We start from the raw sequence: 72089 nt of genomic DNA, 5'->3' as shown, positions 1-72089 counted from the left end.
ATCGTGCACGATCCCTTTTCCAGACCTGACACAACCTTAACTGGAGGGAATGAGGACTTACCTGAAGGCTTAACATCAAAGAGTGAGGCCCATTTCACTGGGAGATTCCTTGGTCTGTCCACCTTGGATAGCGATTCTGGCACATGTTGGGTACCACCGGCATCACGTGGGATCCCATCCCCAGACTCCTCCTCTCCATAGTCAGCTTGGGTACCTTCTTGTGTGTCTGGATTCCGAGATCCACCTCCCTGAGATTTCCCGCCTAGTGCCAGGTTTGAAAATTGAACAAGCGCTTCATGATCTCTCCCCTTCCCGCTCCCTAGTCTGCTCCCCTTACCACTAGCTGCACGTGGGTCCCCATCCCCAAAATTTTCCTCTCCATAGTCAGCTTGGATTTCATCCTGCGTACCTAGATTTTGAGATCCACCTCCCTGAGATTTCTCACCCGGTGCCAGGTTTGAAATGTGAACATGCACTTCCCGTTCACTCCCCTGCCCACTCCCCTTTTTCCCCATCTTTTACAAATTCTTAGGTTACAAAAGTGAGACTTTTCTGAAGGTTCTAAAGACGAAAGACGAGACTTTGGAATTGAAAGACGAGACTTTTCTGAAGGTTCTGGATAGCAAGATTTTTGCAAACACAAAGAAATTACCAAGTTTATAGCATTAGATTAAGGTAGGGTTTTGTAGAACCATCATAGGGAATCTCTCAAAAACATTTGTCTTCTTCGTGCCTATTATGTCAATTTTGATTATTGAAAATATACTTAAAATTAAAACCCTTATTGGTAAATTGATTTTTCTTCAATACTAAAACATCCGTGAAAAATGAAACTAAAACCCTTAATCGAAAAGCTTTTATTTAGAAAATGGGTTCATGGGGTAGGGTTTTGAATCAAGAACATATTAATGTTTTATAAATCTAACTAGTCACTCAACATTGGTCCACAATATATTACCCTCAAGGGAATGGATAGGTTGAGGCATAAAAAAACACTTACAAAGATCTTACACAAAATTGTGCATAAATAAGGAAGAGATTGGTATCTTCAAATCAACCCAACATTGTTGGCATACATGACTAACATCATAACGCCTTCAAGGGCTACATCATTTGCACTGGTTTATGGGACAGTGTCAGTGCTTCCCATTGAAGTAGAGATTCCTTCACTGAGGGTATCATTCAAGCATCTAGTCACTAATGAGGACTATAGAATCTCAAGATTGCAAGAACTTATGTGCCTTGACAAATGTAGACATCAGGTGGTTGAACATCTCAAAGTCTGCCAAAATAGAATGTCCAGCTGTGTTAAGAGAATCCAAGAAATCAATCACATAGAGAACAAAAGGAAAAATTTGAACCTAAGCCACTAGGTCCTTTTTGTCATCAAAGTTTCCTTTGGATCATGTGCATATCAACTAGCAACACCTAAGAGGGGCATTCTCCTTGATCCTATCAGCACTCTACATCTCAAATGGTTTTATGCCTAACATACTGGGGGGGGTGGGGTGGGCAGTGGGGGGGAATATTTTATACATCAATATGGATCCTGAAGAAAAACAAAAATAGTGAACAAAGTCCTAGAAAAAATGGTCATCGTAGTAAAAACCTAGCAAACAAGCACTTTTATGTATCAAACAAAAAAAATTGCAAAGGGGAAAATTACAAAAAAAAATTAAAAATTGAAAAAGAAGAAAGTGTCATGATGACAACTTGGTAAACAAGTGTCTTGGTAGACAAAAAAAATATGAATTCTTGTCAAGCGGTGAAAACCTAGTAAATACATGTAATTTGTGATCAACACGCCATCTATCTCTATACAATGCTTGACCATTTGGTTATTTGTTTTTCAGCTTGTATATATCATTCAATCTCTTTTGTCACACCATTGAACTAAACATGAACTTTGCAATGCTTTACCATCTAAGTATAGAATATGTAGAGTCGTCAAGTCCACTCTATCAACAATGCAGATCCAACAAACTTTGTCAAACCTAGGTTGTGGTCTAGAGAAGTTTGTCACTAACATAGGACAAGTGTTTCTCAACACTCTCAATGCAATAATTGTCACAAGCACTACCACACACAAAGATGTTCCTTAACACAACCTACATGTAACATATATCAAAACTAGTGTTTCTCAACACTTAAACCACCAGTGTTTCTTAATACTCTAATCAAATCACATTTACACTAAACCTAAACAAAAGTATTTATCAACACTACTTTCAAACAGACATCTACAGTCAAACAAACAAATTCTAAAATGTGTTAAAATTAAAACACAAACATTTGACAAAACTTGAAACAATTATTGATTCACATCTATTTGCTTATATCTATGATGTTTTATGGACTAGAGAAATGTGCTTGAGATTTCAAACTTTCTATGCATCATTGGTGAATTTTACTTATTATAAACCTTAAGTAACTCGAGGATGTCTAGATGACTAGATTTTCAAGGATAGGAGGCATGATGTTTTCTTTGTTTTCTATAAGTGGTGATTGTTCCAATGATCCTAAGGATCCACATTAATTGGGTGTCCAATATTAGAGTCTCCATTATGATTGTGTGCCCTTGTATACCTCAACCCACTTTATATGAAATCTTTGGTGAGGTTGACACATTCTCCTTGTCTATTTGTTTGCAAAAAAAAAGTAATTTCCTAGTAAATGTATACGTAGGGTCACGCACCCAAGGATATGAACACACAAATAAGGTTCATAGTTAGTTACTAATCATATTTTATGCACGAACAAAAGAAGATTACTATATCAAAAGGAAGTAACTAACAAGTTATCCTAGTCTACATGTCTTCTTGCTTAGGTTCACTTTCGACATTGCATTGGATTTAGCTAGTTTCATATCTTCATGATTGTTAAATCTATCACTAAAGGTTGTACTAACATATGATGTCATTTAAAACAATGCCCTATGATGAAAATATGATCCACTTTGAATAATCAATGACAGCTCCTAGAGATCTTGATTTAGCTACTTTCATTCTTAACTTAGTTGTGTCCATGATTAATTTAGATTGCATGGATTAATTAAGCTTCAAATTATCCTTATTATTCATGAGTGACAACTCCTAGAGGTCTTAATTTAGTTGCATTCATTCTTAACTTAGTTGCATCCATGATTAATTTAGATTGCATGGATTAATTGAGCTTCAAATTTTCCTTATCATACATGAGTAGTTAATAAAATCTGAAATCAGAAATCAAAATCCAAGTTTAATACTTGCTAATAGCGTAACTAAATAATTCTATGAAAGGTATCCAAACATCTAAACGCAAATCAGCAAACTGAAATCAAATCAGATGGTCCAAATCACCCAAAGAACTTGGTCAAACAGTGTTTTATCAACACTAAATCAGCTCAAATCGAATTTTGATTGATTCAAAACATCTCTAATAGATTCAAAACATCTTCTAATGATTCAAATAAACTTCCAAGTGATTCTCATCATCTTTAAGTTGATCATTATCACACTTATATCAATTAAACATCATCAACAATGCTTGAAATCAGGATTTCATCCATATCCATTTTGATTTGCTCCCAAGGGGGCATGATCATATACAAAACAAATAAACCAAATTATTTATCAGCACTTAGGGCATTGCAATTCTCTTTGATCAAGTTGAGACTGTTGGGTAATTGACTTCATCGCATCGTATCAAGTTGATTATCTATGCCTAGATCTAATCAATCTTACAGTTGATTAGTTTCATCGCATCATATCAAACTAGTTATTTTGTAAATCAAACATCATTGCTTGTGATATCTAATGTGTGATCAATTTTAACATCACGACTTTAAAAAAGCATAATGTCTTCATATACCTGCACTATGGCTTCCCGCTCCCATAATTTTTCAAACCTCCTTGCGCGCGCTGTGGATTTTCCTGTTTCTGCCTCTGTGCTTGACGCTACGAATTTTCCTCTACTGCCTTCGGGGCCTCTTCATGTTGTTGATGTAAAAGTTGAAACTGAGGAGCAACATAAAATATGGGATGCGAAGGGTTGCATCATCATGACTAATGGTTGGATTGATAGAAGAAATAGAACATTTTTGAATTTTCTTGTCTTCTCATTAGGTAATTCAATATTGTACTTTGAAAGTTTGAACTTAGTAAGTTAGTAGTAAATTGATTGATTCGCGCTCTCTCCTGGCAACGTCAATTCTCCCTCTGTCCCTATTGTTGTTGTGGTCGGAGCCAATTATGTGCCTTCTTCTGATGGCGTCCGTGTTCAGGCTGCTTCGGCCCCACCCAATGCCACTACAGGTTCCCCTGTTTTGGCCTCATCTGCTGGTCTGTGGGGTTGGGCTTCCTCTTACACTAATGTGGCTGCTTTTGAGGCTGGGTTGCACGACCTTGCTCCTCCCACGAGTCTCTATTTCGAGCCTTCTCGTTCCCAAGAGGCCTCTCTGGTGAATGTCTCCAGCCCTCCAAAATATTGATAGTGAAATTTTTCTATGGTAGAGGACTTCTCTGCCCTAGCTGCTACTTTTCGATTTTGAGGTTTTTGGCCCTCTCTTTCTGTTCTTCATGCATGGATCTCCTAGCATTGGGAGCCACTCTTAGATAATTGCGTTCAGATCTTCTCGATTGCTAAAGGATTCTTCATTGTCAAGTTTGCATGTGCTATGGACCGGAAGTCTATTCTGTCTGGTTCTTTCTCATGGCAAGGTCGTTTCCCTCTCATGGCCAAACCGTGGCGTATGGACTTTGACCCGCTGACGAAGTCCTTCAACAGGGTTCCTATTTGGGTTAGGCTTTTGAATCTCCCTATGCATCTCTGGCTTGACTCTATTTTGGAATCTATGGGGAATGTTATTGAAAAAAATTTGTTTGTGGACTCGGCTACTTCTGATATCCTCCATTCCACATGTGCACGCATTCTTGTTGAGTTGTATGTCTCAAAGGGCCTCCCTAAGCATATCTGCTTGGCCTCTTCATGAGGATCCTAGACTCTAAGACTAGACTACGAAGGTATCCCCTTCCACTGCAAGAAGTGTCATTTGACAGGTCACTTGGTTGCTCGTTGCTTATTTGTGAAGAACAAGCTAAGGCATCCTCCTTCCTAGTGGCATGGGGTCTCCTTCGAGAACTATACGGTGCACAAGTCCGATCCTAAGGATGGCTCTTCCCCTAAGTTTGTTCCTGAGGATGGCTCTTCCCCTGTGGCTGGTTCTCCAGTTGTCGCTTCTTCGGGGACATTGGATGTTGTGGATGTTCGGCCTTCGGGTCTACATCTTGTCCCTTCTCCTGTCCCTGACTTGGCTGCTTTCCTTGGTCCTAGTGGGGGCCTGTCTTCTTCAGTTTCTCCCAGGGAGATTGATCTATTGGGTGCATCTACTTCCCCTGGCCTCCTCTCTACTTCTTCTAGGGACTGGCTTGGTGAGGCAACAAGAGTGGAGGAGGGATGGATTGCAGTAAAAAGAAAGAAATCTAAGCCTTCTCTTCCTCCACTAGATATGATTCTCAGGTCGGGCAAGGGAGTCTCTAAATCAAAGGGAAAATTGTGAGCGTCCTTGTTGTGCTTGGGTTTAGGTGATGAAGCCCATTGTTGGATTCGTTGGCTCCTTTTTGTTGGTGATAAGTTTGGTCACCATGGTTACCTCCTTTCCTGGAGGGTAACTAGTTCCATCTTTGGTTCTGTGCTTATTGAAAATCCTAAGCTTTGTACAAGGTTTCAAGCACCCTTCAAAACCTGTTTTCCTTAATAAAAAACATCACGACTTTAATTGGTTATTTGTTGGTAAATCGTGATCTCAGATATTCAGTGTCAACACTTTGACTCAAACTACATATTCTGATTAAACTCTTATTGATCTTTGATCCATCAAGTTTGGAGTCAATATAGTCACCTCTTGTCCTATCATGTTCAAAATCAATGGCTTAAAATCTCTCAATCAATTGAGTTTAGTTTGATCAAAATCAAAATTCTCAATCCACTTATCACAAATGGTTGCATCACTTCATCTCAAACCAATCTCTAAGTGAACATCATTATTTCTTTGAATCAACGTGCTACTTGCATATCGATTCAAAGAGGGGCAAATATAATCACTCTAAAATGGGCTAATGGACTAGGAGCCTGATTTCTCCTAAGTCATAACATACCCTCAATTATGTCGACCAGGTTACTAACATAATTCACCAGATTTAATCTAAATTATTTCAACATGTTACTGACATAATTCATCAAATGTAATCTCAATTATGTCGACCCTGTTACTGACATAAATCATCAAATTTAATCTCAATTATGTCGACCATGTTACTAACAGTATTCATTAAAATCATCAAAAATCTCAATCAAACATTAAATTCTCATCAATTAATCCAAAAATAAGCATTAATTACCTTGCTTGTTTAATTAAAACAAAAGGATTAAATGCACCTAACTAAAGTAATTAATAAAAAGAATTTATTAAATCTCCTAAAATACATGTCGTCACAAAGAAGACAAGAAGACAAAGAAGTAGTTACATGGACCTATGAAAGCACATCACATGGATCACTCAACTTTGAATCTCAATCACTCCTCAATTTTGAATCTCAACAGCACATTTGATCTCCATTTCTATAAATTAGATGGATTTGAAGCTCAAATGGCCCTCCATCTTAGTTTGCATTGTTATGTTGTCATTTTCTTAGCTCAATTGTTCAATTGCCTAGTAATTGGCTCACACTTCAATTTGATCATGGAAATGAACATGAGTTCTAGTTTAGGAATGCATAACTTCACTTGAATCTCTCATTATAGGTTGTAATGTCACTTATTAGAATCTCAAATATGAGAGCAATTGAGAGAGTATTTGTACTCTTCCTAGTTAGAGAGCAATAGAATGGTTTTGTTAGTATTTTTCATATTATCTTTGTTATATTTTGATGATTTACAATACCAATATAATGTTTCTATTGAAGTGTGTTGATGATTTACAAGTTACCACATTATTCATACACACTCGCAAGCTCCTCACCAACCGCCATATTATCTCTCCCCAAGATTGGCACTCATTGAGTTCTCGTCGCAATTTATATGGATGCAAAGAGTTTATATGAAAGATCAAAAGAAAGGTGTCTTCCTTCAAAGATTTGCCAAGTATTGGGATTTTGGTAATTGGGGACATAACTTTAGACAATGACCAATTATATATCATTGCTAGGTACTCCTTGGATTGTTGGAAGAAGATGAACCATGACCCTAAAGGATTCATGAAATGGCTAAAGATTGTTCATTTAAGCAAAGGTCCTTAAGTTCATGAGGTAGATTATGATGAGGACGTGATTAGAAATTGTGTGGATTCTGCCTTGATCACCCCAAGAGAGAAGAAATGAGTTATCCCTTTAAGAATTGAGGATGAACAGTATTAAGTTATGGAGAAAAGAATGAGGTGTAAATGATTGAATGGAAGGTGGATTACCTTGAGGACATCTACCAAGGTTGGATAGAGATTAAAATAGACGGCAAGAAATAAAAGCACAAGAGCATATGATTGAAGAATATAGAGAGAGTGTGCCTCCACACATTCCTAAAGAGAGTTTTGTCCCAAGCCCTTGATTAGTTCCATATGAGGTTTCCCAAGTTGGAGAAGAAATGGAGGAGGTTACCAATATTTTGGCAAAATTCAATATTAATGAAGAAAGAGGTTGAGTGACCTCTAGCATCTCCTCCCAAGGAGTAACCATCTAATGATAACCTAGAAAATTGAGTAGATGTAGATAATTAGATACCCCTGGATGAAGATGATGAAAGAGCCTTAGTCACTCAAGTAGATGATAATTACATCAATAAGTTGTAATTTAAGGTTTTTTGGTTGAAAGTAAGAGGTCCAAAGGTCCATCAGATGGCCTCCCAGAAAATACAACATTGAATGATATTGATCTAAGTAACCTAGTGTTGATGAGGCGAGGCAAATTGTTAAGGAAAGTGAAATATTAGTGATCCTTGGATAGAATTTAGTGGAATTCTTTTTACTAGACTGGAAGACAGCAATAACATTCACTTTGTGCCTCATAATTTAAGAAAGATGGGAGATTCACAAGATACAAATACCACTCAACTTTGAACGCACTAGCATTATGGTTGAAAGCTCCAAGTACTAACAAGCACCAAATGCTTCTAGGAGTGGAAGAAAAGAATGGAAGTGGATCAATTATCATATCATTAAGAGACATTTCATTAAGAGACATTGGTGCTTTGGAAGTAGTTACTCACACCATGGATGCAACAATGTTAGCTAGAGATGCCACTCAATAGCAAGAAAGGCACCTCAATGCATTTCTAGAGGAAAGAGCAAACGTATGTGTTGCTTACACAAGGTTTTTAATTTGGAATGACAACTGAGGAATGTATTAAAAAAGAAGACCTATGCCACTCAAGGAATCACAATTGAACAAGGTGAGTCGTCTTTGCATAAGGAAATAGCTACTTTGAGGATGGAGTTCGACAAAAGTTGTCACGTAATTAAACGAAAAAGAAGAGGAATTAGCTCAAGTTAAGTTAGCGGTGATTGATTACAAGATGTATATAATACCTTTCTTACTATGTTTAAAATTGTTAATGAATGTGAGGGCTTCCTAAAAAAATTCAAAGAACTGACAAACATGGAAGTTATTACTAGAGGATATTCATCAGTTCAAAATTATAGCAAAATTTACACTGAGTATACCATAGCAAATCAAGAACTTATACAAAACATATGATTTATAGGTATGTGATATCCATTACTTGGAGGGAAAAGTTGGAATCATGAAAGATAAAGTTATTCAAAGAATAGTACATTGGACAATCCCCACACTGTTGAAGGAGGATTATGGATTGAGAAGATCTGTTTGAGGATTATGGATTGAGAAGCTCTTATTAAGGTTGGTTATTATTTTGTCAAAAATAAAAAAGATCAAAGAATATGCACATCCCACTCGACTGTATTTTTTAATTTTTGCAGGTGTAGTACAAGCTTTTCTTCATCAGCTCCTCTACCTCTTCATCATGCATTCATCCTTGGCATAGTACAACTTTATTTTCCATGCAATATCATTTTACAAAGAGTGGAGTAGCTTATATTTTGTTAAGATTTTGAATAGATGCTTTGAGGCATATTCTATGTAATGCAACCAAGTGTCATCAATCGATAGCTTGGTTTTGCTCCATTTGCCTATAAAGGGGACCATGGTTGATTGAAAAATGATATTGAAAATTGCAATTTTCTTCTGGGTAGGCAACTAGAAATCTACAATTACATATTGGAGAAAAATTAATGAAAACCTCCCCATGTGTAATCTCCTATCTTTTTCTCTTCTAGTTAAATGGATTTATCTGTCTAGGATGGACTAGTTTGTCCTCATGAATTTCAATGTGAATGTATAATTGCATAGTTTAGATTTTTTTCAAAGAAGGAAAATAAAGCTTGATGTGGATTGCATCAACTTTTGGATAGTGATTAATCAAAGTATGACAAATGGTATAGTAAGTTGAATACATATACAAGGTGTGAGTATATAGAAGAATATACGCAACCTTGTTATGATTTATTAGGCATCGAACTTTGTCCCAATGATTTAAGGCACTTGTCTACATCTTGTTATGTCTCAATAACCACCAAAAAATGAAAACAAACTATCTTTACATTCTAATACTTAGAAGTAGGATTACAGTATAATTGTATAATTTTCACTCTCAAAGTGCTGCAATTTTTTGAATTGTCAGACTTAAGTTGATTCTGGATATTGTTAATGTTGTTAATGTGCAATCTAATTTATTAAAATTGAGAGTACTTTACTAAATCTACAATATTGATTGTTATTTTAAGGATGGTAGCTTTCCACAATTTATTATAATTCCATATTGTATTTTCTAGAGTTGACTGAGTTCTTATTTTTGCACCAACTATTCGGGTCACACTATGTGATCAATCATCAAGATGAGAGAGCTAAAGGAGAGAAAATAAGATAATTTGATCTAAAGCATTGATGCAAAAATAAGAACACAATCACTTCCAAAAAAACACAACATACTACTATTATTTGCTCATATCTGTTAAAATTGTATACAGTTTACTCACTAGGTAGTGTAGAGCCCAAATTGTAAGGAGATGTTCCTTATTCCAAAGGAATTATCAAAGAAGTTGCTTATTGAATTGGGGCACTTAATCATAGGTGAAGGCAAACACTTAGTCTTATCCAAACCATTTTCATCTTGATGTAGGGATCCATAGTTCATTTACATCTGGTGTTGTAATCTCCTCGAGAATTGGTACGCATTCTATTGTTGGTGCATTGTTAATCTTTGGGTCATCTATTACCACAATTCCATCTACTATGTATGTCTCTAGTGCACCATTTGTTACAAGTTCATGTGTTGTGTTTATGTAATACATTGTCAACCCATGGTTTGTTATGGCTCAGGACGTATTATTATGATTTTATTACATATGCATCATATACTTATGAGTCTAATGTCTCAATTATTGCTGGTGTGTTACCTATTGTCAATAATGTGCACGCTAGTGTTGGAACTTTTACTGGTGCCTCTCCTTTGTGATCTCATGCCTAAGTTTGTTCACCTCTTACTACTATTATTTTCAATGGCAAGGCAAAGCCTCATGTAGGTTGGAGTTTAGCTTAGTTGGAAGAATTGGTGTTTGTGCTATTTGGCCTTTGAAGGATAAATTGTCTCATCCCTTGTGCCAAATTCTCTCTAGAGGTGATTTGTAGCCAGAATGTGCTAGAAAACGAGGACTTCTATTCACATAAGGATCTAACGTGCAAATTCAACAATCTTTGGCCTTCTCAACCAAACCTTCACAATTGGGTGTTGGATTGTAGAGACCTATTGTGGCTAGTAAGATTGAGCTCTTCTATATGCTAAAGCTTTCTTTATTGCTTCTTATAAGAAAACAACTTGGTGTTGCATGGTCTTGGAGAGAGCACTCTCTCGTTAAAGCCTTGGTTAGGTTCCTTTGACCCTCTCATCAAACCTCTAAATGTGTGTCTAGTGGGTCACACTTCCCAATCTTCCCCTCAAATTTTGAAGGGTTTTTTCCATTATGGGGACATAGGCAACTCTATTTGTTACTTCTTGAAGACTGGCAATACCACTTTCTACATGAGGCACTCTACGTTAGCTCACATTCTAGTGAATGTTGACATCTCGAAGCATCTCCTTGAGAATGTGGTCTTGATGGTTGGGGAAAGACCTTGGACCCGTTGATGATGAGGATCTCTCTTCCAAATACTCATGAGGTTGTTAGAATTAGGATATTCAAGTAGGGGTGGATTTAATATAATGGATGGTCTATTTCAATAAGAGGGGTAAAAGTTTACTCAACAAACTCTGCACAAGTAGCGAAGTTCCCTTGGGCTAAGTTCAACTCTAAGGCACATGTTTACCCGATGCACGTGGTTTGTGGGCAATTGTGTACATCTCCAAGGTATCAGACTCACCTTAGCTCACCCCTTCTTAACCCAAACTTGACAATAAAGTAAGACCAAGGTAAGCCAAGTTGAGTGCTAAGATGGGTCGTCAAGATGCCCTGTGTAGTTGAAAAATATATGCAAATATTCAACACAAAGAAATACAAAGCAAGAAGGGCCAACCATCCAAAATAGAAAAAAGCACTACACAACCCATCTTTCTCCACCAACTAGTCCAACAAACGTGACAGTTTTGAGGAAAACTATCCCAAATCCACAAATCAGAAGCACACATAATTTTTTTTTAAATTATTATTATAAATGTATCCCGTTTGAATCTGTCATTGTAATTATTATTTTTTTGTCATCAGTTTGATTTTATCAAGGGCTCCATACACTTGAAAACTATAGCTAAGTATAGGCTTCTACCTTAATACAAGATAATTTTGTACACAATGGATTGTTCCCGTTATATATGCTCAAGGTTAATGAAAGATCTCTTTGTTGATATGAACGAGGAAAAAACCCAAAGTTCTCCAATTTACTGATCTATTGTAAACTTTGGGGGAACCGAGACTCTTGTCAGTAGGTCGCAAGAAGAAAGAAGAGTTTTTCTTGTACAAATTGTAATACACATGGGATTTATGTCATGAACTCTCCTTTCACATATACTACAATTTTCATGCTTCGTTTAGTTCAGACCAATAATATAGAGCAAGGGTTTTTCAAGATCAATATTTACACAAATTTGATCATGAATCTTATTAACTATTTCTTGCTCAATAAAACATATATTTCCCAAATATAAGCTCACAACAAAATTTCTAGGTAACAACGTCAAGACCAAATAGATACAAATAAACACAATGCGAGGAAGCTCGCTGGGAATAAAAATTGGGACATGTGGCTTTACAAAATTAACGATCAAATGAGAAACTGTGTTGCCCCATGAAACCAAAACTTTGATTGGAATTGGTAAACTTAGTACTGCGAGATATCCTTTTAGAATTGTGAGTATATGCCAGCATCTATCCAGCCATCAGAACCTAGTCTTATCAAGGAAAGAGATAAAAGATTTTTTTTTAAAACGTCCCTCCTTTGTAAGATTTACATTTCTGATGGCAGTAATAGAAGTATCTGCGAGTATAAGAATGGAACAGGCAGATTTCTGGTTCTTGGCGATGTGTGATTGAAGGGTGTTTAGACCAAACATATAGACCCACAAACTATCGAAGTTCTTTCATCAAAATGCCATTAAGCCAAAAGCCAACAGTGTCAATTTTGAACAATAATGTTAAGGTAAAAAAACTTAAAATGATACACAGAATATTTATTAAGGTAAGAGAATTTTTACAGACAAGGAGAACAGGCATGTAATATTGTCAATCCAGGTATGTCATATTGTCAGGTATTTGAGAGTTCACAAATTCAGCTGATTGTAACAACTTTACATTTACACTATGATTTTCATCAGCTCAGTTGTGCAAAAAGCTATAGAAAGAAAAAAGCACCTAACTACCACATAATTACAATAGAAACAAATATTATTATAGATATTGACTCATAGCTTTACAATATGTATAACAAAACAGGGAAAATGCATCAGTTTTCTGGAATTTGGTTGTGTTAGAATTTTTTACATCAACGTTTCAGATCACACACAGTGATCCATCATCAGGATGAAGGAGATTGATCACTGTGTGTGATCCGAAACGTTAATGTTAAAAATTCTTACACAATCAAATTCCAGAAAACTGATGCATTTCAAATGGATTGTGGAAATCTGACTACTTTAATTAAAACAGGGAATAAACAAATAAAAACACAAGGGTAGAGCAAGTTATATCTCCATTGGACAATTCTTGCCTTATGGGAAGCCGACACAACTATCTTCAAGAACTTCATGCCATGGTTTAATGCTCATGGGGATCTTAGCAGGGACTACTGACCCTTGGACTGCACACATGCCTATCATATCAGAACTCTCGCCTCTATAATTTTCTCACTTTAGAGTGGTGAGAAATATGCCTGCTCAAGTTACCCCACTACATGGCGTTGTGCATTCTCTACTAATAAGCACTTGGTTCCTTGGAGAGCATATTTATTATTTTCAATTATTACACTGAGTCTATCAACTGTTGCTTATTGGATCTATTCTTTCTTCTTGCTTTCCCACATGGAGGCAAAGCAGGCTCTTTTTCATTGGAAAAAGGTTTGTGAGTGCATGTGTACTTTCAAGGATACTTGCTTTGAGGATGGATGGCTTCTAGAATTTCATTAAGAACGACAATGATATTTAGGTCACAGAATTTTTGTGTGTCAAATTTTCTGTGACCCAATATCCATGAGTTCTACAAAGGACATCAGTAAATTGAAGTCTTAAAATAAACTGTGTTATGGAAAATGATTGATTAGAAATCACGTCCATAGGCAAAATTCAACTTGGATGTTTAATGCAACTGTTAGAAATTGATCACAAGATGAATACACACTAGAAAAGAGAATAAAAAGATGCCCATTTTTTATTTGGTCAGTTGTACTACATTGCATATTACTTTTAACATTTTACACCAAACTGGTTGATAGTTAAAACAAAACATAGCTTCGTGCAAAAAAGTGACTCCCACATCCAAACCTCGATTCAAAAAATCTCGGTATGGAAAAGGCAATACCCACTCAAATCTTCACCTACTTCAAATCTTTGCCTTCAAATGGATCTCCACTCTCTAAAATACCTTCATCATTATCTGATGTATCATCCTCACTACTATGTTCAGCTTCTTCGTCACTTTCAATTTCATTTTCTGCTTTAATTTTTAGGCTCTCTAAGGTTTTGTGTATCCCCTGTTGTTGATTTTTATTCATCTGTAACAAAACATGGAGTCAAGTCCTTTACGATATGGAGTTATACATCAAAGACAACAAAAAGAAAAATTGAAATCACAAGATTGTTTGCCTATTGTCTATTGTGTGCATTACAATAACATAATCTAAATGTATCACAATATGCATTATCTAATTCAATTTAATTTAAATCTACTATTTACTGGCAAAGATACTAATAAGTTCCAACTAAATTTTATTCTAAAAACGAAAACATAGTTTTAGAAACAGGAGTAAAACTCCAAAGCAAAAAAATGGACAAGATAGCAACATATTATTTTGTAGAACATACCAAACCAAAAAGTATTCATACATAGTCAACAGTAACAAACTTTTTAGTTATTATTTATGTTATTTTGTTTTATACAAGTACCCGACATATTAAGTTGATGCAATTATTATGTTGGTTACTCTCATAACAATTCATTGGAAAGAGCTGCGAACTTAAATAAAGTACACAATCTTACTGAAACATATTAAGAGGAGCCTTGAAGGATAACGTACACTAACGAAAAAATTGTGAATTATCTGTCAGCCTGCCCTTTGTTGGTATGATTCATGAATCATTAGGCATTCCTTTACATTGTGAACATGCAGTTTTTTAGGCAACTATCAATTTGCAATGAACATATCCACAATTGATTTTGACTTTTCAAACAGCTTTGTGTGACATTCCACAAACACTTGAAAACTCATTTGCATCATACCAATGCCATTGGACTCGGCTTAATTCAAACTAACTTTGTGCTAATAAAAAAATGTACTTCAAAATGTGAATCATGGTCATCCCTTATGATTTACAATTAGTGTCCTAAATACCTAAACTCCATGTATATACCATAGCAAACTGAGACCAATAATCATGGTGAGCTACACAAAATCCAAAAATAACTCCAAAAACTTCTGCAACCGTGACAAGTACCATTTGCATTGTCTAGTGTGATATAACATGTTTGTATTTCATTCAATGAATGATGTGAGGTTGTGTCAAAACCTTGTGGGCTTGAGTATCCAAGTTGAATGAGCTGATGAACACTGCATTTACTCAGGAAATTATGTGTTTTGACTCACTTGAGATGCGCCTATCATATTGGATAGATGTTGAACATTACTCTAATGGGTTAATTTTGGAAGGATAAGGTTCTAGTGTCTGTACTGTGTTTGGCATTGGTGTGCACTATGTTCTTCTGCTGAACAATGGAGTTAAAACCTACATTATGGGAACTGCTGCTTAGCACCAAGTTCAATCTCATTCATGGTGACTCCAGTTCCACAGAGGCTTGGTGAAAACAGGATAACTCAGCAGTTTTCATGCTTTAATCATGCCTTGAGACCACATGGAAATTGGCAATCAGATGGTTATAAAGATATACTTGATGAGATGGAGAGAGGTTGATTGGCAAAAAATTGAGAAGAATAATTCCATCTCAACCAGTTGGGAATTAGGTTGTTTTCAAAGTAGTTTCCCTTGTTTTTGCTGATGACTATTGAAAATAGAATGTCTATTTGTCTTGCAAAGAGATGATTAGTGGATAAGGTTGAGAGACTTTGCCGTGCCAACCTAAGACAATCTAGGGTTTAACAGAGGCAGAGGAACTCAACCCTCTCAAATCCAGTTTTGCTTGAAAGGAGTAGACTTAGCGATCTGCTATGCATGTGTAATGTCCCATTTTTGGGACATTAAGATTCTAAAGTCAAATTCCTAAAATATTTGTTTTGGCTTAAGGGAGCTTAATGAAAAGTTTTAAAATGGGTCCAATTAATAGTATAAAGTGAATTAAAGGTGACAAAATGACACAAAAAGGGAACTGAAGTGTCACCGTTTTGAGTATAAAAGAGGAAAGCTTCATTCATTTGAGCATGCTTGGTTTATGATTCAGATTTCAGTCTCTCTCTTGGAGAGCTATTTGGAAACCTTCAGCTTTCATCCAACTTGAGAACGGAAACCTTTGTGCCGGTAAACAGTGGACGCAACCCCATTGTTTGTGGAGACATCACATCAGGTGTCTCACGTGGGCTTACAGGTTCTTTCTTAGTTTTCCAATCTGACTGTTACTTTGTGTTTAAAATTGGATTCTTGATAGTTAGTTATTGTATTGCTGATGTATAATACAATAACTTATTCTGAAGAGTTTTTATGAGCTTTGCTTCTCTTGCTCTTGTAATTGCTGAATATTATGATGCAATAGAAATTTCTGAGGTTTCCTAAATGAGCAATTATTTTTTATTTGCTGGTTAAATCTGAAGGTTTATTGCATCAACAATCCGGTTGTATTCTGAAATTTGTTCTTCTGATAAAAGTGGGCAAATATCCATTGGGTATATTACAGTGGTATCAGAGCATCAAACTTGCTAGCTTGTGAGTCATATTTACCAAAATAGTTTATCATTTTCAGAACTGGAAATTATTTATCAGAGGTTTCTGCCAGGTTGAGTGTCTTTTGAGAACCAATTTTCTCTATGCTAATAATATTTTTTCGGCAGCTGAAAATTCTATTTTGGCTCAACTATTATTATCAGAGGCCTTATTAATATTGGAGACATCATATATTATTGCCATGCATATTGATGGTGGAATTTAATCGCACTTGAGGAGCCATCAAAGATTGATATTTTATTGCCGATAAATATTATATGAATAGCCTTGTATATGGAGTATTGGCTTAAAGGGAAGACATGGGAGAAGACATTCGAACCAAAATTGTTCTTTTTCCTGGGTGCATTTTATTCTGAAGTAACTATTAAATTTCTGGAAGTGCTGTGCATAACACTATTGGATTGCAACTTCTGGATAAAAGAGCATCAACAGGTGAAGCTTGTAACGATTGCGCAACGGAGGTTTCTTGGAGCCGGTTGTATTCCAAAGTGCAGGAATAACTGGAGCGATAAGACAGAATTAACCGAGAATTTTGATGCCAAATATATTCACATGTCTGTGAGGGATTATTAGAAGTAAATATTATTGGGGAAATATTTGTTGGATATTCAGTCTAATTGCAAGCTTGATATTATCCTGCCGTATCATCAGATATCAAGTGCATTAAGGCTACGGTTGAGCATCATCACCAGCAGAATAAGTTATGAAGCGAGAGTGTGGAGTTCAACGACAACAAGAACCTTCATAGAATATTATTACTACCGTTTCTTTATACCCAGACGTTAATCCTTATTTGTGATAAGTGCCTAATTTTTGCAGGGCACAAGTGTTGTCTTCTGAATGGTTGATTGAAACCGTTACTCATTCAGACGTTACTCTTGAACTGTTATCACTGTGCACCTTCAGTTGCTAGAGCCTTCGCAGAGAATATAAGATTTAGAGCGTTTATTTTTGGGCTCAAGTATTATGTGTACTACTGGACAACAGAATGTAACAGCAGTTCTGAGGATAGCCGTTTCTTGCGCGTCAATAAGTATTGGCGGAAGATTGTTATAGTATAACTAAAAATCTGAGAATCAAAATTTTCTTGCGGAACTAAAGTTTCGTGGGAGCTTTTTGTCTTCAAGGTTGGGAGGCATCATTGTATCAGGTTAAATTTGACTAAATGCCAAACTATGCCTATTGTTGGGAGAAGTTTGTGAAGACAGTGTCTTCTTTGGTATTAGACAGGCTTAGTCTTTGCCATGGTAGCTGCCTATGTGGAAGCTGACATCGAAACAAAAGTCTGTCACCTCATCCATTCAAACATAAACTTGTTTCTCTCCTGCCATAATCAGCAGATGATGTGTAGCTTCAGAAATTCATGACAGTTGTCAATCGGTAAATGGAATGCCATTCTGGAAGATAGATGAACCAAGATAACCCATCCTCAAGTTTAAATAAGTCTCACCTCTTCATTTGGATAGCAACTGTGATATCTATATTGACATTATTTGACAACAGTGTTGAATGATATTAAAAGAAATCCACAAATGGATGATTAGTGAGGGCATTAAATAGTAAAAGAACTCCACAAATGGATGATTAGTGAGGGCATTAAATAGTATGGAGTGAGGTTCGAACACGATACGAATAAATTTGTTGTTATTGGTTATCCTGCGTGGGGCCTGGGTATGATATGTAGCCACCGCTTGAAGGGAAATATTAAACCCGATAGTATATGTCTCTCGGAATTAATTGGCTTGGCCAGGATTATTTTTTAACTTAACTTTTAAATCTCTACAATTGACCATATTGTGGGAGAACGTCCCAATTAATAACACAAAACAAGATGTGATGATTGGCTAAAGCCTGAACAGTGCATGAGTATTCTGGGGCAGAAGTATAGTTGGTGGGTGCAAATTATACGACAATCATTTTGGGCATGGTAGTGTTGCCGTAAGTTTTGTTGGTCTGGCATTCTCAAGTTGGGCATTTCGAGCGACATTGGAAGCAAGTTGGATTAGACAGGGAGTTTCAGTTTTGCGCAGAATACCTCCGATTGAAGATTGGGCATGATATTGAATATCCTTGTTGTTTTTAATATCTGACCTTGTCTGCAGCAGCCTAGGAAGCAGTCTGTTGACATACGGAAGTAACTAACTCTAATATAATGAAGATAAGCACCAAAAACTACTATCACAGGTGGCAGTTGGTAATTACTGGAGCCACATGGTAATGCATTGCAAATATTCTCTTCCATACATTCTAGTCCTCATTGTGATGCTGAGTCCGTTGGGGATATTACAGCATGGAAGAGATAGTTTTCAGAATGGTTATTGTGTTTCATTAACTATGTTATGGATTTACATGAGAATGTAATCTAAGTCCAGGATGATTAAATGCTGTCAAATTTAAACCCCAATATCTAGAAGTGGTAAACCTTTTACTGGATGTAAACAAGTTAGCTATTGCCTGTGACTACATGCCAGAAACTTCTCTAGGGAAGTGAAGTTTAGCTGTTGCACTGCTTTAATTTGCATAGCTGAGAATGTAAGACTCTTCATTAATAGGTTTGTTATAGTGTTGAGTAGTAAACCCTAACTTCGTAATGTAAGGAAACTTCTAGGTGGGAATTCATGTTGACAATGATGTCTAGAATTCAAAAGAACTGACAATACTATGAATTTTATTAGGAGGATATAATTGATTTAGGGTTTCTTACTCTGACAGTGGTCATTGCTCGGGGTTTTTGAAGTGGCCTTAAAGCTATGTCACAGGGTTCGCCGAATTTCAGCCATGAGGTTCGAAATTTGGCGAACTTTAAAACATCATTAAAAAATCGTTAAAATCCGCCCAAAATTCGTCTGCATATACAACATCAGGTTTGAAAAATTATTTTTTAGGGTTTTCCGTGTCTTCATTTTCTTTTCCGACACCAAGAGGTTTTATTTGCGTTTATCGTCAGTCGTTATTTGCATTTCATTGTCTCAGATGGGTGGGAGAAACTACCCACGGATGTGCAGATGGTAAATTTGTGAATGCGATTCCATCCAACGAAAGGATTTGCAAAGTATTGTGGCTAGGATTTGTAGAATGTCGTGGCTGCTGAAGAAAATGGAGGAATGCGGGGCGTCGAGTTTCGAACTAGACTTTTCCTTTTTGATGAAAATATTTTGTGTTTGGGTATATTTGTTTTCAAAATTTATAATGTTGTTTGTAGGTATTATATATTCATATTGTGTTTTATAATTCGATGATACTATTTTATATGTTTATATTACCTTTATTTTTATATATAGTAGTTTTAAAATAATGTGTTAATATTATTTTTATTATATATAGTTGATATAATATATTAGTAAAATAAATATTGAAATAAGATTACACATGGATACTTAATATATATATAATTTACATATTCTCTATATAATGTTTTTATTATATATATATATATATATGAATTGGTAAAAGAAAAATGAATTATTTATTTTTCTATGCTATATTTTTCTAAAAAATTAAATTCATATAAAGCGAATTTAATTACGAATTTTTTTCGAATTTTTTGTCCTTCCGAATTTCATCCGAATTTTATGATTGTCGAATACGAACACGAACTCGAACCTTGTGACTTAGCCTTAAAGGACTATTCTCTCTTGTACCCTGTTCTAACTTAAAACAAATTGCTTTATTATGTGTAAAAGTGGGGTTTATGATTTGTTGATTATTTGTAATTATATTACTTTTGTTATTCTTCTTGAAAGGCTGTAACAAGTTGTTATACAAAACGGATCAACCATCAAATTTTGATAATTATGATTATTATCAATTAACTCATTGCTATGAATGGCACTATTTTCTGTAAATTTGATTAGTGCCAGGGTGAGTTGCCCTTGAACTTTATCAATCACAATTGTTCAGTAGGTCAGAAACAGTTTGCCAGGATTTCATGCTTTATACCCTGCTGTATGCTAGGTCAGCTCTGTAGTCATGTCTTTAGAATGTTGGTGGTTGATGATGGCAGTGGGCTTGAGGTACTGCCCTACGTTTAACAGTACAGCCGAAGTGGATTACTAAGTGTCTGAACTACTAGTATGGTGGGCTTCCCACCAGTAGGCTGTGTACGAATATTGTTATTCTTAACGTGGCCATACAGGGAAGAGAGATCAAACTGTCATGGTCATGCAGACAAGTGAAGAGAACCAACAACTTTGCAAAGATTGACAAAGGCAGCTAGCCACAGAAATTAGAATAATGCAATTTGCAACAAGGGCACAAGCAGAAACCATCAGCAAGGATTTTGAAATGAGATTTTGTGGTTAGTTCGTTATTTTACTCTTTACCAAATGTCATTCTGATTTAGAACTCTGGCGAAGGTTCTGTCAAAAATTTCTAGAATGCCTAGTTTGTGTAATCTGATCTCTGCTTCACAGTCTAGAAGAGTTGTTAGAAGTTTGAAACTTTGTTTAAAAGAGTAAAGTCTGAGGGGATTTACAAAATATTAGGGTTTGAGAAAAAATTATTTATTGGATCAAATTATTAGGGTTGTTAGAATTTGAATCTTGTGAATCTACATATTCCTGTTGTGCAACTACAAAAGCAAATATTCACAATCTTAAATTCATGGGAGTCAGAAAATACTCTTTGTTGTCGGGTATCAAATGTGTGGTAGAATATCGTCACACTCTAAAATTAGGCCAGCCAATAATCCAATGATTTTGAAAACTCTTCCAAGGAAGCCCTAATATTGCTCAACTTAATTATGTCTAAAAAATTCATCCTAGAAGTCTGTAATGGTATGTTTGCTAGTGCAATGTGGGGTAATATAAAAAGATTAGTACCAAACTTCTAAAGAAAACCAGAACATGCATTAAATAAAATTATACAAAATTGCTTGAAAATGGACCATTATCATAACATCTAAAAATCAAGGATATTCAGAATCAGCTGCCACTGTCAAAAAATCAATGAAGAAGGATGATATGATTGTTCTGATCATAAATAATTCATAGCCCTCCTTTTAGACTTCTAAATTAATTTATAGTCTTGGAATGGAAAGTTAGGCTTTGACCTTTGAAAAGGTCAATTCATATCTATTGCATAATGAACATCAACAAAAAATAGATGAATGGAGTTATTCTAGGAATTCAAAAGGTACACCTACTGCACAATTTCAAGGTACAAGCTACAATTTTCCTTATCAAACTTCACAATCACAGAAAGGTTCAAAATTTGGGCAGGTCAGAAAGATTGCAAGAACATATGGTATGATCAATCCTGCAAGCCACAAAACAAAACTAATATGATACTAAAGTGCACATTGATGGTTTTTAGACAACCTTAAAAGAAATTATTAATTTTTTGATTTAAATACCTCCTAACGCTTCACATGTCAAATAAAACAGTAAAGTTTATTGTGGATGGTAGTCACAGGGATTTGTTTAATTTAATGAAGGCTAGTCATATATAATTGAAGAGATAAATGATGTAAAAATAGAATCAAACTTTTAGTATTATGCTCTTTATTAGCCAAAATACAAAACATTCTAACATTCTAGTTCAATTCAAGGACATGGTGCATTGTTGCAAATTTAGAGCACAATAAAAAACTGACAGCAGGAGGAATTATTTGCTGTGCAACACAATGAAGATTTATCGAGATTCAATTGTGTAGTTTTTGAGTGAAACCCATTGACACATATTTCAAGAATAGTGGTACACATGATCCCATCTCTGAAGAGCATAAATGATCCACTTCACACTCATTCCAATAATGCATATAGTGGTGAAGCACCATGATTTTCTGAGAGATCACCCATCTGAATACAACTTCAAATCAAGCACCCTTAACGATGGAGGATAAAATAGTTGCTCAAAGCATTAGGCCAGATGATGTGTACAAAGAGTCATATAAACTTGCTGATCCTAGTTTGAATGTGTGTCCAAAGGAAACTTGGTCCAATCATAAGCCTGAGGAGAATAGTACAAAAGCTAGCATTATAGTGGCAGTAGTAGATGTACCTTCCAATTCATTGAGTATTTTAGTGTGTTATCCAATAGAAGATTCTTCTCTACTTGTGTATCGAACATTCAAAACTAAATGAGTCCAAATTGGTATGCATTTCTTCTCCAGGCAAGTCTCTGTCTTCATGGTATGTGCCTATTCTACTTCGGCAGCACCAATGGCATTTTGAAGGTGAGCACAATAAATTCCCAAACTCAGATGCACCAACCGATCCAGGATGTCAAAGGACTTAAAACTGAAAAAATAAAAAATAAAAAAAATTTCATATATTTTCTTTAGTTTTTTTCTAGGTCTTAGTAAATGGCTTTTTGTAAGAGCCCAAGCTCAGCAAATAATGAGAGAACCGGTCTAGTCCAAAACACGGGGTAAGAGGAAATGTCGATTCTAACCAGCAAGGAAATACTTCACAATATGACAGAAGCACAATGCAAATGTGATGGCATTCAAACAAGTTCAGAGTTGACAACATACATTCAATGCATAACTATCCAACAAAATTTCGAACTCTTCTCATATTTAACATTCCAGATTGAGCTTTCGTTAATAACCAACCACATACAAATGCCTCTAACCTTAAGACGGTGCTGTTGTTCAAAATACAATAAAATGCAAACAAGATTAAATGACAGAACCTGGTGTTTTTGCAGACTGTTGGTTGCTCACATGTTCAAGATTTGACATTGCCAGAGAGTCCTCGGTTCCTCGTATGCCATGGCTGATGACGGCCTAGACATTCGAACTGGTGTCCCTTACACAAGAGAGAGTGTTAATCTTTGCTGACTAGGCACAGGAAATGTGTCTGTTCATGCTTGTCAGCACCTCCAACTTCCAGCGGACACTCATGTAATACCCAGATTCACCTGCAATTTTAACCGTCACACTCAGTGTCAAGCTCCCTCCTAACCACACAGGGTAGATGATAGCCGGTAGACTGGAGCTTTCCCTGCTATCGTTCTGCAGAAGAACATGGTCTAGCTGATACTCCCTACTGCTGTAGTACCTGTCTATCTTCCACAGGCTTGCTCTCCACTTCTTGATTATTCCTATGGCTTCTCACCTTGCATATGAAGCAATGTCTGGTGTCTAGGCAGACACGACCAGAATGACGCATCACTCCTTCCATATTTCTGCCAACTTGTAAGTAGTCTCTAAGAGTAGTTGGGGCTACGTCCAACTTCTCTTACTGCTTAAAGGGGTTTCGTCCTCAAAGCAACCAGTCACATTTAAGCAACCTTTTCGTAATTTGAACAATATCAGATTTCATGGTGTGAATCCCACTATAGCTCCTTGCTTTTATAACCTTGATGTGAGGGGAAATGCAAACACTTGGCAATGTGGGATAAAAGCCAATTTCGTCTTTCAGTCACTTAAGTTACTTTTGTCAAAGTAACTTATAAATCAACTTTATTAAATAAAGTGACTTAACTATAGGAGTTCCACACTTAAATATTTCGGATTTCCCCAACGAAATGAAATAGAATATTGTGACTGGTTGGCATCCTCAAATTAAATGTCAATAGCCTATCGGGATGGAGAGATAGACCAACAAGGTGCCATAAGGCCTAGCGTGGAGAAGGGGACATTAAACTTTTCAGAGGTCTTCTGCTTCAAGGTCTTCTGCTTCAAAATTTGAAGTTGAAACTTTCATTGGTTCCTAAAATTGGGCAGCCGAAGGCTCGCTGTTTTAGGGACAATAATTTTTTTATTTTTTCAAACGATGCAAACGGATTTGAATTTCGAGTTCTAGGTTAAAAGTTATGGACCTAGCAAGTTGGGGTGAAAAAATACCTAGTTTTTGAGTAGTTTTAGATAAATATTGTTATTGTATTATAGTCACAAACATTTTGAATTCATGGCTGAGGTGACTTTTGATGTTCCGCCATTGTATATATTCTTACATTTTTGAATAATAAGATGGCTTTTGAATTGCATACAAGTCTTTTGAGTTTTTGCAAGTGTTTTTCCAAAATTTGAACATTGACATTGCAAGTATTTGCATACAACTCTTTTGAGTTTTTGCAAGTGATTTTCCAAAATTTGAACACTGATATTGCAGGTATTTAAATCACACCAGATATTGTTGTTTCAGCCCATTTCATAAATCAGATCAGTGGTATCAAAGCGGGAACACTCTTGTATGCCAACTAACATGAACCGCTTATCAAAGATTAAGATTGACCACACAAGATTTGTCTGAATACCCTACTTTGCAGCACAAAAGACCAAAGATGTCAGATAATTCATCAGATGTTGTTAAGAAGATGGTGGAAGAGGCTTTGGCCAGGCAACAAGAAGAGATGATGAATCAGTTTTCACAAATGTTGCAGCACCAGCAATCACCCATTCCGGTAGCACCATTCCATGGAAATGCCCCTTTTAAAGTATAGGTGAATTTTGATATCCCAAATTTTGAAGGAAAGTTGATGCTGATGCTGATGCTGTTGATAATTGGTTATCAAAATTGGATCGATACTTCTCTGTGAATCATTTCTCTGATGCAGAAAAAATTACATTTGCCCTCTTTAAGGCTGAAAGTCATGTGAAACTAGCATGGGAAACAAAAATGTTGAATAAAGAAAGAGAATCACTTTCTAGAGCAAGGTTAACAATACTCTCTGATAACAAGCCCAAATGGGGAGAATTTGTGGAATACATAAAAGAAGCATACTTGCCTGAAGATATATATGAACAGAAATATATAGAATGGCAGTTGATTTGATAAAAGAGAGACCAATATGTACAAGATTACACCAATACATTCCATGCACTTTCTGCAACACTTGGTAAGATTCAGAGAAGCACGAAATTATGAAATATCGTGGTGGGCTTCATAGACATATTCAAAATGAGATGGAATTCTTGAATATTGAAACATAAGCAACTACATTCAAATATGCTGTAAAAATTGAAGAAAATTTCAAACAGAAAGGAAAAGAGACTACTTTTCAAATAATAAGCCAAGGGGTGAAGGTAGCAATAAAATAGTAGGAAAACCAGTGGGCAAGGACCCTCCCTCAAATCCAACCAAGAATACATGGTGGACTACTAAGATGACACAAATAGATACAGACATGTGGTGTGAGATACATAAGAGCCCAACCCATAACACAAAGGAGCGTCGCAGCATTAAAAACTTGATGAAAAAAAATACGAGAGGAAGTTGAGCCTAAATCAGCACCAATAGAAACTTCTGAGAAACAAGAGAATGATTCAGTGATAAAAGCAAACACGTATGCCATAGTTGCGACTGTGAAAGTAGTGCCACGTGCAGATGAAGAGAGATTATTCCATTCACAGATATGGGTTGATGGAAAGTCTCTACATTTTATTGTTGATAGTGGTAGCCAAAAGAACTTAATTTCTATGAAGACAGTCAAAAGATTAAGTTTTAAAATGACAAGGTACCCACCCACAACCATACTCCATGGAATGGTTTAATGAGGAGAAAGACATTCAAATAAATCAACAGTGTCGCCTACCATACTCAATTAAACCATTCAAGGATGAAGTAATTTGTGATGTAGCACCTTTGGATGTATGTGATGTTTTTTTGGGGCAGCCATACATGTATCAAAGGCATGGGGTGTATGAATCCAAACCCCACAATGTCAGAATCAAGCTTGGTGAAAAGAGGTATCGAATACCAAAGGTATGTCCAACTCAAGTTGCTTCTTTGATTAGTGCTAAACAACGTAAACATTTAATTGCTCAAACTAGAACTTTTGTCCTCCTCATGATTCCTCCCTAGCAAACAAAGTCAGTTGTTCTTAACACACATGCTAAGGTGGCCACAAGCATAGACCAACAAGAAGAGATATATAAAATTTTGAAAGAGTGCCATAGTGTGTTTAAATCACCATTAGGGGTCCCAACACACTGTCAAGTCAAGCATTCTATTGATTTAATTCCAGGAACACCATACCGCATGAGCCAATATATAGGATGTCAGTTTTGGAAACTAATGAAATTAGGAGAAAAATTCAAGAACTGATTGAAAAGGGACACATCAGACCAAGTGCTTCACCATGTGGCAGTACAATTGTTTTGGCAAGACAGAAAGATGGGATATGGAGATTTTGTATTGATTACAAGGCACTTAACAAAATTACTATGAAAAATAGATATCCAATTCCTCAAATTCATGATCTTTTGGATCAACTTAGGGGGGCTAAGTTCTTTACAAAAATTGACTTGAATTCTAGATATCACCAAGTACCAATCGATCCAGTAGATATTTGGAAGACTGCATTCAAGTCCAAGAAAGGTTTGTTTGAATGGTTGGTTATGCCTCTTGGCCTTACAAATGCTCCTTCCACATTTATGAGGTTGATGAATAATGTGCTTAGACCATCGTTAATTCTTTTGTAGTTGTTTATTTCGATGATATTCTCATTTTTAGCAAAACCTGGTCAAAGCACTTGCAACATGATGAAAAAGTGCTTTTGACTCTACAAAAACATAAACTCTATGCCAACATAGAAAAGTGCTCTTTTGGTATGCAAAGCATCCAATACTTAGTGTATGTCATTGATAGCGAGGGTGTTCATGTGTATCCTACAAAGATACAAATAATCAGAGATTAGCCACCTAAAAATTTCACAGAACTTAGCAATTTCTTGGGTCTAGCTAACTTCTATCGCAGATTCGAGGGTGTTCATGTGGATCCTACAAAGATACAGATAATCAAAGATTGGCCACCTCTCAAAAATTTCACAGAACTTTGCAGTTTCTTGGGTCTAGCTAACTTTTATCGCAGATTTGTATTTGGCTTTTCCTATTTATCATGGCCTCTTAATCAATCACTCAGAGGTGGAGCACAAGCAAAATTTCAGTGGACTAGGAAAAAACAAGTGTTCGAGGAATTAAAACTAAGATTATGTTCAGCTCTAGTATTGGTCCTTCTAGAGTTGCAACAATCATTCGAAATTGAAATTGATGCATCAAATTATGCACTTGGTGTTGTACTCATGCAACATGGGCACCCCGTTGCATATCATAGTGAAACATTTTCTGATACAGTAAAAAGGCACCCCCATCTATGACAAGGAGTTGTATGCCATTGTTCATGCCTACAAACAAGGGAAGCATTATATCTTGGGAAAGGAAACTATGATACATACAAATCATAAACCTATTCAATTCTTGCAAACACAAGGGAAGTTGCAAAATGATAAGCATCTCATCAAAGGTGATCAGCTTATTTGCACCAATTTCACCTCAAAATTCATCATAAAAAGGGGAGCACTAATAAAGTAGCAAACTGTTTGAGGAGACCTCCAATCACAGGTTTGACAATGGTGTTGGACTCCTATGGCCATCAAACAAAAACTTGGGCTCAACTATATGGTAATGATCCTGATTTTTGTGACATTTACAATAAAGTTTTAGAAGGGCAGCATGTTCCAGATTTTTATATACAATGATGGGTTACTTCGTCATATTAATGTGTGTCCCCAATGAAGAAAGGAAGAAAGTGATATGGGAAGCACACTATAGCCAGTGGCAGGGCATTTTGGTATTGGTAAGACTAGCGCAATTTTCCAAAAAGCATTTCTATTGGCAAAAAATGAAACAAAACATCACTTCATATGTAAAATCTTGAGTAGTATGTGCAATTGCAAAGCCTTCAAATCGTAAATTGGGCCTCTATCTACCATTCCCTATCCCTGATAAACCATGGCATTCTGTTTCAATGGATTTGATGTTTGGACTTCCAACTAGCAGAAGAGGAAAAGACTGTATATATGTTGTGGTAGATAGATTTTCTAAAATGGCTATCATGGTGGCTTGTAAAAAAATGATTTCAGTAGAGGAGACTGCCAAACTATTTTTTGAACATGTTTGGGTCCATTTTGGGTTGCCAAAAAGCATTATTTCTGACAGGGATAGCAGGTTCATCAGTAATTTTCAGTCTTCACTATGGGCTAGAATGGACACAAAGTCTACAACATTTCATCCTGAAACAAAAGGCCAAATAGAGGTTAGTAAATCAAGTGATTATTCATATCCTTCGAATGTATCACTCCAAACACCCACATAGATAGATGAGAGCTTGCCTTATGTGCAGAACAGCTACAATCATTCACTCCATACTACTACAGGGCATAGTCCAATTGAGGTTTGTCTTGGGTATCAACCATTGGCACCTATAGATTTAGCACTACTTATCTTGCAATCTAGTAGTCCACAAAATACTAAGGAGGCACATAAAGCAGAATTTTTTTTTTGAAAAGATCAGACAATTACAACAGCAAGTTCATAGCATTTTAGAGCAGAGCAATAAACTCCCCATCATTTCTAGATTGGTGATGAGGTACGGCTACATCTTTAGAATGAGCGCCTTCAAGGACCTAATAGAAAGCTTTGTCCTATTCGTTATGGCCCATATACCATTAAGAAACAAGTTAGTGAAAATGCTTTTGAACTTGATTTCCCATAGGTTTTGGGGTTGCATCCAATTTTTTATGTGAAATTGTTGCGACCTTATTTTCTTCCACTATTGGACATCTCTCAAGCTGCTGAACATATTCATGCTACGGACTTGAATCCATCCACTACTACTCCATTACAATGTGATCATGTCACTAAAGTCATGCTAAAAGATTTGGGAAATCAGAAAACTCCACTATATATTGGGTGGTTCAAGCTGGTCAATTCTCTCATCAGGGCAAGCAGTTAACCAAGGAACAGATTGGAGCACAATACTATCATCTATTGCAGAGGCTTGACGCAATGGGGCCCATTGCCTCTTAAGGGGGGAGGAATGATCCAAAATATCCAAGGATTTTAAACTGAAAAAATATTATTTTTTTAAAGTTTTTTCTAGGTCTTAGTAAATGGCTTTTTTGGAGGTCTTTTGCTCAAAAATTGAAGTTGAAACTATCATCAATCCCTAAAACTGGGTAATCAACGGCTCGCTGTTTTAGACACTAAAAGTAGATTTTTAGTCCATCTTTCGAACGGTGCAAACGGTTTTGAATTTCAAGCTCTGGGTCAAAATTTATGACCCCGGCAAGTTGGGTAAATAAATACCTAGTTTTGGAATAGTTTTAAATAAATATTGTTATTTTATTATAGCCACAAACATTTCGAATTCATGGATCAGGTGACTTTTGATGTTCCATCATTGTATATATTCTTACATTTTCAAATAATCAGATGGCTTTTGGTTTGCATACAACTCTTTCGAGTTTTTGCAAGTGTTTTTCCAAAATTTGAACATCGATATCCCAGGTATTTGAATCACACCAGATATTGTTGTTTCAACCCATTTCATAAATCAGATCACCAACTCAAAAGGACAAGCAAATCATATAATTATTCCACAATAGAGCATGTTCATTTTGCTCCTTTTATATCTCTTTCTCAAGTGTCTACTGTCATGAAGGTTGCTTGTGCAAATAGTACTTCCTATTTCTAAAACTTAGGAGCCATATTGTAATTTAATGGTAAACATCCAGATCCTTCTGGTTTAGTCATTCAGTGGGGTATTCAAGTATTAGTATAATAATATAATAATATGTATAGGAGCCATATTGTAATTTAATGATAAACCTCCAGATCCTTCTGGCTTAATCATTTGGTAGGTCTTAGAAGATTAGAATAATGATATAATAAAATGTACATTTAAACTTGAAAGGTAACGGGTTAACTCAAATTGTAGTTCTTTAAACTTTTTATGATTGCTACAAGGTGGTTGTAGTTCTTTAAGGAATTGGTTGTAACAAGATACTTCTATATCTTTATATCGTACTGCTCTTTCAGTGATATTATCTTAGTTTGTCATTTAATTGATGTCTAAAATTGATTTTAGTAGACTGTAACATACGTTGTCAAAGATTTGGAATCTTATGTGTATTATTGTAGTTGAACATCGTATCTTCTGGATAGCTTACTATTATTCACTTATAATTATTGTACTTTAAATACATCATTCCACCATTCAAGTTCCCTGTCATGAAACACTGAGTGACAGAAGCTACATACATTAAAATCTTAACTGTTCAATATCAGGGTTGTTATTTGACCTACTGATTCCTAATTCAATCAAACACTGAGCTAGGAGTGTTGTATCATTGTCTCCGCAATTTATTATATGTGGACTTGTGATCTGATCTTCGGTAACACTAATGCTGTCAATTTTTACTCCTAAATCCTGTAAATTGAATTCTCCCCCTTGAACTACACAAAAATGTTTTCCTTGTAAAAACTCTAAATCAAGCATGGAAGTATGAGAGAGAAATCGAGGAAAAGCATCAGAAGTTTTCTGATTAAAATGAAGACCACCTATTTTCTCTGCTGCATTTCCAATAGTATTAAAGTCCCCCCCACCCCCCCATAAGGATAATATGCTGCAGGTTTGAGATCTCAACCCACAGTGTAATCTGATCTAGAAAACTAATTCTATTATTATCTTATGGTCATTTATATACATTGGGAATATAATTATCAACATGTAACTCCACAGAGAATAAACAGGTTGCCATGCCATCACAGAAGTTAGAATGAGTATGATATTTATAGTTTGAATGATCCAACTGGATCGTGGTTTTTGCAACGTGGCAGTACAGGAGTTATGTGGGGCCACACAGTCCTGGATAGTGGAGTTTTCTAAAGTATCCAACCAATGTTGTTTCTTGTAGAACCACATCAAACTTGTCCTCCTTTGTTTTCTGATGTAGAAAGTGGCACTTACTGAGGGCACCAAGTTCATGTAGATTCCAGGGGAGTATCCACGTGAATTTTATAAGAAACTCCCCCAGCCAATTCTCTTTTAGATCAAAGCTACTGAACTGGGGAGCGAGTTCCTTGTGATTGTTGAAATTGTTTCCAGCATTTTTCATTTTCGTCTTATTTATTGTTTGGTTTGGATTGGAAGTTTTCAATAAAATCTGCAGAGTGTTTCCTTTTAGAAGTTACAGAATCAGATCAGCTCTTTGGCTGCTCCTATTCCTACTGTTCTCTTTCTTCATCTAGGTGCCTTGGGAGATGTCAGCAATTGATGTCAAATGGATTTGCTCCTTGCTTGCAATGCAGACTATATGGGTACATAATTTGGTTGACGATAGTATTTCTTTGTGTTCTTCCATCACCTATATTTCAATAGACACTTACTTGAGAGCATCCAAATGTTTTCAGATAGGGACCTATATTTCTTTGTCTACGTGTTGTCTTACCTTTACATAGTAACTAATAAGCTCTTTGGAACCTGTCTTCTGCTTGATCTACAACTATTTTTGTTTATCTTTTGCTGGTTATTATTAGAAGCATTCAAAGGGCTGGCCTTGGTTCTTTTTATTTTAGTGACTCCAACATGTTATAAATGGATGGACACTGGAAAGTGATCGTGCTTGTGACAACATCTGAACAAGATGCTCTGACAGTCCTCTGGTAGTTCACATTCAGCTCCCCACAAATCTAATAATATCTGGTTCAGAATTGTTTTTTTTCAAGTCAATATTCTCACTCTATAGTAGTTTAAAAGTCCATGGTGTTTTGTTAGCTTTGATGCAATGATTTACTCCCCAATGTCCCCTGCAATTTTCTCTTGTTTGCATCTCTGCCAAGTATTCATTGATAAATCCCATGCAAAATAAATTTTCTTAATGTCCCCAATTTTTTGAGGTGACAATTAATTAAATTGATTTTTATTAAGTTGTCGAAAAATGAATAAAATATTCAAATGATGACTTAATATTTATTAATTTTGTTAAATAATAATAAAATAATAAATATTATGTAATTTCACTGTATTAAATAAAGTTCTCCAAATAAGATTAAAATTAAAAGTTGGCTAAATCGAGCTAATATCCTAGATGCCTTTTAAAGTTCTTTATAAGGAGGTTGGATGTAAGAAGTAGGGCATGTTATTGGAATTGATATGAATGCAAGATGCTTTGCATAAACTGACATTGAGGACAAAGACCTTCAGGAAATTGATAATATTGTTATCAATAGAAGAAATCCAAGAAAACGCCCATATCATATCTGTAGATCAGTCATCCACAACCTTCTTTCTATTTCTTCCATTAATAAAAAAAACTTTTTGAGAGGAGTACATTATAAGGTAACAGTCGTTCTCTTTCTTTGTAGGAAATAAGTTAATAAACACTTCAAGATAATTATTTTTGCATGATACTGTCTGAACCGATGCAGATCTTCCTTGTATAATTTATCTTCTTTTTGAAGAGGTTGCAGACCTGAAAGATCTGAGATGGAAAAAAACCAGGAGTGGGTTAGGTGAGGTCATGGTCTCAGCTGCAAGAGAGCTTCTTGCCCTCAGTTATAATGGGAGGTTCTTGGAGTTGAAGTCTAGAAATGCAGCAAGAATATGGGTATCGCACATGGGATCTCTGTCATAGATTTGTATCATTCATAAAACTTCCACGATAAATGACTAGTGCAATGTTTATAACTTTATCATTATGCAGTAACACATAGGATCTACCACTTGACAAATTGGAAAATAGATTAATGTAAGAGAACCTAGAGATTCATAGAGGCGAGCATTTAAGAAATCTTATATTACAGAACTGATGATAGAACTTACAGCACGTAATAATGTCCTTCGGTCCCTCTCCCGCGAGTTCTTAATCGCCTGTGCAGCATCACGATATCCAATCAAATTATGTACCATCAATTTACAAATAACTTTTCTACAATTATTATTCATAGCAAGGATAACCAAGCCTCCCTACCTCTTCCAATTGCTTCCGCTCAGCCTCTACTTCTTCTGTATCTCTAAGAACATAAATTGCATATCAAAAAATATTCAAAGATAGAGCACCCTACAGAGGCAACCACAACTGTATTTTTCCTTATAACTAAGTACGAATTTCATTCTGAGTACTTCAAAAATTAATGAAAAGAGATTTACCTTCCAATTATACTATCCACGACATGAGAGCATTTAGCACAAACACCCCGTTCTCTAGCACAAGCTGTCATGTATTGAAAAGAATAAAACATATAAACAAAACATGAAAAGAAAGAAAATATTGGAAGGAGATATAGTACATGTGAAAAGCCAGAAAGTGTTAAAAAGATATACAGAATATATAAAAATCAAGAGACAAGAAGACCCAAAAAATTCAAAGACTTAAAAACTTTCCTCATGTTTTACTTTACCTGAACACAACATGTGGTAGGCTTGTCGAACTGCCCGTTTCCCACACTGTGAGCTATTGTCACAAGAAAAACAAACTACATATATTTCAATATAAACGTCAAGGATCCTTAAAACCAAATACGTCAAAGGCAATAAGATCCTTAAAACCAAATACGTCAAAGGCAATAAGCATTTTGTTTTGAAAAATGCATCATACAATTTTTATATGCTTTGAAATTATTTTTGTGTAACTATCAAATGGGAAAAAAAGAAAAATAGTAAATTGAAATGGCAAATCAAAAATTCATTGTAAAGGCCAACAATGCTTGTCTTGAAGTCGAATGTCTATTCTTCTATGAGAACAAGTTTTGTATCGCCAAATCTTTCATTGCAATTACCACTAAAAGCTCATCCCACTCAACAAAAGCCTATCAGAAATTCCTAAGCAGGTGTAATTGAGGAGCAAGAGAAGCACCCTAGCCATTATTTGGAATGATCTAATAAGATAATGTAATGTTTCTTTAATGCTCATGTATTCCGGAAAGGTGGAAACCGAACAACACTTCATTTTGGAATGTGAAGCATACAGGGACAGCAGAGTGAAATCTGCAGATATCATATCCGACAACTCTTGGAACAACTTACTCAACAAGAATAACATTGAGAAGTTGGGTGGGCTCATCATCAGCCTACACAAAAAGTGAACCGAATTAACAAAGTTGGTTTAGTGGGAAAGGTGTCCAATAGGCTATGTTTAGCCTTGTGGACGTTAAAATTGCACCTATCTATCTTAGTTGTCCTAGTTAGTTTAAGTAGTTTCTATTTCTGTCCATGATTATTTCATTTAGAAACATCGTCTTTGTAAATCTATTTAAGGAGCACCTTGGTATCCTTTGTTTAATATCCCATTGATATACCATAACATCATATCAAAGCGAGTCAATGTGGTTTCATAAAAAAAATTCAAAAAAAAATCCGTAGCCTTTTCTTATCTGCAATTTTCTTCCAGAAATTTAAAATGTCACTTTTTATGAAACGAAATCATTGGAGGTTTTTTTTTGAGAACATTGGAGTATTTTCGTCGAGGATTTTGCAGGACCTGCATAGAGTTTTCTGATAAATGGATCCTGGTTTTTTCAAAGGCTTTCTTTCCCAAGAAAATCGCAATAATTTTATGTCACCATTCTATGCTGTTTGCTCAAAGGGATGCATTTTCATAGAAGATTCTGTGTCATTTTGTTTTGTTCAACCTCAGGAGGCCAGACAGGTATATTCTCTGCAAAGCCTGCAAGAAGGGTTTCTCTGTTTGCATGTTTTAGCAAGGCAGAGGTTTTCAAAAGTTTACAGAAATGCATCAAATCTGGGCTTCAATTTTCTTTGTCCGCAGCTTCCATCTTGCTTTTTGCATGATGTTTTTTTCTGTTCAGACACCCTGATAGGGTGTCTTCTTTTTTGCCATGATGCTTATCGTTTTTGCATCACAGCCCTTCAGGAGCCAACATTTTCTTCCTAGGAATTATTGTTTTGTTTTTTTTCTGCAACTTAGTTTACATCCACATTTTCACCCGGTTCTCATCCACTTAGGGGCACAGTTTAACCACATCAAGTTTTTATGGACGAATCTAATCTTGTGTCAAACCTTCTGATTTTTGCACAAGTTTTTACTTTTGATTTATGGGTTTAATAATTTTTGTCCTAAAAAAATTAGTGATGGGTTTTTCATAATTTTATCCCTTAAAAATTTTGGATGGGTTTCCATAATTTTTTTTCCTTAAAATTCTAGGAGGGTTTTATAACTTTTGTCCATAACAAAAGTATTGGGGGTTTTGTGCAATTTTGTGCCACTAAGACCCTAGCCTTGCTATTAATTGCTGACCCAAGATAAGCCCGATCCCCATGCTCCTTAGTAGGGTTACACGTTTCAATATTGTGGATCTTTTTTTGCTCCATGCTATGAGACCACATGGTCATTTGGAATTTTCCCATGACAAACTTCTTTATTTTTACATTGGTGGTAGGAAAATCCTCCAGCCTGATGTTCCAAGCACACAACCACTTTATGTTTTGTTTCATTGAAGTCTTCTTCCTATGAGTCAAGCCCTCTTCAATTGCAATTTTGGACCAATGTTGGTTATTCATGTTTTCAGGTTTCTTTAAATAGCTTATTAACACAATTATTGTTGTCACCTCCAACGGGTACATATTGACTACCGCTAAAACAATTTCATACAGTATAGTGGCCTTGACTTTGATATAGCTAGTGATTAAGTTCTTCTAGATCCTCTCTACTCGTCTCCACCCACACTTTGCCATGCTGCCACCCTAGACCTCGCACTCGTAAAGAACAATGGGAGTGACCAGCAGACCAAAGAGAATTTTCTTGAACTTCCAATCCCTAAGCTCGGCATTTCTACATCTATTTTACAGTAGATAGGAAGCTTTCCACCATTCCTAAATCCTTTTCGCTCTACTAAGTCTCCCAACTAAGCCTATAATGGAAGTCAATCCCCAATATTTGTATTCCTTAAGAACTTCTTGCGGGCTGCCTTCGAAAGGAAAGTCCGAATGTGCCTATTTTCTTTCAAAGAAAAAATCATGATTTTTGTCTTGGTAATGTTCCGTTGCATCCCTACTTCCTAACAAAAGCGCTCCAAAGCCTTTGAATGATCTTGTAATCTCTCAGTTGTCTTTGATATTAAGATAAGATCATTAGTGTAAAGAAGAAGTTCCACCACATACTCAGCTAACTTGACCACCTCACCATTGATTTCATCTAGCCACAATTCCAATTTATCACTATACAAGCCAAACAAAGTGGGGGACAATGGGCACCCTTGTTTCACACCAATGTCACAGCCAAAACACTTGGACATTCCCTCTTTGGTTCTGATTTTGGCTCTAACCCTCTCATAAAGTCTATGCACTGCAACTCTATACACATTCGAAATGCCTAACTCTTCCATTTTTTTCCAAAGCTTATCTTTGGGAATGGCATCAAAAGCTTTCTTAAAGTCCAAAAAAACAATAAGAAACACCTCACTAGTTGTCCCAAATTTACTCTATCAAATGCCTAAGGGTGGCACAGTGGTCAATAGTAGAGTGTCTAGGTCTGAAACCCACCTGCCCTTTTGCTCTTTTTCCTTCCCCTTCCACCCAACTATTAATTCTTTGCTCCACCATGCTCTCAAAGAGTTTGTCAAATAAGGGATTAATCATAATAGTGTGATAATTTGATGGATTGCTAATATCCTCACTCTTAAATAAAGGGGTTACCACACTACTAGTCCAGCCCTCCGAAAAACCATCTTGAATGACCTTGGTAAAAACCCCTTTTATGTGAGGAGCAAGCAGATCCACTCCCCACTTCAGATATTCAACTTGAAGCCCATCAAAGTCACTAGCCTTATCTTCTGCTAACTTCTTTATTCCATGTTTGATATCCTCCACTGCGAAGAGTTCCAACAAAGAAATCACAATGGAGGGGAATCCTTTTCATCAATCCCCTGATAAAGTGACTTTGCGTATTCTAGCCATTGAGCATCTATGATACTATTTCTGTTTTGTTCTTTCCTTTGTTGCAGTTCTTTCCAGACATCTTTAGAATTGTGTTTGCTCAGATCTATTAGCTCCTCTCACCTTGGATTCACATGCTCCTTTTTTTTATTGAACCAACTCTGTATATTTCTTCTTGTCCTCTATGCTTGTATTTTTCCCTTTTATAAGTCTCTTGACTGCCTTGCACTCATCATCATCCCAACGATTAGTTGGACAAGTATTAGCAGCCCTCTTTTTACTGTGGGATCTTTTACATGGCTTTAGCGCATTTTGTATAATAGGGATCAGCAAGCTATTGTGAACGTGCTCAATATCATTATTGGTCTGATCCGTATCCTCATTATTATTTATCTTAAGGAATTGTTGTTTGAGAGCAGCATTAAAGACATCTCTAATTTCCTGATTTATGAGTATTCTCCCATTGCCAAAGACTTTCATGTCCGTGTGACAGTCATGCTCGGCATGCTGCTTACTTGGGGCTAAGTTCAACCTGATATAAAGAGGCATGTGATCCGACTTCATCTCTATTGGGGCTATCCTGATTTCGAACTCAATCACTCTAGAAGTCAGTTATTGAGACCAGATCATATAATCTACCATGCTCTGCCTGTTATAAGTTTTGCACGTGATATCCCCAGAGGTTGACCAGCTGCCCATTACCGTTGCAATTAACCATGCCGAAGAGACTAAAAAGAAAGCCTAAATGACCATTAACTAGAACAAGCTAAATATAGCAGAAGACTAAAAATATTATTTATATTCTAATTGCTGCAGTAATCTAAATAATTTGGATTAGGGTTTTAATAAACATAAATAATCGCAGGCTAAAAAAATGCACGAAATCGCAAATCTAGAACACCAGAAAAAGGCAGGGCAGACTGGGTAAAGACACGGCGATTCTCTTTTGTGCATGCAGCGTCCGGAAGCTGCTGAAGAAAACCAAAAACGAGAAATATCAAGTGGCTTTACAAACGCAACACGGGTATAGTTCTGGAATTCCAGAAAAATATGCCGAGGAAAGCCCAAAATAGTCCAAAAAACAAAACAAAAATGTTGTGAACAGCCAAAGAGATGTGTGCAGGTGGAAGGGCAATTGACAAGGCTGGGAAATGTCAAAAAAATGAAAAAGGTGATTTCTGTTTCTGCAGTTTTTTTTCTTCACCGCAACCAAAATAGTGAGTGTGAGTCACACAAAACAAAAAAAAACATGCATTGTGTCTGCCATCGGTAAAACCTGCACTGAAAGTCAAGAATTGGTCCAAAAAATATTATTCCTCCATGCTACACAAATTGCAGTCCTAACACTGCCGATGACTTGGCAGTAAAAAAAATTGTGAATATCCAGAAAAGCTCTTGTGAGCTTCAGTCATCATTTTAGGTGTCCACCGAGCTTACAATTAAAACCTAATCTAGTTTATTGACAGACTGAAAATATAGTGATAAAAAAATTAATTTTTAATAACTGTTCATCACCCTAAAAAAATCTTTCAGAAACCCTAGCTTCTCTGATACCATGAAATTGTTGAAAAGGAGATGATAATTGCATAGTTGGAACAATCACCGACTATTCGGCAAGTTTTTGAGCTCGGTAAAAACTCGCGAAAACCAATTATTCGGCTGGGAGCAAAAAGTGAGTTTTTTTTAAAAAACTTGCTAAGGCAGCAGGTGCGCTGCCCAGCAATATAGGGCAAATAATTAAGTGTTTTGCAACGGTAGTTGCATTTGTGTGTCCTAGATGCTTGAGGTGTGGAGAGAAGAAGACTTGGAGGCATTCTTAGGTGATTGCAAGTGATTCAAGGCGGATTTGAGTGAATTTGTAGAGGATTCTAACCGGTTTTTGAGACAAATCTCTTTCCAAGTATGTTTGCTGAGATCGTTTTTATCATAGTTGGAAAACTTTTTATAGTTTTTCTATTGTTTTGTTGTTGCTTGTAAATGAATTCAAATCATTTAAAATCATTTTAACTCTATGTTTGAATCATTTGAAAGCCGTTCAGCTCTATGTTTGACAAATTTTTTTGAAGAATATGTAAGATTTTCTAAAAACAAACCCTAATTGTTAGTTTAGTTTGTTTAGTTCATACTCATAGATCTAGCTTCTAAGTTCTAAGTTCTAACTTTGTTTAATCATTTTTCTATAAATTTATGCATAGGGCAGCAGTTAAGCATTAAAAAAGCATGACAAATCCACACAAAGAGTGGCCACAAACACCATGCCCATCTGGATATATAGGCACTCAGCCTATAAATGGAAGAGATAAGGCATAGTGGTTTGCCTATGAAGCTCCAAATGGTGTTGGGAAGGTTATATGCATTCCATGTGAAAAACTTCTGGAGGCATAAACCGCTTCACCAAGCATAAAGAAACATGATTCAAATCCTTGTCTCAAGGTAACTGAAGAAGAAAAAAGATTCATCAATGCCTACTTGCAGCTGCTGAAGAGAAAAAATTGAATAGGAAGAGGGCAAAATTAGCTATGAGGGCAGCCATAGCTAAATCTCAAGGAACTCCTTTTGATATGCAAGAAGAAGAAGAAGCACTTGAGAACATATCGAGATCACTTCGTGGCCCACGGATCCACAAACAAAGTGCCTCTTTTGCCAATTCCATTTCTTCTACATTTCCTAGTTCTTCATCACCATCCACATCAAGGATATTGTGTCCAGGACCACAGCTAGATCACAGCCATCATTAGAGGGCACTGGATAGAACGAGGTACATGAGCAAACTGATACTGCAGCAGCAAATTTTTGGTTTTTCAACAATCTCTCAATGAATGCAGCAGATAGTCCCTACTGGTTGAATTTGGTGAACACAATTTCAATATCGGGCAAAGGGTACAAGCCGCCCTCTCACAAGGATTTGAGTGGAAGGTTAGTATTTTACTATTTAGTAATTGTAAATAATTGTGATTTACTTCAGTTCATTGTTATATTCTAAATCTTAATTGTTATTTCCTCTTTTTTACTAACATTTTATTACACCTAAATTTTGTAGGTTGCTTGACAGTGTGGCTGATAGGGCAAGAGTATTGATAAAAGACCAAAAGCAAGAATGGAAGAAATATGGCTGCACCAATTTATCTAATGGGTCGATAGATGGAAGAAGTAGAACCATTATCAATTTATTGGTTGCTTGCAAAGATGATGTGGTGTTTTGGAAATCTATTGATGCCTCCAACAAAGTGAAAAATGCACACACATTGGCTTTAATGTTGGAGAATGTTGTCATGGAGGTGGGAGTAGAGAATGTGGTGCAAATCATCACAGACAATGTAGCAGCATATGTGGCAGCAAGTAAATTTAATTTTTTTATATTCAATATGGATCATGAATGTAATGCTATAATATTATTCAATTTAGATTTGATGTAAATATGGAAAGTTAGTAACTAATTATTGGTTTTTTACTAATCTTTTAGGTAGAATACTCCAAAAGAGGCATCCCACACTTTTGTGGTCACCTTGTGCAACACATGTTCTTGACCTTCTTTTGGAGGACATAGGAAAACTTAATTGGGTGAGTCCAGTTGTGGAAGATGCTAGGCGAGTCACCAAATATATCTATAATCACCCATGGGTTCTCAGTTTGATGAGAAAGATCACAAAAAACAAAAAGATTTGGTGAGACCCATTATGACAAGGTTTGCATCGGTGTTCTTGACGTTGCAAAGTATTCTCGACCACATATTGGCTTTGAAACAAATGTTTGTGTGTGCTGATTGGGTTGCTTCACCTTACTCAAAAAAGCCCGAAGGAGAAGCTATGGCACGGATAGTCTTTGATGATAGTTTTTTTGCAAAGGCTAAGGAGATTGTGGAGGTAATTCCAAGAATCAAAACATTAATTTTTTAGTTGATTCAAGTTTCATTATTAATTCATAACTTACCATGTTATTAACTACTTTGTATTTTTCAAATTTCAAATGTAGATGTCTTTGCCCTTGGTTAGAACTTTGCGCATATGTGTTGGGCAACAATCCCCAATGAGAGGTCTTTATGAGGCCATGGATAAGGTTAAAGAGGCTGTTAGAAATTACTATCATGCAGACAAACTAAAATTTGACCCAATTTGGAAAATAATTGATAGGTGTTACAATATGCTCCACCAACCCCTTCATGTAGCAGGCTACTTCCTCAACCTCAAATTCAGGTACTATGATTGTCCTTGAGATTTTACTAAGACTTCATTTTACTTTACTTTTTAAGGCTAAGTTACCATACTCACTCATGCCCACTGGAATTCAATAGTCGATTCGTGTCAAAGTCAGGTTCGAACCAAAATCGTTTTGAATTCGTCTTTTTTGCTGAGGAATTTGCTGCAAATTTGCCAAAATGGACCCCAGTCGAATTTGCAATGATTTTTGCCAGGCATTCGCTAGCCATGATGTGCCCAAAATGAATGTCGTGCGAATGACCTGCGAATGTGGACCACTTTAAATGGAATTTAATTCTTTTTAATACTATTATTTTCATCGTTTTTGCTTTTAGGTTACGTGTGCAATAACCATTCTTCTGGGTTTGTTATGCATGGGCAATAAATTTAAAATGTCATTTAATATAAAACTTTGTTTTTAGTGATCACAGATTTGTCCTCTCATGATTAAGTCGCTGCTAACACAAGCCTTTGATGAAGTGATGGTCGATGAACATTTTTCTTCCACTAAAGTAAAACTTACAAATCATTTTTCATGCGGTCCACATGATCCCTGCAATTTTATTTTACATAAAGATTATAGCTATTTCTTTGTGTATCTCTGTCTATAGATATTGTTTAGAAAAATTATCGGTACATAAAGTTATAAAGACAGCAGGTTATAAAATTTATTGGTACTTGATGGATTTCTGAAGCCAATAGGTTATAAAGTTTATACAATCTAAAAATATTTCTAATATATATTTCTTTAATTCAGAAGTTCTACATGCGCTAACTTGATATTTTTCTGGTCATAATTCAATCATTGAAATCATAGAGTACTTTCCTAGTCCTTTGCAAGACCTGACAATTTTATTAACAATCATCTTCGGTGCTTTCTTTCATATATATATAGATAGATAGATAGATAGATAGATAGATAGAGTCTTGTATAGACGAACCCAAAATGAACCCGAACCCAAACAAAAAAATATTCGAACAAATTTTGAACCCGCATCCGAACCAGAATCCAAACCGGCAACTTAGTTTTAAGGTTATGTAGTAAGACTTGCTATCATTTTCTATTTGTTTTAGGGCTGATGATTCCTATTCAGATCCTAACAGAGAGGTCATGGAAGGTCTCTCTAAATGCATTGAGAGAATGATATCCAATGAAGTGGAGAGAGATTTTGTTGTGACCCAACAACAAGTCTATATGGAACTGAGGGGTAATTTTTTCTCTTCTATGCTAGCAAAGAGAGCAAGAGCTACTCAAGCACCAAGGTAAAGCGTCAAACTTTAAAACTTTTGCAAATTGATAAGTTGTGGTTTCTAATTATCTTTCTTCATTGCTTTATAACTTATTATATTTTGTTTTGCAAATGATTGGTGGGCAAGTTGGGGTGGCAATAACCCCAACCCAAATTAAAGAATTTTGCTCTCAGAGTCTTGTGCCAACGTTGTAGCACATCCCATTGTGAGCGCAATTGGAGCTTATTTGAGTCCATCCACAAAAAGAAAAGAAATAGAATGACTCAAAGACAGCATAATGACCTTGTTTATGTGCACTATAATCTTAAGTTACGCATAAAAAGGGCACAAAGTTCATCACTACCTGGTCCACTTGATCCGGAAGAGATAGATCCTTATTCTGATTGGACGGCACAGGAGCCAGGTCCATTGTTTTCAATGGATGAGATTGCTAATTTGGAGAGGCAAGCCATGGAGAGGGGTGTTGGAACAGATTTTCATTTCACAATGGATGACATTGAGGACGACGACGAGGATGATGATGATTCAAGCTCAAAGGAGGAGGCATTACCAGTGCCACATATAGGAGAAGATACATCCTCTTCCAAGACGTCGAGCCAATCAATAGGGATGTTGAGCGAGGAGGCACAGCCACAGACTTCACAATCACACAACTCACACCCAATCCCAGTGCGGGGCCCTTCTTTGACCCCCTTGCTTTCTTGCTAGAACAGCTAGAAAGAGAAAAATGTGATTGTATTGATGTATTTAGTATTTACTTCTAGTTTGAGAGATTGAAACTATTTATGATTTTGCTTCCCGCCATCAGCATTCCGCATGAGAATGCAATTTTGTACCCACTATGTATTTATATATTATATCTAAACTCTACTTATTTCTTTTGTGTTCTCTTTAATTAACACTCATTAGATGCATCTTCTCATTGAACTCTTGATATAGGTTACAAAATGCTAATAATAGCGTAAACAAAAAAGGCAAAGTTGTCTTAATTAAGATGTCTAAAATGGAACAGAATAATCAAGCAAAAAAGAAAGCCTAAATGACCATAAACTAGAACTAGCTAAATTTAGCTAGAGACTAAAAACTTAAAAATATTAAAAATATTCTAATAGTCAGCAGCTTAGATTTCAAAAACCGAAAAAATTTGAAAAATGTTGCATAATGTTTTCAGTGATCAATATAATGTTGGCTGTGAAAATTATATGAATTTACAAAAAATCATATTGCAGATTTAAAAAACCTGTAGGCTTCAATTTTCACATTTATAATCATAAAGTTCAAGTATACAAATCAATTTAATATGATTTTTTTCATATTGTAAGTTTAAACAATCTACAAGCTTGAATTTTCATTGTTATAATTGTGAAAATCCAAGCTTGTAAATAATTTAATAGAAAGTTGGTTGTGGAGATTATATGAATTTTTTAGTTTTGTTTGTATTACAAACTCAAATGACCTATTGGCTTGAAGTTCCACTGAAACAGTTGTGACAATACAAGCATGCAAGTCATTTAAATGAAACTCCATTCATATTGCAAGTTTTATTAACCTGCAAGCTCACAGGTCAATTAATTGACAATTATTTGTATTGCAAGTTTAAACAGTGAGATTTCAACAATTTCAGACACCACCATAGAAAGGAATCAAAGGATATTAAGTTGTGAATGATAAATTCACAACCTGCAGGTCATGAACTTGCAAAAAAAAATACAAATGGCATTGTCAAATGCATTCCCAATTTAGGAAAAAGTAGTGATGAAACCTGTAAATTCATGTCCCAAATCGAATTCCCAAATCACCAGCCATGTGCCTAAAATACTTTAACAGTTAATTGTTTTACAAGCAAAAAGACGAAGCAATTTGGGCAAGTTTTTCCCCAAAAATCTCCAATTTTGTAGGTGAATTTGCCAGCAAGTTTTACGGCAAATAACCCACTAGGCTTCCTGACTTTTGGTATGTACACAGAATAATAAGAATTGAAATAAATATAAAATAATATTAAACAAACAGGAAAAGATCATTTTTCTTTTTAAATAGGCTATACTGCTTAGGTATCTGTCACTGCTGTTATAAACATTTTAAGAAAACAACATTTTCTTGCTTCGTACTGCTAAAACTTTTGTTTTCCTTTGTTATAATTTTTACAGTTCTTCATACTTTACACATCATTTTTCCTATGGAGCTAAGTTAATAGGTTTTAGAGGAACCCGAGACAAACCCAATCCAATCCAATCTGGGCTCTAATCCCAGTTTGGGTCTGCCCCCAAATGGTTCACCCATTGAATGTATCTGAATTTCAAGGAGATTCTGCTTGAGACGCAAGAAAGTTTAATTAAAAAATGTTTTAAAATAATAAATAATCCTAACTTATACTAGCATCCTTTTGACACTACTTCAGTGTAAATTACAATGATAGAAGAAAAGGGTATTGTTACTTAGGTAAATGGCATGTGTATTATTGCTATAGGCATATACCAATACACCTTTAAAATGTGCTTCAGACTCTCAAGCAAGGGGAACAGGCTTAGTTGGGGGTTCGATAATACAATATCACCATTATTAATAATAGATCCTAATGAAACCCAAACGGATCACAGGAGACAGAATTCAAGGCTATTGCTTAGTGAAATTTTGTTTGGTTAAAGAATAATGTTAAGGTCCAATTATTATGTGTCCTTATTAAATGTTGCATAGCAGTCTTTAGGAGTTTATATACAATAAGATTTTATCATTGTTATAGAAAATGTCTGTTTTTCATAATACCCCTAGCAATATTGTCTTATTATTAGTGAAAAAAATTAGTATATTGTCTTCATTTTGCATATTAGATAACTCGGCATCACTGACCTACTAAATTTATAAACAAAGCACATACAAGAACATAACTGCTGGTTTGATCAACATTACTATTGATGTGAGTTTCATTCCACTACAACATACAGAATCAAATACTCAATGTTTCAAAATGAAACACCAACTACTCAATCCTCTCTTAAATAAAGTAATCTCTCATGCTAAGCTTGCAAAGCAAGATCGTGAAATGACTTCAAGGTTCCTTCAATTTGTGGATACTAGCTCACTGAAATAATGTGATTTGTTGGTGATCGCTTAGGGGACTTGTGCAATTCAGTCAACAGATATCAACTCTTTGCACTTCTGAAGATTTGGGTTCGCAATGTGCAAAGAAAACACAGTTTTGATTTTCCAACTTCACTTCAACTTAAGCTTAAACTTGCTAACTTCAACTACTTCTACTCCTAACTATGAATGCAACGAAACATTAATGAACTTTGATTCTGCCATATGTATCTTAATCAATGAACCCACCCACCTAGTGCAAGCTTCTAAGGAATATTGTAATATCCTAAATGGATATTTGCCGGTTTTATCTCAAAATACTTTTCTAAACATACACAGATGAAGATGCAACGTAAGCCAACAATATAAACCAGTAGATTCTCATAAAATACCTCTAAATATGTTATTGCATTATACATCAGCAATACAATAACTAGCATTCAAAAATCTAATCTTAAACACAGTTTTACAGTTAGATTGGAATACTGAGAAATGAGCCTGTAAGCACACATTAGACACTTGGTGTGACGTCTCCACGGATAATGGGTTTGCATCCACTGTCTACCGGCACGAGAGTTTACATCCTCAAGATGGATAAAAGCTGAAGCTTTCCAAAAGGCTCTCCAAGAGAGAAAACTCAACTCTGAACCATAACCAAGCATGCTCAAATGAATCAAGCTTTCCTCTTTTATGCTCAAAATAGTGACCCTTTAGTTCCTTTTTCTTGTACTTTCGTCATTTCCTTCTTTGTCACCTTTAACTCAATAATTTTAATTCAACCCATTTTATAACATTTCATCAAGCTCCCTTAAGCCAAAATTAATATTTTATGAATTTGCCTTTAGAATTCTTGATGTCCCAATTAGGAAACATGACATGTCCTCCCTCCTCAAGATTGCTTGCCCTCAAGCAATCTCGAGTCCATAATCCAATTCCAAGGTCCCATCTCCATCTGTAAGGCACTCCATAGCTCGAACCAGTAGCTATATAATCAAGATATGCCAAATTAAGGAACCAAATATAAGGATGCAACCAATCCACCACTATGATCCTTGGATCCCAAATAGAGACCTATGCGATGTCCCTAATATCACCCACTAACTCCTGTAATACTTGTGCCCATGAAGAGGATAATATCTGCCAAATTACTTCATAAACCATAGCAGCCTACTAGAAATCGTGGAGTAATCCAATAGTAGGTGTCACAAGAGTAAACATCGCAAAAGTGAGTGACTCATAAAGCCGTCATGTCTCGCCTCCCTCAATTATGTAAGGACATGCATCACACCAACTATCCAAATTCTCATATTCACCATGCCAAGATTGATGAAGGTCATCAGTGAAACTCAACCAAGCTATACTGCTAACTCTGTCATTACTTGGGTTTGAAAGAAAACAATTCCAACATCCATTGTCCATAAGGAGATACAAACCACTAAAGGAACCGGCAACCTCATAACTAGAACCAACCTCTGTAAGACCCCTATGGATGTGCTAACTCTACAAGTAATCCAGTTGGTGGCAACTAACACCATAATCACCCTATAAACCTATATCCGCATGACGCCCCTGTGACATATAAGTAATCGACTCAAATACATATCACTATAGTGAAAAACTAGTTGGTGCCCCTGTAAGTTATCTCCCATCACCACTTGATTCAAATACTTCCAGCCTCTAATGCCATCTTGCGAAGCTAGCAGACCTTCATCCCACAATGGATGATACAATCTCTGAGTTAACCCACACCTGCGGCTCATCGAATTCTCCACATGTGGATCAAACGAACAGTGACGAGTAGTCATCACTGTATAGTCACAATGCATATAACCTCAACCTTCATCAATGGCTTATCATTAAGTACAATATACCAACTGGAAGTGGATGAATCCAGCTTCATCTAATCAGCCCTTGCACTATCATCACTGACCACCTCCTCAATGGTCATATCTGAATGTTGGGCAGAATTAGAGTATGTCAAATCTAATTTCTGATTTAACTCGGCAATCTAATTTTCAGCTTCATGAAATGCCACTAAAGTAGACTCAGGGGTGTATTTGGCATTCATAAGGTCATATGTACATATGTCTATTTCAGCTTCCTTCTTCCTCAATGCTTCTGAGTAAATCTGTGCAAGGTCAAAGAGATGATCACGATCTAAAAGGTGTAGGTAATCTGATTTCATTGCTTCTTTAATTACCTGCAAATGTGAGAACTCTTGGAGTCTTTTTTCTCTTCTCTCTAATTGTTCCCTCCAAAAGTGGTTTTCAACCATCTCAAAAATGTTATCAAAATATGACAGTTGCAATAATCTTAAGTTCTATTACCTTCATTTGACTCTCCAAATATGGTGAACTAGTTGGTGTATGAGATAAGTCAAATGTGTATGAGGTGAGAGAAAGTGTTTTAGCATACATATTTGTATCATCGATTGCCATCATTTATACTCAATTGTGAAAAAGAATTAGGGGCAGCATCGTATTCATAAATGCATCACAAGGAGAATCCATACCAAATGTAGAGACCCGCAAGTCTGAATCAAAATCAACATCAACACTCACAAAAGATATTGAGTCCTTATCATTGGTTAATTGAACAATCTCCTCCAAAGTTTTATCAACATGCTTATCAAGAGCACTAGTGTCTCCAGCCCCACAAGAGACCTCTACCTCCATGCTACCAATCAATAACCCTGTACCATGTTTAACATCTCCTCCATGATCATGAGAAGGTGTGGTAGTTGGTTGGTCTTCTTTCTCAAGATCATCAACCGGCTGATTATTGTCTTTCTTATACAAATATCTGCACTTATCTTTCGTAAGGAAATTCTGGGCCAATGCATAATATTTCGTTCTTGCCATATCAGTCTTATTTTGCAGCTTTGGGTGAAAGTCAACATAATCGACGAAGGGTAATTCTTTCTGAACCTGTGGAGGGAATTTGTTGTACTCATCATATATGTTCATTATTTCAGTCCTCGTATTGAGTTGGAAATTTGGGCCAACTGTTGTTGCAATTTAACAATGTCTTTCTTTAATTTTTCGTAGCCATGTATTTTCCCCATTTATAACAACCCAAATAAGGTTTGGTTGCAATTTTGTTGACTCTAACTGAAATGAAACATACCAGATATTACAGCAGTTTATATTAAACTGACCAATTATTAGGATTCATTCCAAAACAATTATCTACCCTTTCAAAAAAGTGTTTGATATCTTGGAGTTCAAAATATTATAAGGATATACCTTTGCCTGTTCCCTTCTATCAGTCTGTAATCCAGTACACCTGACTTGTGTTCAGTATGTGTCGTGTGTCATACAACTGGCTAGCAGGTAAATCACCACCAGATAAACACCAGTTCTTATTAAACTTAATCAATTTTTTAACATAGGGATACGAGATTTCAAACTACTGTTTAAATATTGATGTTTTTCTTCCCCTTTGAAATGGAAACGACCACTAAACTCAGCTCCAATAACTTTAATATTGAATACTGTTCTATTTAAATTCTGGAAACAAATATTCAATACCTGAGATAACACCAGCACGATGAAACAGTAATTCTTGATCAACACCCTGATCTGGTTCAAAACATAAGATTTGGAATGCTTCAATCACTGATTCTTAGCTGTACCATGATCGACCAACAAGCATAGTACACATGACCTGGTTGTAAGATTTATTGCCTATGGAATGGCTTATGCAACATCCCACTCCAGCAATTGCACGCACAGCTACCCCTTGTCCCAGTGGTACTGCTATGAGCTCCAGTGTTCTCCAGGAATACCACGAGCTGATTCACATTGCCTTCGACTTCCTTTGCCCCGCTGCCACTTTCTATCCCTTACCAATCGACAACACCAACAAGACTATATTCTTCAACCCAACTTCACACAAGGAGTACATACACGGTAATCTGGAAATTGCAGACAACAGCAGATACCTTCACCAAATGGACAGCTTCACTTGAATACAGGAATGGTTAAACATATCGTTCTACACCAACATTGGGAAAGCTAGCATTTTCACCAACACAAGAAGCTGTGCCATTAAACAAGTTCACCTCTGTCGTTTTCTAAATATAAGACCTGTTAAGCATACAGTAATGTTGACACAGGGAATCCCACCAGTTCCAGTCGTTTCAAGGAAATTTTGTTTTGAAACCAGCCACCACACTGTAACGGCACAAAATCTGACAATATATTCACCACCCAGAGTAATTCAGTGACTGTCACCAATAAGAGACGGTGAATAGAAAACCAATTTCTCTATCCTCATTCATGACAGTTTAATATTTCATATTCCCAATATCATTCCACAACTGTCATCTACAGCTGGGAGAGATTATGAAATGACACTCCTAATTTTTCAGTTGCATCATACACCAAACGTGCAGAGCAGTTACTGAATAAATATTATTCACAATATTGTAGAATAATTATCCACTGTTGTAGCCTCCAGAATTGTCGTTTTATTTTCCCACTGACTTTTACGACATGAAAAGATTTGATGACCTTAGCTTTTGAATTCTCTGCTCCCTGTTACAACGCTTAACAAGTTCCTATGTCTTACACAATATCTCTCAGCTATCTGTTGTTTTGAGAAACATCCAGTCATGTTGGCAAAGCTCAGCATCACAAATTACTTCAAAGTCAATGCAGAAGAACAAATCCTGCAAGACCATACCCAATTTCTCATCATCTCCACTCTGCATTATGTGAGATGTCTCTTAGGAACTCTGTTCCCACAGACTATGTAATGTCCCCTTTTTGGACATTAGTTTTAAAACCCTCTCTCTATAGATCTTTTCATTTATTTTCTCCCATATCCTTTTTCAATCTTTGATATTCGATATTTATATATGTTTTCCAAAGAGTCACATCCTTCCAATAATGATTATTATATTAATAATATTGTTATATTAATAAGGTTTGTTATATTATTTTAATAATAATATAATTATATTAATAATGATATAATTATATTAATTAATAAGGTTAGTTATATTAATGTCATAAAGCATATTATTAATATATCAAGTATATATTATTATATTATAATACATTTAGCATTTTTATATCAAAATATATTTTAATCATAATAGTATTATGTATTATATCATATTAGTATTACTATAATATGATATATAGTATAATATTACTTTATAAAATATTATCATTTTAATATTATTATTAATATTACTTTATATATAATACTTATTTATTATTTAAATTATATATCAGAATGGGGACATCACAGTCCTCCCCTCTCGAATCTGCTTGCCCTCAAGCAAAATCTTTCATACACAAACAAAACATATTTACATTCAAAAGACAAGAGATATTTATGAAATATTAATGAAAACACAGAGCATACACGAAGTAGACACGATGCAGACAGATGAAGACACGGAGCAAAAACGATGCAAACACATCATACATTATTTTTCACAATGAAGTAGAGCAAAGAGAATAATTTATAAAATATAATTCCCAGTATGCTTTTTGATCATAGATCCTGCAACACAAACAATTATTAGCATGTACATGTATATAATAGCTCCAAAGAAAAGTTCAGTCATGATAAATTAGTTCTAAACCAATATCCTACCAAGCCCAAGAGCAGAACTTTGGCCCTCTTGGCCTTGATGGCAGCCACTGACATCCATCAAGGTTGTCTACTTGGAGGATTCTCAACTGAATAGAGTTGACATGATGTCAAGTCTTAATCAATCTAAGCCCAGGAGCGGAACTTTAGCCCTCCTGGCCTTGATGGCAGCCATTGACATGCATCAAGGTGGTCTACTTAGATGGTAATCTTATTCTTCCTACCTAAGCCCAAGAGCAGAACTTTGGCCCTCTTGGCCTTGATCGCAGCCAGTGACATCCATCAAGGTGGTCTACTTAGGAGGTAATCTTATTCTTCCTACCTAAGCCCAAGAGCGGAACTTTGGCCCTCTTGGCCTTGATGGCAGCCAGTGACATCCATCAAGGTGGTCTACTTAGGAGGTAATTTGATTCACTAATTATTATAATTCATTTTATTACATACATATATGTATTCTACTAAAATTGCAGCTCATCTAGCTCTTGTTGGTCCTTCATACTTTCATTACATTCTTGATTATATTTAGATCTCTTATTTACTTTGCCCTTTGCTTCCTCATCAAGTGTAGCATCCATTCTTCGAACTTGGCTTCTTTTTCCACTTTGAAACTCATTCACAAACGTATTCATTTCTTATATCCTTGTATTATGTGTGGGGACGGGTATCCACGTCACCACGCACGCTGCTGCCGTACCCAGTGAGAATTAATGTGAAACCCGACGAAGATTGTAGGAGCTCCAGCACTGGCTCTTCTCGTTCCACATTTTCCTTAAAACTGTTTCCGCCTTCATATATTCCCCATAAAATCTCATAACTGTGATGATGTTATCTCTACCTTCGATACTCAGCAATGGCTTATCGTTCTTGTGATGCTGCATCCACAAATTCATCTGAAGCTGCATATATCCTTGAACATCTTTTAATCTTTTTCCATGTGATTTGCATTGAAGACTACTGTGAACAATCACTTCCAGTACAAAGACTTTGAATAATTCGTAATAGGTTTCTCATTTTAGAATCTGAATTCAAAGACTTCAATTTCCCTTACACTCAAAAGGAATATCAGCCACAAGTGGAGCAACCGCTACTATACCTCCTAGCCTGCTCATGCTTAATACTTGAGTATAGACAAAATACACCATCTAGGGTACAGTTCTTTTTCAGTATGATTTGTATGGATGACATTGGGTCATCAATTTTTTGGGCACATATTGGTGCTGTACTACAATTTGTATCATGTTTCTGAGAGCAATAAAACGTAATAGGATGATTATAAGACAACAGGCTAAATGCCTAAATGATTCATCCATGTGAATTGAACTATTAACTACCCTTAGATTGTCATGTCCGTAGTTTCATTTCATGAGGATTGTTACATGTTTGTACTTAGATAGAATATTAAATCTGTCTGAAAGCTCATAAAAGGAAACCCACAAAAAATAAAGCACACTAGAGGAAGTTAAATAGCCACATGATATTTGTCCATAAACATAATGGGTTGCATATTATATTATCTTCTACTCGGTATTGTTGCATTAAGGGTGTGATTATATATTTATATATCTCTCAATCTTATTTAGAGGATCATGACTTATTTATAATGTAGGGTTGAGCAGTGTCGTGTCGTCCCTTTGTCTTGATATAATTCATTCCTTCTTATACCATATTTCTTCTATTGGTACCTCCATGGTGTAGGGATGATACTATTTTTAGTTCTTTATCTCTCCTATTATAATGCATTGTATGTCCTTTTAATTTTGGGCGATCCTTCTCCGATTGAATTCTTATATCTTCAGACATGCTATTGTGTTCTCCTTATCACTATCCTATTGCGAATAATCAGGGCTTCCTCTCTTACGAATGTAATCCAATATAATTTCTTCCTCTTTTACCAATGTAATGATTTGGGTCTGGTCTTTCTCCCGAACTCCATTTCAAATTTTCTGCATATAATATATTTGATATAATATCACATGTAGGGCAGTTAAACGTGTGATTTCCTTATACTCTATTGGATTCTTTGTTTTAGATTCTATATTCTCCTATTTTATCGATGACTATCATCCTTTTCCCTCATTAATTTGTCTATTGTGAGAATTTGTAGAATAATGGTTTCATAGAATTTTATTGTCACATTCCAAACACTTCCGTTCAATTACTCTTTTGTTAACTGGGCTATTAGATTCATCGCCGCGTTTAAACTTTAACTGTGGTATGATTCCAGATGATCCCTGTAATCTTATAATATTTTTCTCTATAATTTGTTACTGTTCAGTGATGTATCTTTTTTTCTTGTATAATCTCTCTGACTCTATGAATAATTTCTATAATTTGATGCAATATAATACTTTTTTTTTCACAGGATGGCAGAATCATTGCTCTGATACCACTTGTAATGTCCCCTTTTTGGACATTAGTTTTAAAACCCTCTCTCTATAGATCTTTTCATTTATTTTCTCCCATATCCTTTTTCACTCTTTGATATTCGATATTTATATATGTTTTCCAAAGAGTCACGTCCTTCCAATAATGATTATTATATTAATAATATTCTTATATTAATGAGGTTTGTTATATTATTTTAATAATAATATAATTATATTAATAATGATATAATTATATTAATTAATAAGGTTAGTTATATTAATGTCATAAAGCATATTATTAATATATCAAGTATATATTATTATATTATAATAGATTTAGCATTTTTATATCAAAATATATTTTAATCATAATAGTATTATGTATTATATCATATTAGTATTACTATAATATGATATTTAGTATAATATTACTTTATAAAATATTATCATTTTAATATTATTATTAATATTACTTTATATATAATACTTATTTATTATTTAAATTATATATCAGAGTGGGGACATCCCAAACTATGAGGTAGTGTGTCGTCGAAGTATCAGCTTTTGCTCAAGACGTGTACTTCTACAAGTTTTTCCTACTAAAACATCTGTTTCCCGCCAATACTACTTCCTTCATCGGGATGGGCCAGAATTACTAGCGTTTGATACCAATAAGAAATGTCTTTCAACCCCGAAGGCAATAGTGATTTGTTCATTCGTCGGCTTCTCTGTAAGTCAACCGTCTTTGTGCCACAGGTTGCAATCTAAGATTACAGTTACCTATTCCCAGTTGTTCTCTATTAACAGAGAGGCTAGCACTTTAACTTCCTTCGATTTGCATGTTCTCGTGACGCCCAGCTACCACAATAGGTGTTATTGTTTCGCTGAGTATGCAGGCCCTACATACTAATAATCATTGTTTGTAGTCTTCGTCCTGAGTTTGTTCAATGATAGGATCCTTGTCTATCTCCTTCCTCCCCGAGAACCTTGACTCCATTGTTACCACTAGTCATTGGACTCAACGACATTTTGAATGCACATTAAATGTCTTCAATAGTCTGGCATAGAAATTATTAAATCCATAAATGAAGCAATGAATTGATAAATGGTTGCTATAACCAAGATGAGTTTCTAGGAGTACAAAATTTCAAAGCCTTCCATTAATAATCAACTGCAATATTATCTCTTCAGAATTCCAAGATGTAATTGTCCAACAAAGGAAATTCTCACTCAAGTTTTACCCACTTTCCCACCAGACAAATACAATTTCATATGAACTCACAATAATAATATAATATTTAATTTAACTCAAATTTAAATATTTCATTGATCTCCAATGTAAAGGTAAAACTCTTTAAGATATCTTATTTCTGCAAATTTGTTTTTGATAACAGACATGGCTTAAATGAGATAAATAATCCTGAATCTGTAGCTTCGTTTCTTGCGGGACCCTGACTATATACCCAACACGATGGTAGGTTTGAAGCTCTGATACCACTGTATCCCAAATGGATATTTGCCCAATTTTATCTCAAAATCATTGTCAGAACATAAACAGAAGAAGATGCAATGTAAACCAACAATATAAACCAGTAGATTCTCATAAAATTCCTCAGAATTGTAAAGTTTCTGCAAATTCTAAATGATTAGATCTAAAATAATACCTTTAATATTCTTGCTGCTTTGATCTTCTTTATTGTCTGACCTTGAAATGAGATGACAATATTAATAGTTCTTCTTAAATACATATTTATTACGGCAGGTATCAATTTGAGGCAGTGTTGTTTATAGGAGCAGACTTAGTGTTCAATTGTGTGTCCTTTAACTACAACTTCACCCCCCTTATATACCATAACCAAAGGGCATGTCCCTTAAAGGGACATGATCCTATCTAGGTTGGCCCAAAACACCTTCTCATTATCGGTGCCTAGAAAGGATAAGTTAATGTTAACTAACATAACTAATCTAGTTAATGTTAAAGCTAACAAACAGTCATTACCAAGGATTGCCAATTATGCCTAACAAAAGGTGCAAGGTATTAATAACCAATAAAACGGTATTCCATAAGAAGAGGAGGATTGTGTGATCTGCACATTCAGAACAGTATGAGGATCCAAGTTACAGTTTTAACACTCCCTCTTAACTTGATAATCATGCTGAGAGATAACATATCTAGCATCATCAATTACAATGAATAAGCATAGAATGATACTCTATATCTATCTGAATATTTTGAGCATGTGGTACCATTGAACACATGATACTACGTCATATTACCAAACCTATGATATGACATATCACTGATACTAGTAATAATAGTATTGCAAAGAACACAATATATAGGATAAATTCGGAGAATAATTAAATTCTTCATTTATCCAAGTTGTAACTCATAGGTACTAGTATTCCTATATCACGACATGATCCTGAGTTAAGATCTACCAGAACAAAGGATAAACTCTGGAGAATAATAAAAATTCTTCCTTTATCCAAATTGTGACTTATAACAATGTCTACATCACAATGTGATCTTGAACTCCTCTAGATCTTATAGTAGAACTCTATTGTTTAGCACATTCTCTAAGAGATCATCATCTCTCATAATGTCGTTCATACAAGTGTTCATTATCTCAGAGATAATCACCCCTAAAATAATGAATACAAATGGTGGAGCCCATAATAGTCAATAGTTTGACAATAAAATTATTTTATTAATAATTTTAAGAATACAAATAAAATACAATTTAACCATACCAAGTCTTTTCCTTAAGTGATCTATCTTCACTCGAGAGAGAGGTTTGATGAGAATATCTGCTATTTGATCTACAGTGCAAATGTATTCTAATTTTACAATATTCATGACTACCATATCTCTTACATAATGATAAGGAATTTCGATATGCTTGGACCTGTCGTGGAAAACTGGATTCACAAAAAGCTTGGTGGAACTCTAATTATTACAATGAATAATCGTAGGATTCATGGCTTGACCAAATAATCCCACAAGTATCTTTCTAAGCTAAACTGCTTCCCGAGAGGCCATCGTTGCTGCAATTTATTCGGCTTTTGTGGAACTCTGTGCTACTGAAGACTATTTTTTGCATATCCATGATATCATTGTTGATCCTAACTGAAATAACATCCTGTAGTACTTTTTCTATCCTTAACGCTTCCATGTAAATCTAAGTCAACTTTCTCATATTTGAGCCCAAGGTTAAGAGTGTCTTGTAAGTATCTCATAATATGTTTGACTGCAACTAGGTGAATCTCCTTTAGCTCACACATAAACTCACTTAAGGCATTAACAACATAGCAAATATCAGGTCTTTTACTTACCAAATACATAAGAGACCCAATCATCTATCTCTAGAGAGTAGAATCTATGGAGGGTGATTCTGTTGCTACTTCTTTTAAGTTTATGTAGATTAGTCTCCATTGGAGAAGACATAGACTTGCAATCCACATTCCAAATCTCTTTAAGATATCTAATGTATACTTCCCTTGATTAAGTTGATTAAGTATAATGTTGTCAGAAAATTCTGCCGTACTTACAATCCTAGGAAGTAATAAAGGAGTCCCAAATCTTTCATCTCGAATTCTCTGATTAGATCTTTCTTGCATTGATCTATGAGATGATCATCACCTGTTATTAGTCAATCATCAACATACAGTATCAAAATTACCATATCATCTTCATCCCTTTTATAATATAGAGTTGGATCACCTTCATTTTTGGAGAATCCTAAGCCGGTGAGATACTTATCAATTCTTTCATACCAAGCCCTTGGAGCTTGTTTAAGCCCATAGAGAACTTTCTTTAGCCTGTAAACAAAAACTTTAAGATCATGAGTTTCAAATCCTTCAGGTTGCTCCAAATATACCTCTTCTATAATCTTTCCATTCAAAAATGTTGTTTTTACATCCATCTAATGTACTTTCCATCCCTTTGATGCTACAATAGCTAAGACTGCTCTTATAGAGGTGTATCTCGCAACAGGAGCAAAGGTTTCTTCATAATCAATCCCTCTTTCTAAGAGAATCCTCTGGCTACAAATCTAGCTTTAAATTTTTCAATGCTACCACCAATAGCATGCTTTATTTTAAATATCCACTTGGAAGAAACAACAAATTTTCCTTCAGCTCTAAGAACAATTTCCCAAACATCATTCTTCATAACAAATTGGTATTCTTCCATCATAGCACCCTTCCAAGCTATATGTTTAATAGCATCTGAAACGTTGGTTGGTTCTGATTTAGACAAATCATTCATGTTTGTTGTATAACTAGAAAATCTTTTGAGCATTTTACTTTCTCTAATTGTTCTGGATGGTGCAGTGAAGTCTTGTGCTTCCTCTACTGTCTTAATGGCCCAAAGTGGTCTTTTCTTAGAACTTTGAGTCTCTTCAAGATTGAGATTTTGAATTTCATCTTCAATTTCTTCAATTTCTTCAATGTTCTCCCTCTGAGACTCAAATTCAGTATTTCTTTCAGAACTAGGTAAGGGAGAGGGATCTTCAAAACTTAGGGCTCTTTTGAATGCTGAATCTTCTTCAAAAATTACATCACTACTAAGTTCAATATTTTTCTAACCAGGTATGAAAATCCTATATGCTTTAGATGTTTCACTATACCCTACAAAAATACCTTTCCTCTCGGAGGGTTCTAACTTAGTTCTCTTTTCTTTTGGAAAATGTATATATAGCGGGCACCCAAAAATCCTAAGATGACTTATATTCAATGTTCTCCCTCTGAGACTCAGATTCAGTAGTTCTTTCAAAACTAGGTAAGGGAGAGGGATCTTCAAAACTTAGGGCTCTTTTGAATGCTAAATCTTCTTCAAAAATTACATCGCTACCAAGTTCAATATTTTTCTGACCAGGTATGAAAATCCTATATGCTTTAAATGTTTCACTATACCCTACAAATATACCTCTCCTCCCAGAGGGTTCTAACTTAGTTCTCTTTTCTTTTGGAACATGTATATATACCGGGCACCCAAAAATCCTAAGATGACTTATATTGAGTTTAATCTTACTAAAGACTTCTTCAGGAGTTTTATCTCTAAGGTAGGAGTGAGGAGTTCTATTTTGAATATAAACTGTAGTACAAGAGGCTTCTACCCAAAGATAATATTCTAGATTTTGATCAAATATCATAGCTCTAGCAACTTCCATAATTGTTCTATTCTTCCTTTTTGCTACCACGTTTTGTTGCGGGTTATAAGGAACAATATACTCCCTCTTAATTTCTATTTCTTTACAAAACTCTTTAAACAAATCTGAGGTATATTCCCCTCCATTATCAGTCCTAAGAGTTTTAATTTTATGTCCTGATAAGTTTTTAGAAACTTTACAAGAATATGATATTGCATTATACATCAGCAATACAATAACTAGCATTCAAAATTCCAATCTTAAACACAGTTTTACAATCAAATAGGAATACTAAGAAAAAAAAATTGTAAGCACACATGAGACACCTAGTGTGACGTCTCCACAGACAATGGCTTTGCGTCCACTGTTTATCGGCACAAGGGTTTGCATTCTCAAGTTGCATGAAAGCTGAAGCTTTCCAAGAGGCTCTCCAAGAAAGAAACTAAAATCTGAATCATAAACCAAGCATTCTCAAATGAATGAAACATTCCTCTTTTATGCTCAAAATGGTGACCCTTTAGTTCCCTTTTTTGTCCTTTCGTCTTTTCCTTCTTTGTCACCTTTAACTCGCTTAAGAATGTGAATTTGACCCATTTTATAACTTTTCGTTAAGCTCCATTAAGCCAAAATTAATATTTTATGAATTTGACTTTAGAATTCTCAATGACCAAAAAAGGGGACATTACAAATATAAAAACGGTTTTCACAACAATATATCTTTTTCAACCCCATCAAATGGATGCAAATTAAAGATTGAATATCAATTGAAGGTAAGTGCCTTCATCAGCTCACCACACAAGGCACACTTACCATTAGCAAGAGGTTAATGGCCCAGATTTGTCGAGACAATTAAGTAAACATCCATAACTACTTTTATTTGACTAAACTACTTAACATGAAAAGAAATATACTCCATGCAACACTCCAAAGCAATAAAAAGTAATCCAACATGAAGAACCAACAATGAATTATCAACCAAATTCATAGCATCGTAGCAACAGTTTGATCAAGTCTCTCTCTTAGCTAGTGTACTCTAATCTTCTAGCTCATCTCCTCTAATCTAATCTAATATATTACAAATGAGAAGGCATCGACCTTTTATAGTTACTCCATTACAATAAAGGGCCAAGATCAATCCTAGATCAAGGGCTCGAATTTCTCCCTAAATCTTTAATTAGGATTGCCAAAACTGCAACCAATTACATGAGAACGCCAATTATCCTCATGAAATATGAAGCGATAGACTCCCCTTTATTCATCTTGATGTTGAAGAGGTTGTTTTTTAGTGTGAGAATTCTGCTGGTATTGTCTGCATCTCTTCAAGTGCTTTGAACATTTCATGTGTTGTGTCTAGTTTTGTAATGACAAGTAGATGATCCTTAACACCATCCACAAGTAATTTCATAAGCCTTAGTATTATCTTTTTCCCATCTACTCAATTCATCACCCCCCCTTGGGTGGCTGGTCTGATTTTTCAATAAACTGTTTTAGATCATGCTCTTTCAAGATTGACATTATTCGCAATTTCCATGCTGCAAAATTTGAGTCACCTTCGAGTCTGCCCTCTAGTCTCATACCATTCACCATTTTGGCAGGCTGTAGGGATTAAGAATATTTTAGTGCACTGGATAAATAAATCTGATCAGAATCGTCTCTTAGACCTGGTCTGATACCATGTTAAGTTTTATCAAATTTATCTAATGTTCAAACTGAAATTTATCTTCAAAATTTATGTTATGTAGGAGATGATTTCCACAGCTAGTCAAATTGTGATGTGAATATCAGGATTTAACTGTGTGATTTTTGAGTCAAACTCGATGACCCATGTTTCATGAGTAGTGATTCAACATGAATCCATCTCTCATGAGAATAAATGGAACACTTAGCACTCATTGGATCTAGGTGATGCTCACAGGGGTGAAGCACCCCTGTGAGCATCACCTAGATCCAATGAGTGCTAAGTGTTCCATTTATTCTCATGAGAGATGGATTCATGTTGAATCACTACTCATGAAACATGGGTCATCGAGTTTGACTCAAAAATCACACAGTTAAATCCTGATATTCACATCACAATTTATGTTATATTAAGATGTATAACAATGCTTATATAATCAGATTCTTTTGTTATTTTGAAGTAGTTATTTTATTCTAATTCAATCTGCACTTATTAGCAATTTTTGGCAAAGCATATAATAAACGGTGCCAAGATTTTCAGTTTCTCCTGTGCTTTATCCGCTCTGGAAGACATGTGCATTTGGTGTTTGATGGTGATGATAAAACGCAGGTTGACTTTATTATATAGGTAACGTGGAGCCACGTCCCATTGGATCGTGACTCTCCATATCACCTCCACCTTAATAAACACAACCAAAAACGACAATTATATTGCTGTCGACTTTGAATGTCAATTAGTATGAACAGTCAGTCATTTAACTATTGTTTGTTATTTGTTATTATACAGTACATATGAATTGGGATATATTCCCATAGGCTAAATGGAGTTGTTTAGGGACTCAAGTGTCCAGTGGAAAGCTGTAGCAGGTGATTTCAATGTGTACCAGTAGAGTTTCTATTTTTAGGACAAGGCTATTCTTAGTGTCATTTTGGGCAATTGGCCTGAGCCTCTAATCTTGTCTTATCTTGGACAATTTTGGGCAATTGGCTTCAATCTATTATATTTTCTTCTCTTGGACAATCTTGGGCAATCGGCCTAAGTGTCACTTTGGGCAATCGGCAATTTTGGGCAGTAGGGCAATTTTTCCAATCCCATAGGCCCTTGGTGGTCTTTCGTTGGACATTAATAAACTTATCTTATCTATCTCCTTTCAGTTCAGAGTGAAGTGGTTTTGAAATCACTGTCTTAGTGAGTTCTAAGATTGGGTGAATTATATTTTGTTAATTTCCCTTAAATAGTTTATAATATTTTATTTATTTCACTTAAGTGGTTTTTCGTAAAGTGACTCTATATTGTAACCTAAGGGACTTTAATAGTGTTCATGCTATGTCACCTATTGCTATGCCTAGGGAAGGGACCCAACTTAAGTTGTTTTTGAAAAGCAAGTTTTGACCTCATAAGGTGACACCAAAGCAAGGTGAAGACTTAGAAAATTTAAAAGTCTATTTTATGAGCTCTAAAGGGGACACCAATTAGACGAATTATTAAATTGTTCTAAAAGATAATGACACAGAGATGAGATACAATAGTGAAGAGTGTTTCCCTAATTCTTTCCTCCACTTTATAAATATGAGTTCCAAGCTTTCATTTGCAAGTGCTGATTTGAGAACTTAACAAGATGTTGCTGGAATGAGCTCTGGGAGTTCTTTTGCTGTTTGAGGACAAAAGCTCTCTTCAGTGTTGTCGTTCAGGAGGTCAAAAATCCACCCTAGCTATTTGATGTTATAAGACTCAGTTTTTTATGATTTTGGCTTGCAGATGGCATAATGAGTTTGTGAAAAAATGAAGCTTTTTGAGGTTTTCTGATGTGGGTTTTGAATTTTTGGTGTGGTGCATGCTTTTTGAGTGTCATTTGAGTTTCACAATTTGTGGAAGTTTTCCAGTGTGCTGGTCTTCATTGTCAGAACTTCAGAAAAAATATACTTTGCTCATAACTCTTGGAGGAAGACTTTTTGCCTTCTGGGCATTGTTTCAAACTTCTTTCCTAGCCTGGGCAACTCACTGTGTTATGCCATTTGCTATGTTTACTGGAGAAATGAATTCCAATGCAAAATCACCCCTTAGCCTGGAAACATCGTCCTTTACTAGCACATGGGAGTCTGTGAGGAACATCTATCATTTAGGTGTCACCCTATCATACCCACATTCACTCGTTCACTCATCAGCAAAAATAAGTAAAGGAAGATGTAATAGTTCAGACATATCGGCAGTAAGAAAGAAATATTAAAAGGGAGAAGACCCGATATCATCAGACTATCAAGCTGGGTATGAATATTATTTATTATGTATATCGATTATTCAATGATCTCCATGCTTTAGTCTTGCTTGGACTTCGAATATTATAGAAAAATATAAACTATGCTAATTGATATTATACTTACACTTCTTGTAATTGTTGAAGATTATAGCTCTGATAGAGATCTTTACCTCTGATATTGGTAGAGAAAAGATATATTCAGCTGTATCTTTCTTATAATCAAGTGAGTGCAAACTGGCATTCAAGGTGTGCCAAGTCTGTCAACCTAAATAACTGACATTTTATCATATAGAGAGGCATGCAATATGCAAAGAGACAAGCGTTTGGAAATATGAAAATACTCGCATTTTGAAAATGAAGAGACTTTCGGGTATGATATGAAGAGTCTCTCAATTCAATATATGTATGATTGCTTTGTGTGATTAGCATTATATTCAGTTGAATGCATTGTACTTGGACATTTATTATTTTAATAAAAGAGGTATTCGCTGGTGTGGTTAGGTTTTTCCCCACAAGTTGGAGGACTTTCCCAGGATAAATTGTTGTGTTTTTATGTGCCCTTTTTTGTTCTTTTTGTTTATTGACGTGTATCTATATTTCTAGCCAAAGCATTAACATGGTATGAGAGCCAGGTTAGATAACAACAGATAAGGAAGTTTTGCTTGTTCTTTAGTTTATCTGTTGCAGATTGCATTGACTATCTTTGTAGGCAACATGTTAAGTGTTAAAGATGTAGCAGCAATAGAAATCTTTTGTTCATACCTGTACTAGCTGCTGTCATGAATTCTGTTATATCCAATTAATTGGTTCATATTTTATCTTGCTCGTTTTGGTGTCATGGTTCGTCTAGCAGAAGTATTCTTCATATGTTTATAAATCTTTGAAGACTTTCTCCTTTTGTTATCGCGAATTTCTGAGTGTGCCAGCATTTTATCTGGGATGTTTGGTTTTCTTTTCACCACTGATAATTATATGCAATAATTTTATACTTTGAGGTCTTCATCCTTCATGGCGTCGGAATAAGCTGATTATAGTTGTTTTGATGGTCATTTTATAGAAATGGCGGTGGACATTTTGAACATGTCAATTATGTAAAAGACCTTTGGTTCGTTGTTCTTAGTCTTTTCATCTTTGACTCTCTTCAACGATTTTACTCCTGAAGATAGTCATTCTGTTTAAGAGCAGATGATACAGACTTGGATTAGGAGGTGGTCAAGTCTTATTGTAGCAAAGTTTTATTATATACAGCAGTTTCTCTATGTTCTATGCAGGTTATCTGTAAGTGTTAAGTTTTTATAGCAGTGATTTGTGTCTTCAGCATGACTATACTCTGCAATTCTGATATCACTTATATCTTCCTTATTACTGGAGTCTGAGAGTTCTGATTTTATCCTTCTTCAAGTCATAGCATAATGTTCATATCCTCTGTTGTTACTCGTTCAGTTAGTTGTTCATGCTTATATATTATGTGCTCCTATATTATGGCATCATGTTCGAAGGCTTAAAGACTTTCAGAATGTACCGTCACATTTCTATGAAATTCGTATGCTTCTGCTGAGTTGGTATCATCTATGGTGGTTGTGTTATCTGCAATACTCGCATGCATCTGTGCGTTCGCATTTTCTATGGTACTCCTCTTTGTGTTATTCGTTTTCATCTACCGCCATCTCATTATATTTCTTGTTTTTTATCTCAATTGGCCTGCAGTAAATCCTCTTGGCATCCAAGTGATTCCTCCATGCTGGCAGTCTGCCTACAGTTTTTATTGTGCAGTCATCAGTGGAGGTTTTGAAGGCATAGTCAGTTACAGAAAAGACTCTCTTCGTGATCCATTGACTTATCATTTTCATATGCCATTGTTTATTCATTTTCAAATGGTGGTATGTTTTATTGATGGCAAGTAACAATTATAGTACAGTGACAGTGTGTGAGTTTCATCACTTGAAGCCAAACGTATTATCATTTTTTAGCAGCTATTTTATTCTATAAACATTCTGTAAGGTGAATTCCTTTCACATGATATATGTGGCTCTCCATGACTCTGACAAAGTTCAAACCTTTTCCCAAATATTGCACCAAATTTTCGACAAACTTAGCGGTGGCTACAAGGATTTTGTGCTTCCAATTGGTATTCAATGTTGTCGATTAACAGCTGAGAGAGCTTCTGCAAAAAAGGATTTGAGTGAACTAGAGGAGGCATGCCTCAGATTTTGTCAAGAGATTAGAAAATGCATGGATAAATGTTGAGCACAGTCATCTTATACAAGCTACACATGCCTTCCAAGAGAGATTTTGTCAAGAGATTGGAAAATGCATGGATAAATGTTGAGCACAGTCATCTTATACAAGCTACACATGCCCTCCAAGAGTTACAGATAGCATTAAGAGTATTATCACGTGGACCAAAGACAAATTCATGACCTCTGCAGATTTATTTCAACCCAAAGCTTTCACTCTTCACAAAATTGAGTGGCCTTCCAGTTTTTCAAAGGTTTTCTTATTATTTCTTTTTTCCCAACTCATTCTATGAACATGGAGATTTTTCACATTTTAGAATTTTGCGCAGGTTACTTTTTTCAAGGAGAGTAAAAGTTATTTTTCTTCATGAAGTGTCCAGGACTTTTGCTGTCATTTGGTATCCAACTTACATCTTTTGTCATGTCTTAAAGAATCCAATACAAGAATGGGGCAGCGAAGCTTTGGGATGTAGACCCTGAATGTGCCAACTTGGATGCAATCATTGAGGATCTTACTAGACTCACTACAGCTTATGATGATGATTACATCCCGACACATGATGCATCTAGTGCAAGTGGATTTGCTTTGGGTTTAAATGATCCTAAACATGTAAAAGCCAAAGATGAAGATGATTTTTTTGATAATCCTTATGATTCTGATTGATGAATCATGAATTACATTTTGTAATTATAATGATTTTTTTAATTTTCATTGCAAACATGAACATAGACATTAATTATATATATTACTTGTGTTTTTTATTTATAAATATATATATACACCCAAACCCCCCTCCCCCCAAAAACCAAAAAAAATCATGTACCCACATAGCAGGTTCTCATACCTGCATTTGCATCCGAATTTGAACCCGTAACTTAGCCTGAAAATATAGTGTTTAGAAAATTGGGACATTTCAAGGACATGAAGAAAGGGACAAAAAAATCACTTGCACTCCTACTCACACCCACGCTGCCATCACCCTCACCAACAAATGGGGACATCTCCAAGACGCCTTACACAAACAATACTCAACTCTGGGATCTACCCTCTATTGGGGTGCCCCAATACCCCCAAGAAGGCTTGAGTGCTCCTAGAAGTCCTTGACCATCTCAAAGATGCCAAAAGTCCACTTGGTCCAGGCAACAACAAAGTACATTTATAAACAAGAAGTACCTCCTCATCACAATGATTTTGTTTGTATCAACGCTTGTACAGACACAATGTGATGACGTGTAGAAATGTTTTGGGTTCCAAACTTAAAAGAAAGAAGGAATATTTATTTGGTGTTGGAGGCAAAAAAAAAATCTAGACTATTAAAACAATTGTTACTGCTTTTGTTTACTGAGATGCAAGCTCTCTTATCTTACCTTTAGGAAGTTGGTAATCAAATATTTCTCAATTTGTACACCGCTGACACCTTGGGGTAGAGAATGGAGGAAGCAGTGCGGGTAGGATGGTCTTCGATGTTATCAAGTTTTTAAATGTTGACTTTTCTGCTGACTACTGTAAGGAGTTTTTGTAAAATATTCGAGAATTGCCAATATTCATGTCTTCAACTACACAGGATCAGATTCTCCAGCTTTGCTATTAGCTCTCTGAAAACTAAATAATTTCTCATGAACAATGAGGATTTGGACTGAAGAAAAAATTGTAATAACATAATGAAAAATGCTATGCACCATTAAGACCAATGTAGTCTCAGAGGATTTAGTTTGGCTTGGTTGCTGCCCCCCCAATATCAATGGGAGCTCTGCTTCCAGACCCTGCAAAGGTCACTGTCCCTCAACATTGCTGGATAATATTCCTCCATGCCCCAACAAGGGGTGCTTCCTCGAAATCTTTGAACTGACATACAAACATATATATAAGAGCATCAACCAACAGAAACTCTTCTATTATACTGATATAGCTCCTTTTGAACAACCGCACTTGAAACAACCTACGGAAGGCTAGGAGCCGCAACTTGTAAATAAACTTATTTAGAAACCATCTTCACACTAGAAGCCCCTTTACATTAAATTTCCTTTGTAATTTGAACTTGGGTTGCCACAATGATACCTCGATATTTTAACAAATTAATCTCAACCCTTGGATCTGAACTGGTTTTGAACAGTGAAGAATAAAACTTGTTTTGGAGTAATGTGTCCATGTTTTATGCATGTATTTGCACTGCCGGCCATCGTCTCGAAACCCCTCCTCCAGCTAACATTCCAAAACTCCACAAAGCAATACAAAAAATTCAAATTCTGGTTCACAGATTTAACTTAGTGATCTTTTGGTATCTATACAAACTATATGGTTGGTAATGAGTCCATAAATGATTACTCCTTAAGCTCTTTCTATGTATTGAACCAACATGTACATTGATTGTCAGAAAATTGGGGAAGGTAACATACCGTGAACTGTTGTTATATTTGACCTGGGGACAGTTTCCCGGAAATTTTGAACCTCCTTAAATGTTACATGTTAGAGAACCTGTCACATTTTGCTTGAAAGCACATCCTAGGATTAACAGATTTTAATCGCGTTCTGAAACTAAATGAACGGGCAGGCAAGTGAGCTTTAAACAAAATATTAAAAATAAATGGAATGAGTGCCACACTTCATCAACACGATCCCGCCATTTAATTATTCAATTATATCTACATGGTCACTTCCAAAATATACTTCAATAGATTTTATATATATATATATATATATGTGTGTGTGTGTATATATATATATATATATATATACTCATCTCTCTCAGCAAAACACATACATTTCAGTGCATTCTATTGATTTCTAAGAGAAAATGACAATGAACCGGAAAAAAGGAGCACCATACCATTTTGCAGCCTCTGTTAAAAGCTTGTACTTTCCGTATCTGGAGCATTCAATATAAAAACAACGACGCCTAAGCATTTAAAGTAAATTCAAGTAATGAGCTTAAAAATGTGATCAGCTAATATTTGTTCATGTCGTGCTTACTTGCGCTTCCATTCAATCTGATCTTTACAGCGCCCGCAAACTCCTGTGATATCCGAATAGGGGCGAAACTTCCCTCCAACTTCCTGCACATAATCGCCACTTAGCCACTATTGACCCTTCAACTTTTCCGATGCTAGATAAGACACAAATTATTTTACCGTTTCATTCTTCTTATTCGCCGCATCCCACTTCCATGCAAACCTAAATCAATATTCCATCAATATTATAGCTTGAAAACATGAAAACTGAAACACGAGAATAAAATAGCAGAATTTACTTGTTCTGGTGCTTGGGAGGCCCTTTCCGAGTAGACATTACTCTTAAGTAATTCAACTCAATTCGCTCCTGAATACTGATCACTGCATTGCACTGATGACCCTTTAGCGCAATATATTAGTTCCTGCCGACGGCAGGGTAAGGATAATTACGCATCGATCAGTTGCAAATAACTTTTTCATCCGACCCAATAGCAGGCAAAGATTTTTTTTTCTTATAAACAAATTTGTAATGTTGATACATTTATCTATCATTTTAAAATATGAAAAAGCTAATTATCTTTATTGGGATTGGTTGAGAGTAAAAATAGTAACGAGTAAAATTAATTTTCAATGTATTAATTACAACTTTATCTTTTTCACATTTGTGACAAATGGATTAACTTTTTAAAAAACAATCATTTTTATCTTCCACCTCACAAATGAATTCCACCTCACAAATGAACTCTAATCAATATTAATTATCACTATCTACAAATATAAATATAGAGCTAAATGTTATATCTTTGCATTTGAATTTCTAATTTTTAAAAAATTTTGATTTTTTTAATAAAAGTACTTAAATTATTACTATTATTTTAATTTTAGAAAAATAAATTAAACAATATTATTTTTTAATTATATTTTATAATAGTATTTTTAATATGTATAATTGATAAGTGTTACAATTTAAAAATTATATCATTTATTATTTTTTATTTAAACAATTTATCATTTAATTTAGATATATTTAAAGCTTAAATATACATTTCAATATTAAATTAATAATTATATTTTATATTAAAAAAAATACTAAAGGAAATAACCAAAAAAAAAGTTCAATTCTAAAAGATATATAAATTATTATTAAGTTTTTATAAATTCTGTATTAAAATTAAATATTTATATTCTGTTTCTTATTTATCACATTATAACATCAAATTTATATGTATTACATCTATTTATTATTTATAAATGTATATATTAAATTATATAGATATTATTTCATAATTAAAAATTACTTTATTTTATGGAAAAATATGAGCCATTCTATCAGATCACAAGTGCATTTTTAGGCAAAAGTTAATACCTTATTCTCACTCACCTCCACCTCTACAACCAGTATGCATTAGGCAGGAACTACAACGCATTGCATCTCTTGTTTTAGTTGTATTCAACCTCAAAAATACCATGCAATTCTAAAAGGGAAAGCAAATTGTTATGGGTCCGATAGGGTTTTTCGTAGATTTTTCCATGCTCTCATAAGTGTTAATGTCTATGAGCGTGACGGTATTTAGAAGTAAAAACGTCAAGATAAAAAGAACCCTACAGGCATTTATATAATTCATTGTAATATGATTCTATATAATTAGAGATTAAAAAAAAAATTATATTAGTTAAAAATATCAAAAAATGATAATTTATAAGTAAATTATTTTTCAAGTACGATAAAAGAGGTCTCTAACTTTAAATAAATAATTAAAATTTATAAGGAAACATGAGGACAAAAAGTAAATATCTAATAAATCATTGATTTTCTTTCTCAATACTCCATCCGGAATAGAAAGAAATATTTGTAATACAATGATACAAAAAAGGAACTTTTCCCTGTAAATCTCTTGTCATTTAATTGGAAAAAGGTACTAGAGAAAGTAAAACATAGAATCTTATATCTGAAAAAATAGATTAAAAAAATAGAAAGTTGAAAAGGGAAATGGCTAACTAAAGCTTGAAGAATAATTGTGATTAAAATGGTTTTATTTGTCATTCCAACACACTAGATGTCATGTATCATGTATTCCACTTCCTAAGTGAGTAAAAAGAAACTTAAACAACAAGTTAAGGAAGTTCTTCTGGCAAGGCAATAAAGATTAAAAAGAAACAAACATTGATCAAATGGGAAAGTATATGCAGACCTAAAGAATATGGAGGTTTGGGCATAAAGAACAGGTGCTGACAAAATGAAGCTCTAGGAACAAACTTATTTGGAGGATGCATCAAGAACGCAATAGCAAATGGGCAAAAAAAATATTTCACACATATTTGAATAGATTGTATCATTTATCTTTATTTTGAACTAGAAACCTACCTAACGGATCAAGAACTTAGAATTTCATGATGCAATGTCGTCCCCTTATATCCAATTATCTTACTTGGGACATTGGCCAAGGTGAGGATGTTCTATTTTGGGAAGATTCATAGGATGGGCTACCTCCACCTGATAGCCTTAACTTGCCTACTAATATTAAAAATACATTAATAAATTTATGGGCATGTCATGTTAGCAATTACAAAAAAATTATTAATGATGACCAACAAGGAGGCTAGAAGTGGATTTGATTGAAGAAACAAATCTATCAACTTAGGAAAAGCAAATTTTTTTTAAAAAAAATCTTGAAAATGGGCAAGTTAATCACAAAGTTGTGAGGGATAAATTAATATGGGGTGCCTTAAAGAGAGGGAAATATAGTGTCAAAAGAGGATATGAGATTATAATTAGCTCTCATCAATGAGAAAAGATAGATATTCCCCTCAATCTCTGTTGGGACGCAACATGTCTTCCCAAGGCAAGTATCTTTCTTTGGGCAGTCTTACAAAAGGGAATCCTTATGGCTATTAGGTTTACTAAGATGAGCTTTGAGGGGCCCTTGGGATGTTCTTTATATGGAAATGAATCTAAGATGACTAAGCATTTATTGTTCTATGCCCCTTTGCTAGAAAATGTTGGGAATGGTTATGTCAAAAGCTAATTGGTCATCAATCTTTCCTGTCAACTTTAGGAATTTTCTCAATAGTTGGCCCAAACATGAGAATTTGAGGGTCTTTAGTAATTTATGGAAAATTTCTCCATCCATACTTCTATAAGAAATATAAAAGGAGAGGAATAGAAGAATTTCTACTAATACAAGTTTGGATTTAACCTCTTTTCCCAATAAAGTGGAAACATGTATTGTAGATGTAGAATATAATAATCTCATAAATTCTCATAAGAAGAAGGTTATTTCTCTAAGTGGGATGTAAATGCGCAAAAAATGGTTTAAGCTTACTAAGTCACCTTTGATCTACTCAAAAGAAGATAATCAAGCCATGGTAGATTGTAAATGGGAACCTTAGTCAGTAGGTTGGGCAAAACTTAATTTTTATGGGGTCTCAAGAGACAATCTAGGGTCTGGCAGATTAGGATGTATTATACATTTTGACAAAGGTTCTTGGACTATTAAATGTGTCAAGCCCTTAGGGGTACTCTCTAATAATCAAGTAGAATTAGAGGCCTTGATCAAAGGTTTAAAACTTAGCTTGGAAATGGACATTAGAAAGTTAGTCATTGAAGGGGATTCAAAAATTATTTTAAATGCATTAAGGAAAAAAAAAATACTCCTAATTGGATATTAAACTCTAAACTTGAAATGTGTTAAAGATAGTTGATCAACTTGAAGAAAGTAGTATTAAACATATATATCGAGAATGAAATAAAGAAGCAAATATATTAGCCAACAAATGAGCAGATGGTGAGGATTGTCTCCTAAAAAATAACTTCATCATCCTAAACTTATAGCCTTAAAATAATAATCAAAGATACATTTATTAATCAGTTCAAAAATCTACTATCTAGCAACAAGATTATATTTGTTGGTAACTCTTCCTAAAATAGTCACCAAATTAAGACATTAATCAAGGATAAGTCATACATGTCAAGATGTAATTAGGGATCCAACAAAAATGTT

At 35.2% G+C, this 72089-nt stretch overlaps 1 protein-coding gene across 1 annotated transcript; it reads right to left on the bottom strand.

The window, feature by feature from the left end:
* Nucleotides 1-13928: 13928 nt before the first annotated feature.
* On the bottom strand, nucleotides 13929-68575 carry LOC149534891 (small acidic-like protein). The gene is made up of 9 exons (XM_089803738.1): nucleotides 68388-68575; nucleotides 68269-68311; nucleotides 68111-68193; nucleotides 67968-68006; nucleotides 33824-33876; nucleotides 33573-33636; nucleotides 33394-33436; nucleotides 33246-33293; nucleotides 13929-14297 (listed from the first exon to the last, which is right to left on the bottom strand). The coding sequence occupies exons 1-9, from the start codon at nucleotides 68423-68425 to the stop codon at nucleotides 14121-14123; spliced, it is 588 nt and encodes a 195-aa protein (XP_089659864.1). The 5' UTR covers nucleotides 68426-68575; the 3' UTR covers nucleotides 13929-14120.
* Between the last annotated feature and the right edge of the window lie 3514 nt (nucleotides 68576-72089).

Source organism: Cupressus sempervirens, chromosome 10 (genome assembly GCF_028749045.1).
Source record: "Cupressus sempervirens isolate cs-2001-9-10 chromosome 10, ASM2874904v1, whole genome shotgun sequence".
NCBI classification, from domain to species: Eukaryota; Viridiplantae; Streptophyta; class Pinopsida; order Cupressales; family Cupressaceae; genus Cupressus; species Cupressus sempervirens.
Note: the sequence above shows the minus strand (reverse complement) of the source record. Positions and strands in the feature narration are given on the sequence as shown.

Coding starts and splice junctions, on each gene's coding strand:
- LOC149534891 (XM_089803738.1), bottom strand. CDS start 68,425: ATGTCTACTCGGAAAGGGCCTCCCAAGCACCAGAACAA. Junction 68,312..68,387: donor CCTCCCAAGCACCAGAACAA/GTAAATTCTGCT, acceptor ATATTGATTTAG/GTTTGCATGGAAGTGGGATG. Junction 33,437..33,572: donor GTGGATAGTATAATTGGAAG/GTAAATCTCTTT, acceptor TTATGTTCTTAG/AGATACAGAAGAAGTAGAGG.